Genomic DNA, 60,948 nt, shown 5'->3' on the forward strand with positions numbered 1-60,948 from the left:
CAGCGCTACATAGACTCTAAACTACAAGCAATAGCAAATAGACTGACTTCTATTAGCAAAGGCGTATTGACAATAACTGACATTATCAGCCATGTAGGCGAGAGTTGGGGAACAAATACATTGTGATAATGGATTCTCATAACTGGAAATGCAGTAATGACTTGTGTAAAGAGACATTATGACTTTGACACTCGCAGACTAGGATTGTGCAATTGATTTTTCTTCCCATCTTTTCTAGTTACTCTGTTTAGACAATAGTTTCCAATATAGACATAAGGAAGGACACTGGCGATGAAGAGTCAGTCAGAGTCTCCAAAGCCTTAAGCTTTGTGCAGGAGAGTAAATGGTTTTTTCGCATGGAAATCTCTCCCTCTCCCCTGAGAATGAAAAGTGCATCATCTAGCCCCAAACAATTCTTTCAATAAATTCTCATGAATAGCTGTTTTCAAGCAGCACTGTTTGAAGGTCAGATGCTCCACAGATCATTTCTATACAAATATAAATCTAAAGAGTTGTTCAACTATTTTATTAATTTAGATTATATCAATAAACTATTTGTTGTGTGTAGTAAGAACTTGAATGCTTTAATAAAAACAACAAAAGGTTTGAGTGTTGTTATTTCTTTCGATAATGTACAACCATTTGGACGTGAGTTTGCTTTTGCATCAGTATTATTTATTTCATTTATTTGCACCCTGGCTGCATTTGCCTACATTTGGTGCACAGCTGATTCTTATCGATCTGCTCAAGGGCATATTCCAAAGGGATGTGATCCAGTCTAAGGCAGTGACATAAGAACTCAGGTTGCTTTGAGTGAGTTTTGTGTAGCTCTTCCTGAGGAGGGAGAAAGTAAGCAGTGATATGGGACAGTGGATGTTCTGGAGCTGGCTGCCAAGCAAAGAAAAACATTGTTCGGCTGCTTCATAACAAAGACAGAAGCTGTCTGAACCCAACAGAGTCCATGAGGAACAAGGATCTCCTAAGAATGTGGTTGGACCTGATTTTCTCATCTGCACATGTGTCATTCCTGAACCTAATACAACAGATCTGCAACCACCCAGGATTCACCATGTTTAGAGAGAATGAAACTCCATCCCTTCCTGCAAGACCATAGTCTCTTGACATAAACGTAAATCTCTTTTAACTGTAGCAGTATTAAGGCTTATGACAAACACTTGAGCAGGTCTGACATTCCATTTAGTAGAAAGTAGTTGCGAAAATTCACACTAGGCAATACTAGAGTGTAACTAAGTGAGTCCAATGCTCTCAGCGCATGGTGCATCTGCCTGTCTGATGGTTTTCAGCAGAGCTATTACCATTCATCACATGCTGTTACTGACCCCTACATTTACAGTTTTACAATTTATATTATCTTCTTTGATATAGCCACTGGTGTTGAGGGGCAGTAAGGCAGCAGATCGCCCTGTAGCCACAGAACTGGGGACCCAAGAATAAGGAGCATAATGAGGACATGGAAGAAGGGAGACAGTGTGTCCAGAGAATGCTACTGTGGTCCAAATATTCTCAGTTAATGCATTAGCCTGGGGGCCATAAACAGCTGATATACTTTAAGCAGCCCTAACACTGCTTTACACTATGCTCAGGGCATGGCAGGCATAGAACCAGCCTCCGGAACAGGGAGCCACAGCTGTGACCTCCTCACACCCTCAGCAGCACCTAGCAAATACCGAGCAAAGCTGAGAATCTAGGCCTTAGTATTCTTCTCCTTGAGTCCACACATCCTACTGACACTGCTTCTTAATACATTGGGGAGTGCTTGGCACTGCCTATGGTCAGCATCTCTACCACAAACAGTGAGATGATCATCTTCTACTAGTCCACGGCAAGATAAATGTAAGGATGCTAGCTACAAACGATAAGGCTGTCCCCTGCTGTATTCGCCGATCAGTGACCTATAGCAAAGAAGATACATAGGAAAGAGCATCTTCTGCGTGATAGTACAGAGCAGTAAGCACTAGGCATTTTGGACCTTTGGTGTGTCAGACTCACCTGCTGGCTGAAGGACCCCTGACTGGTTGTCATGTGTTTTCATTAGGCTGTAGATTGCTGCTGCTTAAGAATCTTGGTTGACAGTTATGACTACATTAGCAGAAACAGGTAACAAAGTTAGATTCATTTTAACAGAAGTAAGCACTGTGTTTTTGGCTCCCCTGTATTGCTACAAAAGAGGTATTGAACTGGATTCAGATCTCATTTAGGATGATGTAAATCCAGGATGAATAATTCCACTGAAGTTCATGGTGTTACATCAGTATAAAACCAGTGTGGTGAAAGCAGCATCAAGATAATTATCTCCAAAGAAGTGAAAGCTCTGATAATTATTTCCTACTCATTTAATGGTGTATAATTTGTGAGTTTGACTCATACATTGGACATCCTTTAAAAAGGATTAATTTCAGAGATCCTATCTCATATAGATGTTCATCTGAAATACTAGTATAAATAATTTTATTACTAGCTAGATTGATATTGAATAGATTGATGTTGAATAATGATTTCCATAGGCCATAGAAATAATGTGGTTTTAGTGTTTACAATAGGGTCTGGTAGTCAGAAGATCTGTATTCTGTTTCCACCTCTGAGAGTGATTTCGTGTATGACTTTTGGCAAGTCACTTAAATATTCTGCAGAATATTTACATCATCCTAAACTTCCCATCTGTAAAACAGGGATAATAACACTTACTGACTTTTGTAAAGTTTCTTGTTTACAGGGGAAAGATTTTTCAGTATAACCTAAAATATGAATTTATTTAGATCTAGTTATACTAATGTAGCACAACTCTTCCTCCCTACCCACCTCTGTGGACATTTATTCTCATATAAGATCAGTTTTTTGGTTTAGTTTGTCACCTGGGAAAGGGTTTAAGCTAAACTGTAAAAAGACTCTCTTAAACCAGAATAAGGGGCTTATAGTGGTATAACTGCATGTGTATAACCATACCAATATAACTGGTAAAACTTTCCCATGTCTATATGTCCTTACATACCCTGGAGCAGGGAGTATGCATGAGTTGGGGGAGAGAAGGCGTGAGAGGAAAGGAGGTAATTGAAAAGCAACTGTAATATGTAAGATAATGCATGTTCCACCCCACCTGACCCTGCAAGAAACCTTATTGTACACATTCCTTCCAGTTGCTTTTTGCTGCTAAACTCCCCATTTCTTACCCCTCTGTGTGTAGATTACACTCATTTTGCTCACCCAATGTATGCCAAATTGATGCAAGTTACCCTTCACAATTTATACCAGTTTTTTGACTCACCCAAACTGTAACTTACACCATCCTGAAGTCATTAGTGAATTTGATTCCCTAGATCCTTGTGAAAAAGGCAGTAGATGTCCTACTCCTTTAATAGAAAGGACAAATACAGTGAGGGGGTTAACCTGAGAAGCATCTCACACACATCCCTTTCACAAATATATTCCTTAAAACAGGGCATGTCTCCAGCAATTACGGGAAAATAAAATGTTCCATCACCAACAACAAAAATGAAAACAAGTGATTTCAAAGTAGTAGAAGGGAATGCATAATAATATGGACATTACTTCATCAGCTGATGTTCAAATGCATTGTCCTTTAGATGTGTTTAATATCAGCATCATTGAACATTTTCTTTCATTGTCCAATTATTCAATGTCATGGTAGGAAGATGAGAGTAGTGCCAGCAATATCACTTTTTAATTTTGTGCCCTTGAATAAAAGCAATAAGAGCCCAGCATAATAGAGTTTTCAGTGGAGAGAGTAATTGGGAAGCAGTTGCTAATGCAATATCTTTCATGAGTACAGGGTACTGCAGCTGTCTCTCCCACCTCTTTTCTCAAGGTAATACCGTGCTTCCGATTGTCATTATATTCAAGAAACAAATTATTTGAATTCTGGACACATCAGCACAAAACTGAAGGCTCCCTCATTTCATAGCCTGCTTGGAAAAGAGCATTGCAGTCTATCACTCATTTATACAACTGCCAGTCTGATGCTGTAAATTCAGAAAAGAAGACAGTCTGAAGTGCTGCATTTTAACATGTCTTTCTGCTCCCGGAACACCCTCTCACCATCCCCAACAGATATAAGGTAACATTTCACCTCTGAGAGCCAACGCTTTTAAACATCTGCCAGGATGCACATAGATTGTGCATGGCCCGTATTTTAATTGAAAATGAAAATATGACTCCTATTAATCTGTTCCAGTCTAATGAGAAGGTATCTCTGTGAAAGGTACCTAATAAACCAGAAAAGCTCTGTGAGTGTCAGTTAATAAAAGTACATTGCATGTCTGTGACACTGTCCATCCAAGGACCTCCAAACATTTTTAATGGAGGCTTTTAGCAAATTAAATATAAAAATTATTAATAATACATGTTCAGATACCAGCATGACAGGCACTTGATAAAAAACATTGACTTCAGTGGAATTAATAGTATGTAAAGTTAAGCACATGCATAAGTGTTAGCAGACTTAGAGCCTAAATCGCTGGCTAGGTCTATACTACCCGCCTGAATCGGCGGGTAGAAATCGACCTCTCGGGGATCGATTTATCGCATCCCGTTGGGACACGACAATTGATCCCCGAATCGGCGCTCTTACTCCACCAGCGGAGGTGGTAGTCAGCGCCGCCGACAGAAAGCCGCAGAAGTCGATTTTGCCGCCGTCCTCACAACGGGGTAAGTCGGCTGCGATACGTCGAATTCAGCTACGCTATTCACGTAGCTGAATTTGCGTATCTTAAATCGACTCCCCCCTGTAGTGTAGATGTACCCTCTGTGAGAATATATGGACTGCTCAGGATATCACTTCTTGTATAAGACAGTTTGTTGCCTTTAAAGTGGTATGGATGAGAGAACTGCTGAAGTTTAAGGGTTCTGGCACCCATACCATCAACTAGAGAACCTCCTTCTGCTAGAATAAACAGACCTGATTAAATGTACTACTTGATTCCTCTCCCCCCCCCCAACTGTAGTCACGGATTTATTGTTTGTTGTAATGCTTACAAACCCTTAATCTATGTTCCTAGCCAGGAGTGTGTAGCAGCAATGTCTATTTCAGCTGTTTAAGACTCCATCTCAGACTTTACTCAGTAGGAGAGCTGGACAAACATTTTCTATCTAAACTATTTTTCAATGGAAAATTGGGTTTTTGACTAAACAAACTTTTCTGCTGAAAGCACTTTACATTAAAAAAATTAAACCCAAATTTTTGGTTTTCAGCCAAAATGTTTTTGGTTTTTCAAAAAACCAACCAAACAAAAAAACAGTCATTTTTTTCTGTGAAAAAAAAACCAAAACAGTCTCTGACCATCTCTACCTGATTCCCAATGTACCCTGAGACTTTGCTATACTGGTCAGATTTATTCTTGGTGTAGCTCACTTGAAGTTAACAATGAGGGATGAATTTAGCCCTAGGGATTTTAGCCACATGTAGGTGCCAAGCCAGGGGGATGTTGTAAGATAGCTACTAGAATCAGTGGATAGGGACCTTTGTTCTACCACATTCAGTCCTCCTTGTTTTGTGGGGTTAGTTTGTGAGTGAAAAAGGTGAATGTAGTATGAAAGACAGGCCAGGCTTTTGTTTTCTTTTTTTTAATCCTCCAGCTTTCTGTCTAAAAGATAAAATAGCAAAAACATTACTCCTGTGTAAAAGCTACTGTAGATGGCTGCCAGGCTACTAATGTCTGGATGGGCCAGATTAGCCAAGCCCTGGTGGAAGCACAAGTGCAGCAGGTTAACAAATGGGAAGCTAAAGCACAAGAAACAGGATTTTTTAAAAAAAAGCAACTGCAGAAGAAGTAGCCTAGTTCAGGAAGTGTTAGTGATCATCACTTTATAGTAGGAGAAGATCCTTATGGTATAAATTATAGTTAGCACCTGTATTTTTTATAAAGACAACCCAGACAGTTAGTCTCTATGCCATATGGTGTCAGTAGTGAGAAGAACTTTTTTCCCTGCTTAATATTAGCAGTCTAGGCTCTGCTCTGTATCTGTTGGAGCAGGTAGTTCCTTTAGTATAATCCTTCCAGCAGTTTTAGCTAACCTCTCTTCCAGCATCTTAGCTGAGCAGGTACTTTTCCCCTGGCTGGCAAGAAGCCATACAAAAGTCCTTCTGCTGCAGAGTTTAGTTCTCAATTGTAATCCCTAATGTTTTGATTTATAGTCCCCTGACTTTAGTATGGGGTCCATTTGTTCCCATTTAGTGTTACGTTCTGTCCTTCACACCATATATCATTACCAATGTATTTCAACAAAGCTGTTAACTATTTCTAACCTCCCAGTACTTTGAGATTCAGTTACTTTATTTACCTTTTTTAAAAAAAAGAATGATTATCCTAATTAAAATGGAACATTCCAAAATGGAAGTCAGACAACTAGCCTCCAGCCAGTCGGGATCCCTCAGCAAGAGAGGGCTGCATGTAGTGGTGCTTAGACACCACTAAGGTGATAGCTCCATAAAATGTCTAAGATAGATAGCAAGGTTCATCAAAACAAGGACACATCAGATCAATGGGGAATTCTATTGCCTATGTCTACACGACAGCCCCACAATATAGACTAAAGGGGTGTGAATTGCAGTGTGCACTTGCGTGCTGCATTGTAACTCCCACATGTGGACATAGACTAAGGGTATGTCTACACTACGAAATTAGGTCGAATTTATAGAAGCCGGTTTTAGAGATATCGGTTTTATACAGTCGGTTGTGTGTGTTCCCACATAAAATGCTCTAAGTGCATGAAGTCGGCGGACCGCGTCCATAGTACCGAGGCTAGCGTCGACTTCCGGAGCATTGCACTGTGGGTAGCTATCCCACAGTTCTCACAGTCTCCGCCGCCCATTGGAATTCTGGGTTGAGATCCCAGTGCCTGATGATGCAAAACAGTGTCGCGGGGGGTTCTGGGTACATGTCGTCAGGCCCCTCCCCCTCCGTCAGAGCAACAGCAGACAAGCGATTCGTGCCTTTTTACCTGGGTTACCTGTGCAGACAACATACCACAGCAAGCACGGAGCCCGCTCAGCTCAGCTCAGCTCACCATCACCATATGTCATCTGGGTGCCGGCAGACGTGGTACTGCATTGCTACACAGCAGCAGCTAATTGCCTTTTGGCAGTAGACAGTGCAGTATGACTGGTAGCCTTCATCAGTTATCTGGGTGCTGGCAGACGTGGGGCTGCATTGCTACACAGCAGCAGCCCCTTGCCTTTTGGCAGTAGATGGTGTATTACGATTGATATCCGTCATCATCGTATTCCAGTTCAATCAGAGGCACCTGGGCAGACATGCTTTGTCTCCTGGAGACTCAGTCCTGCCGGCAGTCCTATTGAACCATCTTGACGATGATGGCTAGCAGTTGTAGTACAGTATCTTCTGCCAAGCACCCAGAAGATGCTGAGGGCTATCAGTCATGCTGCACCGTCTGCTGCCAGCTTAAGAGGTAAAAAATAGATGTATTCATTTGCTTCCCCCTCCCTCCGTGAAATCAACGGCCTGCTAAACCCAGGGTTTTGAGTTCAATCTTTGGGGAGGCCATTCTGTGTGACAGTTGTTTGTGTTTCTCCCTGATGCACAGCCACCTTTGTTGATTTTAATTCCCTGTACCTGTACACCATGTCGTCAGTCGCCCCTCCTTCCCTCCGTCAGTTTCGCGCCTTTTTTCAGACCAGACGCCATAGCACTGGGATCATGGAGCCCGCTCAGATCACTGCGGCAATTATGAGCACTATGAACACCACGCGCATTGTCCTGGGGTATATGCAGAGCCAGGACATGCCAAAGCAAAACCAGGACCAGCCGAGGAGGCGATTGCAGTGCGGCGACGAGAGTGATGAGGAAATTGACATGTACATAGACCTCTCTCAAAGTACGGGCCCCAGCAATGTGCAAATCCTGGTGTTACTGGGGCAGGTTCATGCTGTGGAACGCCAGTTCTGGGCCCGTGAAACAAGCACAGACTGGTGGGACCGCATCGTGTTGCAGGTGTGGGACGATTCCCAGTGACTGCGAAACTTTTGCATGTGTAAGGGCACTTTCATGGAACTTTGTGACTTGCTTTCCCCTGCCCTGAAGCGCCAGAATACCAGGATGAGAGCAGCCCTCACAGTTGAGAAGCAAGTGGTGATAGCCCTGCGGAAGCTTGCAACGCCAGACAGCTACCGGTCAGTCGGGAATCAATTTGGAGTGGGCAAATCTACTGTGGGGCTGCTGTGATCCAAGTTGCCAGGGCAATCAAAGACCTGGTGATATCAAGGGTAGTGACTCTGGGAAGTGCAGGTCATAGTGGATAGCTTTGCTGCAATGGGATTACCAAACTGTGGTGGGGCGATAGACGGAACCCATATCCCTATCTTGGCATTGGAGCACCAACCCACCGAGTACATAAACCGCAAGGGGTACTTTTCAATGCTGCTGCAAGCCCTGGTGGATCACAAGGGACGTTTCACCAACATCAACGTGGGATGGCCGGGAAAGGTACATGATGCTTGCGTCTTCAGGCACTCTGGTCTGTTTCAAAAGCTGGAGGAAGGGACTTTCTTCCCGGACCAGAAAATAACCATTGGGGATGTTGAAATGCCTATCGTTATCCTTGGGGACCCAACCTACCCCTTAATGCCATGGCTCATGAAGCCGTACACAGGCAGCCTGGACAATAGTCAGGACCTGTTCAACTATAGGCTGAGGAATGTGCATTTGGACGTTTAAAAGCGTGCTGGCGCAGCTTACTGACTCGGATAGACCCCAGCGAAACCAATATCTCCGTTGTTATTGCTGCTTTCTGTGCGCTCCACAATATCTGTGAGAGTAAGGGGGAGAGATTTATGGCGGGGTGGGAGGTTGATTACGCGCAGCCAGACACCAGGGCAGTTAGAAGAGTACAGCAGGGCGCGGTGCGCATCAGAGAAGCTTTGAAAACCAATTTTGTTACTGGCCTAGCTACAGTGTGAAACTTCTGTTTGTTTCTCGTTGATGAACCCTCCGCCCCCGCCCCCCGGTTCACTCTACTTCCCTGTAAACCAACCACCCCACCCTCCCCTCTCCTCTTCGAGCACCGCTTGCAGAGGCAATAAAGTCATTGTTACTTCTCATTCATGCATTCTTTATTAATTCATCACACAACTAGGGGGATAATTGCCAAGTTAGCCCGAGATGGGTGGGGGAGGAGGGAAGGAAAAGGACACACGCAATTTAAAACTTTAAAACTTTAACACTTATTGAAGGCCAGCCTTCCGATGCTCGGGCAATCATCTGGGGTGGAGTGACTGGGTGGTCGGAGGCCCCCCCACCGTGTTCTTGGGCATCTGGGTGAGGAGGCAATGGAACTTGGGGGGGAGGGCTGTTGGTTACACAGGGGCTGTAGTGGCGGTCTCTGCTCCTGCTGCCTTTCCTGCAGCTCAACCATATGCTGGAGCATATCAGTTTGATGCTCCAGCAGCCAGAGCATCAACTCTTGCCTTCTGTCTGCAAGCTGACGCCACCTATCATCTTCAGCCCGCCACTTGCTCTGTTCAGCCCGTGATTCATCCCACCATCTCCCCTCTCGTTCAAATTGTGCTTTTTTGCACTCTGACATTGACTGCCTCCACGCAGTCTGCTGTGCTCTTTCAGCATGGGAGGACATCTGGAGCTCCATGAACATATCATCCCGAGTCCTCTGTTTTCTCCTTCTAATCTTTGCTAGTCTCTGCGAAGGAGAAACATTTGCAGCTGGTGGAGGAGAAGGGAGAGATGGTTAAAAAAGACACATTTTAGAGAACAATGGGTACACTCTTTCACATTAAATTTTGCTGTTCACATTATACAGCATATGTGCTTTCGTTACAAGGTCGCATTTTTCCTCTTACATTGAGGGCCAGCCGGTTTGGTGTACACTCACGCAGTGCCAGGCAACAGAATTCGGCTTGCAGGCAGCCATGGTAAGCCACAGTCTTTTGGCTTTTTTTAACCTTCATAACATGTGGGAATAGTTTCAAACAGCAGCGCCCTCATTTCCCATACCAAGGACCCATTGGGTTGGCCATTTAAAATGGGTTTGCAATGTAAAAGGAGGGGCTGGGGTTTCCAGGTTAACATGCAGCACAAACCCAACTACCCCCCCACACACACCCCCAATTCTCTGGGATGATCACTTCACCCCTCCCCCCCACCGCGTGGCTAACAGCGGGGAACATTTCTGTTCAGCCGAGCAGGAACGGGCACCTCTGAATGTCCCCTTAATAAAATCACCCCATTTCAACCAGGTGACCGTGAATGATATCACTCTCCTGAGGATAACAAAGAGAGATAAGGAATGGATGTTGTCTGCATGCCAGCAAACACCGGGACCATATGCTGCCATGCTTTGTTATGCAATGATTCCAGACTACGTGCTACTGGCCTGGCATGGTAAAGTGTCCTACCAAGGTGGACGGGATAAGGCAGCCCTCCCCAGAAACCTTTTGCAAAGGCTTTGGGAGTACATGAAGGAGAGCTTTCTGGAGATGTCCCTGGAGGATTTCCGCTCCATCCCCATACATGTTAACAGACTTTTCCAGTGTGGAAGCAGAGAAAGAACTGACAGGAAGAGGATTGCAATGCATGACAGTTTGTTAGCAAGAGTCAGGCTAACTGTAACCCTAATAACGCAAGATTTGTAGAAGCGAGGAATGTGTGAGGCGAGTGGGAAAGAACTGTGTGAGAAGTTGTTGCGACCTTGTGTAGATAATGTGTAGATAATATGGACTAAGAGTCTACATTAGTGAGCAAAACAAGATATCAGAATGACCTATGTATAAACAAAATGCAGCTGTTGCTCATTATTGTCTGTAACAAAAGGTATAAATGCTTGCTGTAACTGTTTACCTGTTGAGAGACCTGTTTAGCTCTCTCCCTCTATGCAATTGATAGAGAGAAAATAAAGTATCTGACTTGCTGTACCCAAACAAAAAGTGAGAACTCTGTTATTCTCCGACACCAGTAGCTGTACTGGCCGCAATTGCCAGGGCAAATTAATCATTAATCATTAAACACGCTTGCTTTTAAACCATGTGTAATATTTACAAAGGTACACTCACCAGAGGTCCCTTGTGTGCCCTCAGGGTCTGGGAGCACGCCTTGGGTGAATTCGGGGGTTACTGGTTCCAGGTCCAGGGTGATAAACATATCCTGGCTGTTGGGGAAACCGGTTTCTCCGCTTCCTTGCTGTGAGCTATCTTCATTGTCTTCATCATCATCATCTTCCACGTACCCCGAACCCGCTTCCCTGTTGCGTGTTTCTCCATTGACGGAGTCAAAGCACACGGTTGGGGTAGTGGTGGCTGCACCCCCTAGAATGGCATGCAGCTCCGCGTAGAAGCAGCATGTTTGCGGCTCTGCCCCAGACCTTCTGTTTGCCTCTCTGGCTTTGTGGTAGGCTTGCCTTAATTTTCACGCGGCACTGCTATGCGTCCCTGTTATGGCCTCTGTCCTTCATGGCCTTTGAGACCTTTTCTAATATTTTGCCATTTTGTTTACTGCTACGGAGTTCAGCTAGCACTGATTCGTCTCCCCATACGGCAAGCAGATCCCGTACCTCCCATTCTGTCCATGCTGGAGCTCTTTTGCGATCCTGGGACTCCATCATGGTTACCTGTGCTGATGAGCTCTGCGTGGTCACCTGTGCTCTCCACGCTGGGCAAACAGGAAATAAAATTCAAAAGTCTGCGGGGCTTTTCCTGTCTACCTGGTCAGTGCATCTGAGTTGAGAGTGCTGTCCAGAGCGGTCACAATGAAGCACTGTGGGATAGCTCCCGGAGGCCAATAACGTCGAATTCCATCCACACTACCCCAAATCCGACCTGCAAAGGCCGATTTTAGCACTAATCCCCTCGTCGGAGGTGGAGTAAAGAAACCGGTTTAAAGGGCCCTTTAAGTCGAAAGAAAGGGCTTCGTCGTGTGGACGTGTCCAGGCTTAATTCGATTTAACGCTGCTAAAGTCGACCTAAACTCGTAGTGTAGACCAGGCCTAAAAGTCACGTAGTCCTGTTTAAAGAGGACTATGTTAATGTAAACTAGCTACCTTTTAGTTTGCACCTAAATTACAGCACATTAATGTGTGCTGCTTTTCACACCCTTGTAGTCTGAACTGCAGGGCCCCATGGACATATGGTTTACAATACCGTTGTTACATTATATGTGTGCTCAGGAGGTGAGTGAGCAAATGAGCCCAGGGATATCTTCCCTGAAATCCTTGGAGTTAGATGACGGGTAAATTTGACCCAATATGTGTATGAGGAGCATGCTGTTCAGTTGATAAGGGAACTGAGAATGAGCATCAGCATGCACAGTTTGTTTACAGCATAATAACTGTTTTGAGTACTACTAGGAAAAGTGGCAGGGTCTGTGTTAGACAGATAAGAGTTTTTACGAATTTAAACAGAAGTCATGTGAGTGCCCCTGGGAACTTCAAAAGAGGAGCCCTTAGTGGGAATGGATGACTTAGGGGATTGTTAATGGGATCTGGAGACTTTTAGCTCTGTCACCTTTTCAAATCCAGCCCAAGTTGTTAGTAACCTGAAGTTTTCACTGTCTGATGACTGTTAGGTGGGCTCAGACTTGTTCACACTGGACAAGTGTGTCTGTCTGAAGATCCAAACAATACCATCCCATTTGGGACTAATTGGCACCCTTGTTGAAAACTGCAGCAAAGAATAAGTGTACCTGAAAAGTAAATTGCAAGCTTGCTCAAACAATTGGTCCTCTTGAGTCAGAGAGGAAGTACAATAATGAGCCAGTGCAGGAAAACCTGCACTGTCACTGCACCTGTTCCCTGGATAAAAAAGGACCGTCATTCTCCAGGACTTTCAATCCAGTACTAAATTCATGCATAAGTCTAGCTCGAGCACGCTCCAAGAGATCAAGAAAATGACACTGCTTTAAGCCTTGCTTTTAATGGGGGCCTTTTACCGTTGACAGATGCTTTGGACCATATCATCCTATTAGCACCATAAATCACCCAAAGTGACAAATGCTGTAACTAAAATTAAATTATAAATATTCCTGAGGCTTCATTATTGTTTCCTTGACCCAACTGAGTGTGCAAATAACTTTCTTGTGCAGAATGTCACTTGAAATGTCTTTCACGAATCTTGTCAACGTTAGTCCAATGAAGACAAATATGCATGTTAAAAAAAAAAAAAGATATGGGCATTGCTCTCAGATGAGGCTACTTACTGATTAACCAGTGCATTGTGTTTTTGTTCAGCATTATTTGACTAATTAATATGTAAGCTCCTGAATGCAAGGACCCCGTTTTTCTCTATGTTTTGTACAGTACCTAGTACACTACACATGCTCCATAAAAAATAAGTAAACCCTGACTGAGTTACTGGGTTGTTTTGGGTTTTGCATTTAATAATGTTAATATTTACAGTTGTAACAATCTCTTAAATTTTGATTTACATTAAACCTAAGGAAAACCAGCTTAAAACTGAACATCCATTAAAACAGTGGTTCTCAAACTTTTGTACTGGTGACCCCTTTCACATAGCAAGCCTCTGAGTATGACCCCCCTTAAAAATTAAAAACACTTTTTATATATTTAACACCATTATAAGTGCTGGATGCAAAGCGGGGTTTGGGGTGGAGGCTGACAGCTCGCGACCCCCCCCCCCATGTAATAACCTTGTGACCCCCTGACGGGTCCCAACCCCCAGTTTGAGAACCCCTGCATTAAAACATGGTTGTGATAATAATTTGTGCTCATGTGGAGCCCAGCGTACTATAAAACTAGTTAGGACTCACAACACCATCAAACATACATAAGTGTTCTTAGACCCATTTTGAAGATGATAATCTAAGGTTTGGTAAGGTTAAATGACTTGCCAGAGGTCTCACAGCAGCCTTAAATCTGAGCTGCACAGCTCAGGACAGAGAAGGGGCAAATTTGGGGCTTGTGCAGAAGCTGACTTGGCCCTCAGTGTAAGCAGAGCAGTCCCATTAAGTCATTTGGCAGTTCAAAATGGTCTAAAGACTAATTAATATGTAAGCTGCTCTGGCCACAAACCCTCCAGTTCCTAGCACACCTCTATGCCAGGGCAGGAGATGGGGTAGTGGTGTAAGGCCATTAGGCTGGCCCCAAATCATCAGGGAATCGCTCTGCACTATGGAATCTGCCTGGGTTCCAGCCCCTTTATCATATCACCTGGATGGCTCAAAATCAGGCTTGTTAGAAAGCTGGGACTAGAACCTAGCGTGATTACTTCCAGTGCTGTATCTAACCACTACATCACAGCGGTACTGTAAGGTTGCCCTTTGAGGACCCTTCCTCTGACAAGTACAGTGCAAACAACCCAAAGGGTGGGCCCAGTTCTGCTCTTATGCTGTTATTCTTGCACATGTTTGTGTCACTTTTCATTACATTATATTAACAATGAGGTTTTTAAAAATCATTTTTCATTCCATCGGAGGACAATCTGAACCTCAATGAAAGCCCTGTGTGAATGGACTAAATATTATACATTACTAAAACATCTGGCCAGATCATGTTCACATGACTAAACAGTCATTGCATGATCAAATGACTGTACCTATTCTTTTTTCTTACCTCATCTTCTCCATACTGTTTTCTACTTTCATTTGTTGCATCCTGGCTAATTTTAAATTGTGAGCTTTTTAAGCAAGGGACCATGACTTTCTGTTTGTTTCGGTGAAGCCCTGACCACGACTTCGGGCACTGTAATCTCTCTCCCGCCCCCCCCAAATAATAATCAATGTCTCTAAAGTTTTTATCCTCAGTGGAATGGAAGTTCCTTTGTATGGTTTTTTTCATGGTTTTTATCCTCAGTGGAATGTAAGTTCCTTTGTATGTTGTTTCAGGCAGTACAGTAAGTGAAGCTAGCTTGAGTGTCCAAATGGTAAAGAATTTGCCATTTTTAAGCTTAGTTGTATAGCCCATGTTTTGGAGGCTCCAGAGTGCTGCATCAAATCATAAGTACAGTGCAGGCTGTGTGACATGTTAACGGTATTTAGCCCATTTCCATTCCTGGGTCTCTTACCATCCACTGGCACCTGCCTTCAGTTTGATACAGAGATACGGAGCAGTTTGGTCAACGTCTTCTGACCCAAGCCTATGTCTACAAAGAGCACATTACAATAAATATTTAATACTAATTGATAGTTCAATAATTATTTTATTTAAACCTTTAGTGGTTGTGAGGTTCTTGGTTAATAATGGAGGTCCTTTGTTCACCCACACAACTGGAATGGCATGGGCAGCAACAGTGCAAGTTTCTAAAACCTAGCCCTTTGCTAGCATGCCTTTACTCTGTTCTGGACAAATCACCTTTCGGGGTAAAATAGTGGTTCAGTTTTCATTGTCCAGTCAATCTTTGGCTTCTCTCCTGAGCCTGCTAACTAGTGCCCATTGTTGTGGTGGTTTTTGTGATGTTGATACCTATCCAATAGGAACTGGATAGAGACCCATCAAACTCATTTCAGAAAGCCACTAAACTGCTCTTGCTTCAAACTGGCAACCTTGTAAAGGCTCTATATTCTGTCCTATTACCAATCTCAGCCATCAAGTCCCCCAAAGCAATCATTCTGTCCATTTGTTATCATTTAGGGGAATAAAGATCTGATTGTGAAATGAAGAATGCCTGATGAAATGATTCTTAGGAAGTCTAAAGACGCATTCAGCACCTTGTAAAAATGGGCCCTAATTTGCCATTTTATGAGATTTCCACTAAGTATAAGGAAACATTGTATATTAAAATCTTTATCAGTTTGCCAAGATTAAACATGAGATACATGAAGTGATCTGACTACCTTCAGTCTGAGAAATAGCTCAGACAATGTATTTAGTCTATTTAGGCTCTATATAAGATCAGCAGTAATGAAAGGAAAACTGTGATGAATTATTAAATTACTCAAGGAAGATGAACCCTCTTTGTCTTTTAGTGGCAGTCTGTCTCAGCAGAGAAGGCAAGAATTGGAAACAGTACTTCCCTTATACACATAGGCCTTCTCTCTATTGGTTGCAGCAATGGTGAGAGCTCTATATAGATCAGCCTCTGGTGCCTGCTGGAATTTTTAGCACTGTGTTGTCTAGACATTCTCTGAGTTTTTCTTAGATGATATATTGTGTGTTCACACAAAAGTGCTTCCATTAGTTCACAAGTGTTCATACAATTGTGATTGCATTTGCTCTGGACAAGATTAAAGCGCATGTCATCCTTCACTGTGTTTTGCTCTGAATCACTGCAGAAAAAGAGCATACAGCAAGCATTGGTGTAATAGCTGCAATCTTGCAGTTAGTCTTCCCAGTGAAATCCCACAATCCTCCAGCTCACCCATCAGTGACAGCTTTTATACTTTATATGGCTTTTGCCAGTATAGCTTACTTTGTTAGGGGAACTGGTACAACCTATACCAGAAAAATAATTATTTTGCTGGTATAAAATGCACCTTCACTAGGAGGGCTTGCCAGTACAGGTCTATTGGCTAATCCTTTCTAGTGCAGATAAGACCTTGGTGTTGCCATCTCTCACAAATTGACAGAGTAAGGCGATTTTGGTCTCTACTGCAGACCAAAACCCAACTGAGGCCAAACTACACAACCATATATGAAGTACTGCCTCACAGTTTGAAACTCCCAGCTTCTCCCCAAAATGCTAAATAATTAATTCTGTGCCCCTCCCCCAGCCCCATCTCTGTCCACCCCTAGACTCACACCAATTCTGTGTCCCCTCATTCCCATATTGTTTAATGTTGTGCTCCCAGTCTTGACAACTGCTCTAACCTCCCACCCCATCATTAATTCAGCCCTCACAGATTCACATTTGTGCCTTTGTCCCGCAGCACACCTCTGCTCCTAGAGCTCCAGGGGCTCCTTATCCTCCATCTACCTCCCGGGGCAGGAGGGAGAAGACAGCTCCAGCCGCAGTCCTCTATGTCCACCTCCCAAGCCTGTAGAGATAAAGAAGGGGGGCAGGGGAGGAGCTAGGGTCACCAGAAAAATCGGGACAGAGGTGGGGGGTGATAGGAGCCTATTTAAGAAAAAGACCCAAAAATTGGGACTGTCCCTATAAAATTGGGACATCTGGTCACCCTAGGAGGAGCAGACCTATTTTTCATAAGAGGGCAGGGGGAAATGGGAGCTGCTGCTGGGCTTTTTCTGCTCTCCCTTCCCTCATCTCTTGTGAAAATGGCAACCCTGCTCTCTCTCTCCTTCTCCCACCAAAACCTTCTGTCAGTTTAAGAGAGGAGGGATAGAGAGCTCAGCCTGCGTCCTGCAGCAGCTCTGATTAGTCACTCTTCCTCAGGAAATGGTGAGGGCAGCTAGTCAAAGGGGTTTTCCCCCTAGACCGGTCTCGAAATCCCATGAAATCTCTTGTCATAATGAGCCTGTTTACAACAGGGGCCAAAATCATGTTACTGATGTAAGGGGACTGTTGCCCCCTTACTAACATTCAGTGGAGGTGTTTTGGTTGGCTAGCTCCCAGCACTAAAAGGAGAAGGGTCGATGGCAAATCAGGAGCCTGAGACTGACAGTCCCCAGGAACAATGGCAAGAGGCCAATGCTCCAGGTCAGCCTGATTGACAGGGCGGGCAGGCTAATCAGCATGACAGGAGGCCAGGGGGTCCCGTCCCCCAGGTGAGCTGGAATTGCCTGGGTCAGACAGAGTGGGGCCGAGCTAAGGAGAGAGCAGGGGCCTGAGCTGAGCTGGGGAGCAGAGCTGCAGCCCCAAAGCCAGAGCACAGCCCAGAGAGAGCAGACCTGCCCTGGGAGCAGAGCTGCAGCAACCAGAGCCAGAGGGGCCAGACAAGCAGCCAGGAAGCAGGTCAGAGCTGGGAGCAGAGTCACAGAAGCAGCCCACAGAGCAGACCTGTCCTGGGGCAGAGCTGCAGCAACCAGAGCCAGAGGGGCCAGAGAAGCAGCCCAGGGAGCTGAAGGCAGAGCAGCAGCAGCAGCTGTGCTGAGGCAGAGTGGAGCCGGAGCTGGAGCTGGGGCTGGAGCAGTCCGGAGCTGGGGGCGGTGCGCAGCTGGGAAGAGTGAGGGGGACCCTGGGCAGTGGGCCCAGCACAGGGAGACGCCTCAGCCAAGAGGCTCTGCAGGCCAGACTTGGGGGGGATCGTAACCCTGACAGGGTGGGGGCAACACTGGGAAGAAGGGTCCTGCCACCTAGAGCCTGAGAGCGTGTGGCCACCGCCAGAGCAAGGGTCCAACCCGCAGCGTCTCTGCAGCACAGCCAGGGCCTGAGAAGGAGCCTGGGACCTACAAGGAACAGACTGTGAACTGCCCTGACGTTCCAGAGACACTGGTTGTGATGTTCCCTGCCACAGAGCGGGGTGATGTGTTTTCCTTTAACTTTTCCCATTTTTCCTTATTCTTTTTTAAAATTAATTGTTAATTAAACAACTTGAATTTGCTTTAAATTGCATGAAATGATCAGTGGGTCAGGGAGGTGCCCAGTGCAAAGAGAGTACCCCGGAGTGGGGACACCCTAGCCCCTGTCCTGGGTGACCACAACAGGGTTGGGGGTCGAGCCCCCCAGGAATCCTGGGCCCAGCCTTGTCGGGGTTTACGAGGACTCTGCCAGACAGGAGAGTGGAAGGGGAGTCCTCAAGGGCAGGGAGGCTTCTGGGTAAAGGAAGTGGGAGCTAGGACTCGGATCCTTTCGCCAGCCCACTTCACCGGGGTAGTGCAGAAGCCAGGAAAGTTCCCCACAATAGCGGGACCATTCCCCCGCTTACACTGGCAATAACATTACAGGAGCTGGCAACAGGGGCTTTGGCCCTGTCCACCCAGCCTTTGGCAGAAGTCTGAGAGCAGGGGAGGCATTACCTGGCTCTGCCTGGTTCCTCCTGGAGGCCTCTCACACAAACCCACAAACCCCAGAACAGCGAAGGCCAGACAAATCAAACTTCAGTAATATTTTTAGTACACTTAAACTTTCTTTCTTCTTTTCTTCTTCCCTATCCCCTGCCCTCTGCCTCATGGGGACTCACTTGCAAAACACGTAAGGGACAAAAATCAAAGATTAGTTAGCAGAAATGCAGACCAGGGCCAGCTCTGGCTTTTTTGCTGCCTCAGGCAAAAAAGCCTCCTGCCGCCCCCCACCCCCGCCGGTGGGGAGCGCGGCAGGGGAGGGTGCTGAACCCGGCCGCGGCCCCGCTCTCCCCGGACAACTGGAGAGCCGCAGGGAGTGCGGCGAGCCCAGCCAGGGCCAAGCTCTCCCCAGCTGGCCGGGGAGGGTGGCCCCACTCTTCCCAGCCGGCCGGAGCGGCGCGGGGAGGGCGGCGAGCCCAGCCGGGCCCCACTCTCCCTGACCAGCTGGAGCGCCGGGAGGAGGGCGGAGAGCCCGGCTGGGGCCCCGCTCTCCCCGACCGGCCGGAGCGCCAGGAGGAGGGCGGAGAGCCCAGCTGCAGCCCAGCTCTCCCGGCTGGCCGGGGAGGTGGCCCCGCTCTCCCCAACCGGCCAGAGCACCGGGGGGAGGGCGGCGAGCCCGGCTGCGGCCCCGCTCTCCCCGGGTGAGCGCCGCCCCCCTCCAGGTGCCACCCCAAGCACATGCTTGGAGGGCTGGTGCCTGGAGCCAGCCCTGATGCAGACACACTAATACAGGCCTCTCCCTCACAAGTCTTTACTGGTGTTGCCATAGCAGTCCATGCAGTGGCGGATTAATAATTTGCCGCCCCGACTCCGCCCTTTTCCTGCCCCCATTCCAACCCCCTCCCCAAAGTCCCCGCCCCAACTCCGCCTCCTCCCTTCCCCTATTGGATCCCTTCCCCAAATCCCTGCCCCTTCCCCCAGTGCGTGGCGTTCCCCCTCCTCCCCCTTCCCCGCGAAACAGCGGTGCAAGCGCTGGGAGGGGAGAGAAACGGGATGCCGCAGCGCGCTTGCAGAGGAGGCGGAGGTGAGCTGGAGCAGGGGGCGGGGCGTGGAGGGGAGCTTCCGCCCCTGAAAATTTGTCGGCCTAGGCAATAATACGGCGCTGAGTCCATTGGCTGCCTCAGCACCACACTACTGCAATCTGAAAAAGAAAAAAAGAAAAGAGTTATTAACTGAAGGATACGCTGCATGACTACTCTATCAGCTTGTAAATCCACTTACCCAAATGCTCTAACAGCCAATCATCATCTCCTTGTATCTCCTATGACAGAATACATCCTCTGTGGTCTCAACTGCTTTATATGAGGGACGGGGATGGGGGAACTTGCTGGGCTGCAGGGAGGGAACTGGAGGGTTGGTTGTCCTCACTGAGACATCACCTGAAATTCCTGCCTCTGGTTCCTAGAGGGAAACACAACAGAGAAGAAAACTATTAGTTCAGCTACAAAACAAGTAAATTGTTACACGATCTCAGGTAACAGGGCCAGGTTCTTTGACTGGCAATACCAGTATCTAATCACCCGGGGAGAAAGTTAACTAAAATCTTCCCACCGCCCACCAGGTAAAACAGATTAAAACCATAAAACAGCTATGTGGTTACCCAAAGATGGGCCTAAGCCCAGTCCCCAATACAACCCTTGGCAATTTTCACTTCTATCAAAACAAACTAAACCAAGGTACCCCAGAACTGTACTGTATCTCGAAGGATGGATCTCAAGTGGGATCAGCTGCGGGTGTTAAGTGACAGTCTCTCCGTTGCTTGGATTCGTAGGGACCTGGACTGTAACTGTGCACCCAGTGGTTACCGGGGACAGGAGGAGCTCAGGACCTTCACTGCATTGGAACCAGGAACCAAGAGACTGCTGGTGTTGGCAGTCACTGGAACCAGGAAAAAGGTAAATGGATTCAGGTAGAAGATACCCGGATCAGTGGGATAGATCAGGTAAGATGGTGAAGGAAGTCCTCAATGCCCACACAAACGTGGCTGCCAAGTTCTAGTCCAGACTGGTTTGATCCAGTCTCCTCAGAGGCAGTTTCTGTGGCAAACTCTGTTTCCCGCCAAACAAAAAGGTGTGAGAGTCAGTTGTAAACAACCAAAACTGGACTCCATTTTAAAAGATGGATTCCATTGTCCAAAATGCCTTATAACTAATTATTTTAATACAAATACAATAAATTCAAATGTGAACAGTGAAACATGCATAAGTAAGCATGAATAAATATATATAGGGAACTCCGCCCTACAAAATGAACAACAAAAAAGAAAATAGATAGAATAGCAAGGAAATTAAATTGATAAAATTACTGAATGCATGCATGGACAGGACATCAAGCTTCTTATCTCCTTGAGCTCTTCATAATAATTTGGATTTCCAGGCCCAAAGTTGAGGGCTTCAAAGGGAGGTTGGTGACTCTCTGCCATGGCATCTATATTGGGCTTATTTCTTGTTCTTTTGGGTGCGTGTGTGGATCCTTGTGCTGGACAGAATCATCCATTGGAAGGAACCAAAAATGTGAGAACTGCAAATAATATAGACCACAGATATTATGTCCCGACTCTTGGAAGCTTTTTGTAGTGGGGATGCTGAGAGCCACTGAACCAAACTGTAAACTCTATATATAATGGAAATCACTTCAAGTCATAAGAACATAAGAATGGCGCTACTGGGTCAGACCAAGGGTCCATCTAGCCCAGTATCCTGTCTTCTGACAGTGGCCAGTGCCATATACCCCAGAGGGAATGAACAGAACAGGTAATCATCAAGTAATCCATCCCCTGTCGCTCATTCCCAGCTTCTGGCAAACAGAGGCTAGGGATACCATTCCTGACCATCCTGGCTAATAGCCATTGATGGACCTATCCTCCATGAATTTATCTAGTTCTTTTTTGAACCCTGTTATGATATTGGCCTTTACAACTTCCTCTGGCAAGGAGTTCCACAGGTTGACTGTGTGTTGTATAAAGAAATACCTCATTTTATTTGTTTTAAACCTGCTGCCTATTAATTTCATTTGGTGACTCCTGGTTCTTGTGTTATGAGAAGTAGTAAACAACACTTCCTTATCTACTTTCTCTACACCAGTCATGATTTAATAGACCTCAATCATATCTCCCCTTAGCTGTCTCTTTTCCAAGCTGAAAAGTCCAAGTCTTATTAATCTCTCCTCATACGGAAGCCGTTCCATACCTCTAATCATTTTTGTTGCTCTTTTCTGAACCTTTTCCAATTCCAATATATCTTTTTTGAGATGGGGCAATCACATCTGCACACAGTATTCAAGATATGGGTGTATGTAACAGGGGCTGGCCAGGAGACCTGTGCCAGGCCCCTGTTAGCCCAGCTCCAAGTACGGAGTATTAATTGGAGCTGGCTGGGTGTGGCTTGCCTAAGGGGTTAAGGAGAAACATCTGCTGGCCTAATCAGCCAGGAGACTATATAAAGCTGGCAGGAAGGACGCAGGGGAGGGGGAGAACTGGAAAGGGAGGAGCCTGTGGCTGGAGTTCCCTGCTAGCTGAAGAGCCTAGCAGTCCCACAGGGAGCTGGCTGTATTGACTGAACTGTATATACATGGTGGTGGGAACAAACACTTCAAATAAAAGGGCACTGGTGTTTGCACAGAAAAGGTCTCCGGCTGATTTTTGAGAGTGAAGCGCACCGTTACAGTGTACCATGGATTTATACATAGGCAACATGATATTTTCTGTCCTATTATCTATCCCTATCGTAATTATTCCCAGCATTCTGTTCAGTTTTTTGACTGCCGCTGCACATTGAGTGGATGTTTTCAGAGAACTATCCACAATGACTCCAAGATCGTTCATGAGAGGTAACAGCTAATTTAGACCCCATCATTTTTTATGTATAGTTGGGATTATGCTGTCCAGTGTGCATTACTTTGCATTTATCAACATTAAACTTCATCTGCCATTTTGTTGCCCAGTCACCCAGTTTTGAGAGATCTTTTTGTAAAAATGAGTACTTGTGGCACCTTATAGACTAACAAATTTATTTGGGCATAAGGTTTCATGGGCTAAAACCCACTTCATCAGATGAAGTTTATGTCCAAATAAATTTGTTAGTCTATAAGGTGCCACAAGTACTCCTCGTTGTTTTTGCTAATATAGGCTAATACAGCTACCACTTAGCAATTTTGTATCATCTGCAAATTTTGCCACCTCACTGTTTACTCCTTTTTCCAGATCATTTATGAACATGTTGAATAAGACTGGTCCCAGAACAGACCCCTGGGGGAGACCACTATTTACCTCTCTCCATTCTGAAAACTGACCCTTTATACCTACCCTTTGTTTCCTATCTTTCAACCAGATAACAATCCATGAGAGCACCTTCCCTCTTATCCCATGACAGCTTACTTTGTGTAAGAGCCTTTGGTGAGGGACCTTGTCAAAGGCTTTCTGAAAATCTAAGTACACTATATCCACTGGATCCCCTTGGTCCTCAGGCTTGTTGACCCCCTCAAAGAATTCTAGTAGATTGGTGAGGCATGATTTCCCTTTACTAAAACCATGTTGACTCTTCCTCAACAAATTATGTTCCTCTATATGTCTGACAATATTGTTCTCTATCATAGTTTCAACCAGTTTGCCCGGTACTGAAGTCAGGCTTACAGGCCTGTAATTGCCAGGATCACCTATGGAGCCCTTCTTAAAAATTGGCATCACATTAGCTATCCTCCAGTCATCTGGTACAGAAGCTGATTCAAATGATAGGTTACAGACTACAGTTAGTAGTTCTGCAATTTCACATTTTAGTTCCTTCACAACTCTTGGGTGAATACTATCTGGTCCTGGTGATTTATTGCTGTTTAATTTATCAATTTGTTCCAAAACCTCCTCTAATGATACCTCAATCTGGGACAGTTCCTCAGATCTGTCACCTAAAAAAATGGCTCAGGTTTGGGAATCTCCCTTGCATCCTCAGCCATGAAGACCGATGCAAAGAATTCATTTAGTTTCTCCACAATGGCCTTATCGTCCTTGAGTGCTCCTTTAGCACCTCGATCGTCCAGTGGCCCCACTGGCTGTTTAGTAGGCTTCTTGCTTCTGATGTACTTAAAAAAAAAAAAAAAATTGCTGTTTCTTTTTGAGTTTTTGGCTAACTGTTCCTCAAATTCTTTTTTGGCCTTCCTAATTGTATTTTTACACTTTATTTGCCAGTGTTTATGCTCCTTCCTATTTTCCTCACTAGGATTTAATTTCCACTTTTTAAAGGATGCCTTTTTGCATCTCACTGCTTCTTTTACTTTGTTGTTTAGCCACGGTGGCTCTTTTTTGGTTCTCTTACTATGTTTTTTAATTTGGGGTATACATTTAAGTTGAGCCTCTGTTATGGTGTCTTTAAAAAGTTTCCACGCAGCTTCCAGAGATTTCACTTTTGGCACTGTACCCATTAATTTCTGTCTAACCTTCTCATTTTTGTGTAGTTCCCCTTTCTGAAATTAAATGCTACAGTGTTGGGCCACTGTGGTGTTTATCCTGCCACAGAGATATTAAATTTAATTATATTATGGTCACTATTACCAAGCGGTCCAGCTATATTCACCTCTTGGACCAGATCCTATGCTCCACTTAAGACTAAATCAAGAATTGCCTCTCCTCTGGTGGGTTTCAGACCAGCTGCTCCAAGAAACAGTCATTTAAGTTGCAGCTCTCTCCTCCCCCGCCCCCCCCTTAGTTCCAGCATCTATGTAGGTTAGGTTCAACAATTCACACCCCCTGTGACACTTTCAGAGAATGCTGTGGATTATGATGCACTGGGTGTACTGCAAACAGTGTGGCTAGTGTGGATGCTCACTGTGTTATAGTTTTCTCAAATTCAGTCACACTAGTCCTCTTTTCCCCTTCTGCAAAACTGGCGTAATTATATTTATCTACCTCACAGGATAGTTATGAGACTTCATTCGCTGTTTGTAAATGTATTGACCCTTGGTTGCATGGGACTATGGAATTATAAATTTATTATGGTTATTATGACTACAATATCTAACAGCCACAATGTTTTTAAAACTTTGAGAAGGAAATTTGGTTCTTATATAATGTGGAAGATATACTTATTTAAAAAATTCTAAAATGTGTTATTTGTATTTGTTTTCAATCTTACACAATTTCATCACTTTAATTTAATTTATTTAATTCATGGATTTGTTTCAATTTGGAAGTGTACTATCAATTGCTCTTATTATCATTTCAATCCCAGTGGGTTCTAATCATGGATAACTGCCCAATGCGACCTACAGATCAAATAGTAGATCTAAAAAAAGTTGAAAAATATTAATGTAGAGATCTGTCTTGCCTGGGATCCGCTTTAGTACATTTCTAAAGGTAACTCTTGTGGGTGTGCTAAATATAGGAATAATGCTATGAAGTAATGTCAGTGGTTTGGTGCTCTTATTTGGAGCCTGTTCTTGGAGGTGGTGAGCACTACACTGGGTCTGATCCTACCAATATTTATGATTACGCATGCTCACTGGCTGGGGTAGTCCGATAGAGATCCATTTATTATACATTTTAATTTTTTGGAGGGATGGGAGGCTTAATTATCCTGTCCCTTAAAAGCAAAACACAATTTAATGTGGAGGAGTAATAATCTGAACACCAGTTATCTGTAACTCCTGGTTATCCGAAATTCTGATGTATTATCCTGAGTACAAAAGTGACTTGATTCTCTTCTCGCGCGCACCAGTATAAATAGGAGTTATCTCTGTTGAAGTAAATCAGAGAAGCGTAGGACCAGTAGCAGCGAAAACAGGGATTTCTGGATATTTGCAGAACTTTCTTCAGTTTTAACTGGATTTCTTTGCTCCAACTCTCCCCACCCCTCACAGTCTCTTCCACCTCAGTGTCACTCCACATCTGCCACTGTTCCCTCTTCTCACCTGCCCTATTCCCATCACCCCCTTCCCTTCCCTTCCCTTGTGTGTGCCTCGCCCCGACTGGCAGGAACCATTAGCGACCTCAGAGTTAGTGGGGTACCAACTGGATGGGACTGAGATGCAATGAGGGGGGCACATCTTGGCTGGGAGGCTCTGCCAGGCAGAGATGCCAAGGGTTGGCTGTCCTTAAGAGTGAAATTTACATCCCTAAAGAGTGAGATTCAAGGCCAAAGTGTGACATTTTCCAGGAAGCGTGTTAGGTCATTGGTTAAGACAGGGACTCTCATCTTTGGTCTTTGATGATATCCAATTGCCCAATTTTTTAATCCAACCAGCTCTTAATAGTTTTTAAATGTACACTGCTTAATATTGCATAAATGTCCTAATTCATACTAAAGTCTAGGGCATGTGAGAATTCTATAAGCAAATCAGTAGATTTTAATTAGGGCTGTCAATTAATTGCAGTTAACTCACATGATTAACTAAAAAATTAATTGTGATTAATCGCACTGTTAAACACTAGAATACCAATTGAAATATATTAAATAATTTTGCATGTTTTTCTACATTTTCAAATATATTTATTTGTGTTACAACACAGAATACAAAGTGTATATTGCTCACTTTATATTATTTTTATTACAAATATTTGCACTGTAAAGTCATAAAAAGATAGTATTTTTCAATTCACCTCATACAAGTACTGTAGTGCAATCTCTTGATCATGAAAGTGTAACTTACAAATGTAGAATTTTTTCTGTTACATAACCGTATTCAAAAACAAAACAATGTAAAACTTTAGATCCTACAAGTCCACTCAGTCCTACTTCTTGTTCTTGTTTTATATTGTTTTATTTTTGAATGCAAGTTTTTGTACATAATTCTACATTTGTAAGTTCAACTTTCATGTTCAAGCGATTGCATTACAGTACTTGTATTAGGTGAATTGACAAATATTATTTCTTGTTTTTACAGTGCAAATATTTGTAATAAAAATATAAAGTGAGCACTGTACACTTTGTATTCTGTGTTGTAACTGAAATCAATATATTTGAAAATGTAGAAAATATTTAAATAAATGGAATTTTCTTATTGTTTAACAGCGCGATTAATCATAATTAATTTTTTTTATTGCTTGACAGCCCTAATTTTAATAAAAACTACTATTTACTGGTTGGAAAAAAAACCCGAGGCCCAGAATTAATAACCCCTAGTTTAGGCACACAGTGGACAGGACACGAGAAATATTCAAAAATAAACTTATTTTTATATAAACCTAACTAAAAAGAATATGGTTTTATCAACACAGAAATGTTTATTTTGCATATCACCTTGTCCTTGTGATCACCCACTTGAAAAACACTTTACAGTACACATCTTATTTGGTTTGTATATTATTGCTCATATTTATAAAAAAAAAAAAAAAGTCTTGCCTCTCATGGTGTTGGGGTTACTAGGCCTGCCTGAGCCAAAGTTCTTCCATGTTTAAACTCTGTCCTTCCATGTTTAACTCTAATCAACCTCAAAAGCCCAGGACAGGAATTGGAATGTGGAAACAGCCAGTTAGCAATTATGACCTTGTTCATGCCAGGTACCAAACAATAATGGTTTGCATGATTCTAGCTGCGGAAGGGGTAATAAACTAAGGGTAAACAGAACCAAATAACTGTTTAGGGAGAAGTTACTAATAAGCTAGATTTATAGCCCTAGAATGATTTAATTGCTGAAATGTATAAAATGCCTTCGGTAGAGAGGGGAGGGGGAGTAGAGGGGGGTGGTAGGGAGGAGGGACTTAGTTGTAAAATGTATAAAGAAGAGAGAAACTGTTTTTGCTGGTGTGCTTGATGTGAGACTTGCCTGTCTCCTTGCACCACTTTGAGATCTCAAATAAACTTTGATTGTTTCTCAACCTGGGTATGTTTATTGACGCGAAGCACTCCGGGCAATGAACCCCCACTGTTGCTGTCCTCGGGCCCCTGTGCCGGCAACAATAGGACAATGAAAGACAATGAATTTGTCCAGTGTGATTTAAATTTTGAACTGTATTTTGCAGAACCTGCAAACTTTCAATCAAGTCCTGCTCATTTTTAGGGCAAATTCATATTTTTTTTTGGACCGTCAAATATTCACAGACAAGCCGCCCGTCTCACAGAGCCCCCTCTCTCTCCTCTCACACACTCTTGTATAAAATGCGATCCTGTAGTTTCTATGCTTACCATAGTACCATTACCGAGTTTGGAAAGCCTCATGCCCCCGTCTCCAGAAGCATTGTTGTCTCTTTCAGCCCCTGAGTAAAAACACTTTAAATCTTTATCTAGTTACTCAAAATGAGTGAGCTAAGCTTAGGCATGTGTCTTGTGAGAGTGAGATTGCATGCTAACCAGTGACTCTCACACTCATGCTCAATGAGTGAGACTTGACATATCTGGCAGGGCACCCCACAGGCAAGGGCCCACCCTTGTGAGTGCAGCTCCATAGAAGGGCCAACCTCTGGGGCAAGCCAGGTGCTGGAACTAGGAGTACTGGGGAGGGGGGTGTGCTGCAGCACCCCCTGGCTTGAAGTGGTTTCCAGCATATAGGGGGTTTACAGTTTGGTTCAATGGTTTTCAGCACCCCCCACCATAACCATTGTTCTAGCTAGTGTGGCCAGATAGCAAGTGTGAAAAATTGGGCTAGGGGATAATAGGCCTCTATCTAAGAAAAAGCTCCAAATATCGGGATTGTCCCTATTAAAGTGGAATATCTGGTCACCCTAGTTCCAGTAGCATTTAAGACTGAGCCTAGGCCCTTGGGCCACGTGGGGGCAGGACCCCTCCCCCTTTGGAGTCTCTGCCGAGCTTGCAGTTCCCGCGTTGCCCTGCAGGGCGCTCTGCGCGCCCGGGTTAGGCGCGGGCCCTTTAAGAGCTTCCTCCTTCCAGCCCGCCCCTCCCCGGCGTTTGATAACAAACCGGCGTGAGGGGCGGGGCTCCCCGAGCAGCAGCAGGCCCAGCCCGGCCCGGCGTTTTTCAAGATGGCGGCGGCCGTAGAGCCGGAGCCGCAGCCCCTGAGCCTGGAGCTGCTGCCCACCGACCCGCTGCTGCTCATCCTGAGCTTCCTGGACTACAGGGACCTCCTGAGGTAGGGCGGGACCCCGGGGCTGGGCGCGTCTGCGCTGCGGGCCGCTCCCTGGGGGTCAGACGCTCCTTCGCCGCTACCCGCCCTCCGCTGCGGGACTGGGGCGGCGCCCCTGGCGCGGCGTGTCCCAGGCGCTGATGCGCCCTGGCCGGCGGTAGCGGCCCCGGGGGGCGTGGGCGGCTCCCGGGGGAGCGGGGTGCTCTCTCGGAGCCTGTGCGGCACATCCCCGGGCAGGAGGACGGGCCCCCGGTAGCGGGGAGGGACGCAGGGTAGCGCAGCAAGTGGATTTCGCGATCCCCTTTAATGAGGCGTCAACAGGTGTGTTCTCCGTAAGTGCCCCAGCGTGTGTGCGCGGCGCCCCCCAGTCCCGTCCTGTGCTGCTGCGGGGCGACCCGCACCGTGCCAGGGGCGTCCCCTGGCTGCAGCACAGCCGCGCGGGGTTGCTGTCCAGCCCTCTGAGCTCCGGTGCTCACACATGGCTCTCCCAACTCCAGCGGCCCGGGCGCTGCAGGGAAACATTTCGTGTAAATTCAGGCTGGGCAGTGCTGTGAACACACTGAATTGGTGTGGCAAACAGTGTAAGAGAAGACGTTTCGAGGTTGGGTACCACGCAAGAAAACTTGGAAATTCTCATGAGAGGAAACTTGACCTATGTGACATTACTGAAACCTGTACACAGTGTTGTAGCTCGGTTAGTCCCAGGCTGTTAGAGAGACAAGGTGGTTAAGGTAATGTATTTTTATTGGACCCATTTCACCCATCTTGTATCTCTAATTACTCAAACCTGGTGGGATAACCACAGTATTTGGTTGTTAAAATTGCTGATTATAACCTGTTTTCAGAAGGCTAGAGTGGATAACAGATGGTGGGATGGCACTATACTTTAAAGATCCCATTACAATAACTCCTCGCTTAACGTCCTCCCTCTTAACGTTGTTTCGAAGTTACGTCGTTGCTCCCTTAGGAAACGTACTTGTTTAAAGTTGTGCAATGCTCCCTTATAATGTCATTTGGCTGACTTTACAAGGGAGAATTACACGAGTTCCTCTTCTCCGCCTCCTCTCCCTCCCTACCAGTGCTTCCCAGGACTTTCTGGGAGGGAGGAAGGGAGCGGGGAAGCAGCCGCCCCCCCACCCCCTGGCAGGCGGGGCCACCTGGAACTTAGGGGCTGCAGGGCCCTGAGCTAACGGGCCCCAGGGTCCTGGCCTGCAGCTCGTAAGTCCCTTTTGGAATGCGGCCCTGCGAGCACGGGCAGGAGGAGCAGGGGCAGCCGCGCAGCCAGCGGCCAGAGAGAAGCATCGCTTTCCCCTTCAAAGCTGGCCAGAGAGAAGCGGAGAGCCACCTACGAACCCCCTGCATGAAACAGGAGCTGCCCCAGGTAAATGCTCTGCACCTCCTGCCTGCCCCGGCCCTGAGCCTCCTCCTGCACCCCCACCCTGAGCGCCCTCCTGCACCCTAACTCCCTCCCAGACCCCCAGAGCTAAGCCAGGGGCACCTCCCCACCACAGTACTGTACAGTATATGATGTCTTTTGTCTGCCCCCCAAAAAATGCATGTACATTAAATCTACATTCCCATTAAATCTTATGGGAAAATTGGATTAGTTTAACATTGTTTCACTTAAAGTTGCATTTTTCAGGAACATAACTACAATGTTAAGTGAGGAGTTACTGTACCTGTTTTAGCATTATTTAATTAACTTTCACTTAGGATCTTGAATGCATATGGATCAATGGAAGGAGTACTGGCTAGGGGTGTTACAAATCACTGAGAAAACAGCATGATTAACTTCTTACACACATGTCTATAATGTATGGGAAAGAAAATTGTGGGAGTATTGGAAACTTCAATTTGGGAGATGTATAAGACCGCTAGCACACTGCCAGTAGTAAAACATCATTAGTTTCTAAAAAGTATAGATAACTTTTGAGGTATTTTGTGGTAACTTTATTTTGGATATCATTGTGGTGGATAAAGATGAATCCATCGCTTGACTGGAAGTTGATATTTGTCTAGGAACTAGTGATCATGACCTGATTCAATATGGGTAAACCGAGGATAGAGCTATCCAGTAATAGGTATAGCTGGTGCTTCAAAAGGGCTAATTTCCCAAAGCTGAGGAAACTTCATAACAAAGTAAAATTGGGGGAAAAAAATGACTTAGTGCAAACAGCTCTCTCAAATATTCACACTGTGCTGTTCTTATTTCATGCTGATAGTTACATTATTTCCTGTACTTGAAATGAATATATTTTTCATATTTTTAAATAGGTAGTAATCAACTGACAGTCAGGTAGTTAAAAGGTTTCTTCCGTCACTACTATCACTGATGGAGCTCCATCTGTAGTGGCAACAATGAAAGCACTAGTGTAGGCTGACTGCCTAGTAGATAAAACTGATTAAAACTATCAACAGCTAGCCCAGGGGTAGACAACCTATGGCACGCATGCCAAAGGCGGCACGCAAGCTGATTTTCAGTGGCACTCACACTGCCTGGGTCCTGGCCACCGGTCAGGCTCTGCATTTTAATTTAATTTTAAATAAAGCTTCTTAAACATTTTAAAAACCTTATTTACTTTACATACAACAATAGTTTAGTGTTATATTATAGACTTATAGAAAGAGACCTTCTAAAAATGTTAAAATGTATTACTGGCATGTGAAGCCTTAAATTAGAGTGACTAAATGAAGACTCGGTACACCACTTCTGAAAGGTTGCCGACCCCTGAGCTAGCCTATGCTAGCACTGCTACCACTAATGGAATGTCACAATGGAAAATTTCTAGTAAAATTCTTCTGTGAAATAGACCTATGTCTTTGCCTATTCTACAAAAATATTTAATTGCCAAGAAAGTTCCCTAATAATCATTCTCTAGGGCTGTGCCTACACTATCAGATTGTCACTGTAATTCACTGGCTTTGCAGCTATAGTGAAGACAGTCCTCAGACATATTTGTCATCATGTAGCGACTCTGGTGGTGTATTATGGTGACTGCCAATGTAGATGAGACACAATACTATTTTGTGGCTGGAGGGAGTGCAGGGGTAACCCCACCCCCACCCCAAATGTCATAAACCATTTTAGAAAACCCTGTTTTTGCTTGGGTATCTAACAGGATTAAAAATGTGGTTCTGTAACATGGTTTATAACATTTATTTTCTTCTCTTTGCTTATGTGGACAGGAAAGCCTTGTTGCAACATGTTTTAATGACAGTTGTATTGCATTTAAAACTGTTTGTATTCCCTAAAAATAAAGTTAAAACTTGTTAAAATTTTATAGCTCTAATGGTCATTTTGACACATAATCTTAAATATGTTAATACCTTGACTTGCATTTGTCCTTCATTATTTTACTACTTTTTGCAATCAGACTTAACACTGACTTTTATTTATAGCTGCTGCTATGTAAGTCGAAGATTTAACCAGCTATCAAGTCATGATCCATTGTGGAAAAGACACTGCAAGAAATACTGGCTTTTATCTGAGTAAGTAAGGGTACTCTTATCTTACGGAAAAAAAAATTAGTTTGCAGCAGTTTTTTAACCAGCTCATTTGGTTAACAGCACTATTTTTGCATAGGATCTTTCAGAATAACATTGCAAAATGCTTCATAGCCTCTCGTGGTCTTTAAGTAATGCTTTGTAGAGCCAATATTAACAAAAGTTGTGAGATCAGCTGTACTCTGATATCAACTGAACAAAGTTAATGTTAGCTCTCGAAGATACTCATAGAGATTTGTTTAATATTGTTACTTCTATGATACCTGGTGGATTTGGCCTCCTCTTTAGGAATGGAGATGGATTCAGGGAGCAATTCAGGTAATTTTTACACAGTGCCACAATTTTGTGTGGTGCTTTTCAGACAGATGATGATGATGAAGGCAATGTTTTAGTCATAGGGGGTGGGGGAGGAGAGGTGGTTCAGGGGTGCTGGGGGCGATGACCTGGGAGCCCTGCTGATGCTGGGGGCAGGGCTTCCTACCAGCTCCATCCCTGCAGCTCCTAGGTAGCGGAGGCAGGGGCCAGGGCAGGGCAGCTCCCAATGGGAGCTATGGGGGGACACCTGCAGGCGTGGGCAGTGTGGAGACCCCTCCACCACCTAGGAGCTTCAGGGGTGCCCCCCACCCCAGGTAAGCATACCCCCACACCTCACAAACCCCTACCTCCAGCCCTGAGCCTCCTCCCACACACCCAAACTGCTGCTGCTGGCCCAGGGGCTGCCCGGCTCGAGTAGCCCCTGTGCCAGCACCAGCCACAGACTTGCCGCCTTAATGATGTCCCTGTTCCAAAGAACTTACCAGCTAAGACCATGATCCTGCAAATGCTTTGCATGGATGATATTCCATTGACTTAATTGAAGTGCTGCACAGATGCAGAGGTCAGACTCTAATGAGATTGGGACTTAAATTTAGGCAAAACTCAACAAATGATGACACATGGGGAATGGAGGGCACACATCATAAAATTACAGTCACTGTCACTTTACTTGCAATCTCTGAAAATAAAATGACTGAATATTTCCATTTTGCAAATGGATATTGTATTCTATTTACATGTTCTCATTCAAACTAAGAATCGGTAAACACAAAAGCATTTCCTAACTTTTAACATGCTTTGTAGTATTTGGAAATGGCCTTCTCTCTAAAATATAACTAACCTGTTAGTTCCACATCTGAAAGCTGCATGAGAGACAAGAAACTACCCATTTTGAATAGAACAGCCTAAAAACAACTTAGTGGAAATATACAAAATGGAGAATTCTGTTTCCCTTCATACATACCCAGTATTGCCAGTCCTCCCCCTCAGCTTCTACCAAGATGTTATGGGGCAGGGATGGCTCAGTGGTTTTAGCATTGGCCTGCTAAACCCAGGGCTGTGAGTTCAGTCCTTGAGGTGGCCACTTAGGGATCTGGCCTTGGTCCTGCTAGTGAAGGCAGAGGGCTGGACTCAACCTTTCAATGTCCCTTCCAGTTCTAGGAGATGGGATATCTCCATTAATTTATTTAAGAAAGCTAACTAGTTTTGCGCCTCAGTTGGTCAGTCAACAGTTCCAATCAGAGGCGGATTAAGATCTTTGTGCCCACTGCTCCACTAGAACATTTGGGCCCCCAACACCCTGGGGGGCTAATGGGGCTGGAACCAGAGAGGACCAGCATGGCCATGGCCCTGCCCCCTTTTAAAAGTGTTAGGGCCATGCCTGCCCACTTTTTAACATGGGTGTAGTAGCCTCGGGCAGGCCTGGCAGGGGCTGCACTTCACCGCAAGGAAGCTGATAAGGTGATAAATAATTTCCCCAACTATAAAGCACAGTCCCTGCTAGTAGTGCCAACCTCTTCCCGATGCGGGGCTGAGATTGGCCTTAGCTCCCACTCACCATGGGGCCCTGCTCCTCCTCTTCCCCCCCCCCCCCGAGGCCCTGCCCCTTGGCCAGGCCTGAAGCCAGAGCCACCTAGGGAGCCCGGGCCACTGTGGGGAGCCCTGGACCCTCCACCTGCCCTGGGTGGTGCACCCTGGGATGCGGGTACATGGGCCAGGGGCTGCTCTTACCACCCAGCCCTCCACTCAGGGCAGGTGGAGGGTTTGAGGCTCCCCATAGCAGCTCAGGCTTCCTGGACAGTTCTTACCACAGCCCAGCTCCCGCATCTAGCCTGAGCAGGAGACAAGGCCACAATTCCAGCACCTGTTATGTGACACCCCCCCCCATGCTTTTACACAGGTTCCAGTGCTCCTATGGGGCCCCCAAATTGGCCGGGGCCCCTGGGCATGGGTGCCTGGGACTGTGTGTTAATCTGCTACTGGTTCAGCCCTCTAGCAGCTCAGGAACACTCAGTCCTGGTAAAACTTTCAACAATCCGCCTTGGTGGATGGGCCATATCATTGTATCTGAGCCTCCTAAAAAGCAGTGCCTGGCATGCTAGTCTGATCTGAAACTTTTGTCCTTGTATAAAAAGGCCTAAGGAGATAATTATTTTGGGAGTTCATTTTAAGTGTTACTTACTTTGATGAATGGTGGTTCTTTAAGTCTGATTTTTATGGGAACTATTTTTAAAACTTAAATAAGGCCACGTGCTTTCCCTAACCAGGCTCCCACCACCTTTTCCTCACTCAGCTCTTTCAAAGACTTCTTTTATGATGTATACAAGAATGAATTGATAACAATTAATAAACCTTCCAAGTTATTACCTTCTCTGTTTGTCTTAATGTGTTATGTCTTTTCTGTATCTGTTTTTTACATTGTGAACTCTCTGAAGACTGCATTTATTTGTGACTTAAATGCTGAAATGTTCATTGCTGTTCTACAAATGAATAAAAGCTGAATTCCCTGCTATTTGTCTCAATTTATAATGGGCGTTTGTTTGTTTCTTTTTATTGCAGGAGGTGCTCTTTGGAAAATAAAATCTCATCTACATATGAAATCTTTATTTTAATTGTCACCTCTATTTTCGTGACCTGGTTTCTGGTCCCGTAGTCCTTATTTAGGCAAAATTGAGAAAGGACAGCAGGGTTGAACTTTTTTTTTTTAACTTAAATGCCTTCTGCACATGCAAGTTAAATTGATCTGATTTAGTTTTTCTACAAGTTCCTGAGTTTAATAATGGCCCACAGTCCTCTAAAGAAAAGATGACTGGCTGAAATATAGTTACTTGCAAAGGAAATTAAAAATTTGAATAGTTCCATGAATTAGTTGAACATCTGTACCTTCACAGGACTGAAGTGTATCGATGTTTACACTGTTATAACATAATGTTATCATTTTACTTAGCAAAACCCTAACTGCCTAAGCAATAACTTATTGTTTTTAAAGTGAATTTGTTAGACTAGAAATTTATCATATTTTTATTCTTGTCTATTCAGGACAGAGAAGACTCGGAGAAAGCAGAGCTGGAAGGCTATCTTTATAAGTATTTACTCTGATTTAGGAAGGTATATTCAATATTATGCTACACTTAAAAAAGCATGGGATGATATAGAGAGATACTTGGGACAGCGGTGTCCCCGGATGATTGGTTCTTTGAAAGGTATTGTATAAACATTATTTTTGTTTTTAAAGCCAAGATATATTTGTATCGTTCTAAAGTTTTACACTCACTGCATAATGTAGGTGCCCTACATAAGCAAAAGCACCAACTTTTATCAAACTGAACTCCAAAAAAGATTATCCCGAATCTTAGACATGGTCCCATCCTTCCCTCTGTTTCTCACTGATTTCCCAAACTTCTTGGACAAGTCTGAGAGAACATGTGGGCCCATTTCTTGTCCTGAAGGCCTTCAAATCCAGGGTCAAGTGAACCAAGACATGAAGCGAGGTCCAAAGTTGAGCCACTCCACAACAGTGACCTGCTGCTAGCTCCTTCTCTATTAGATCGGCATAAGTGTTTTAAGAATTATCACCGGGAGGGGGAGAGTAAGGGTGATGATTTTTCAAGTAGTCCGGCCCAGTAAGTGTCATTGGTAAAACAAACATCGTAAATTCAGCTAGGAAACTGTTGGTAGGCAGCACAGATTCCAGAGCAGTGACAAAACCTGGGTACTTCCTCTGTGCCTTTCTCAACACCCAATTGGCACTTCTGTTCATACACTCCTCTCACTGTGCTCTCTGCAGCACCATTAACTTGGGTAGGACTTGTACCCGGGTAGCCGAGATCAGGTTTTAAAAAGGCTGAGATGGGGTGAGGTATTATAATTTCCCTGAGTGAATCCTTAGGGTAGGAATTGAAAGGGCCTAAGTTAAGGTTGCCTGGCTACTGTGTGGAAAGTGTTACTCTGCATTTCCTGGTTTTCTAATATTTGTATCTTGATTTTTCTATGTAAATATTCTTAACTCTACATGTCTGTTTTGGAATGTTTTTAAATTTTAGGAATCTAGGCTGAGATCCTCAAAGGCGCCTAAGGGAACTTGGCTGCCTAACTCTCTTAGGCTCTTTTGACAATCGCAACCAAACTCCTCTTCTAGAAGGACATGAAGAGCTCAGAGTAGTGTAGAGGAAAGGATGGTCAGATGGCTAGGCTGCTAGTCTGAGACTCAGGAGACAACCTTGGCTCAATTCCCTACTATGCCACACGCTCCCTCTGTGACAAGTCACTTAATGTCTCTGTGTGACATTTCCCCATCTGTAAAATGCGAATAATAGCACTTCCTACCTCAGAGGTGTTGAGTATAAGTACATTAAAGATCAAGGAACTTGCATACTGCAGTAATAGGGGCCACATTAGCACCTAAAATAGGGTTGAGGTCCTGCAGCCTTAACTCCATGTTAACTACTTTTTGTTGTTTGTGGATTTTCTTGTATCTGGCTAGTCTTTCACAACTAGGTGTCTGGTTCAAATCCCTTCCTGGTCGCTACATTCACCAGTAGTAAATACTGTCTTGTGGCTGTTGGCCTATGTTAAACGTGGTGTGTGTTTGTCCAAGCCCAATTTCCAGAGGATGAATGTCCAGGTTGCACAAAGCACTATAATCACTGGCAGCCTCAGCAAAGAGTCCAAAGATTGAATTATTGTGAAAATTTAACTGCCTTCTTATTGAATAAGAGATGCCATACAGTGAGGAAACCTACATTGCTTTTGCCTGTACTGCACCTATCCTGTAATTAAATAGGGATATTGTTTTGATGGCTATCAGGGTGTCATAATAATGTGATGGTAGTATTTAATAATTTCATTTCAAGACTTGGATAATAGAGTCGAGAGTTCACTTATAAAACTTATGCATGACACCAAGTTATGTGGGGTTGCAAGTGCTTTGGAGAGCAGGATTAGATTCAAAACAACCTTGACAAATTAAAGAATTGGTCTGAAATCAACAAGATGAAATTCTGTAACTACAAGTGAAAAGTAGTACATTTTAAGAAGGAAAATACAAATGCACAATTACAAAATTGGAAGTAAATGGTTGGGTGATAGTACTGCTGAAAAGGATCTGGGGTAGGGTGACCACATCACCCAAGTCAAATATCGGGACGCGGGGGGAGGGTAACGCGGGGGGTGGGAGGAGAGGGGCCTGGGCGGGGGGGGGGGGGGCAAAAACAAAAAACAAAAAAAAACAAAACACCCTTCCTCAACAAGCGCTGGAGGGAGGCCCGGGAGACACAGGGGAAGCGCGGGGCTGGGGTGAGTAAGAGTCCGGCCTGGCCCCGAGCAGGCAGGACTCAGTTGAGTGGTAGGGAGAGGAGTGGGGCGGCCTGCGGGGCCAGGCAGCGGCTGTTCTCCACCCCAGGCAGCGGGACTCGGCAGCAGCCGCGGGGGGAGGAAGCGGCCGATGGCCAATCTTGGCGGCTGCGGCTCTGGCGCCCGGGCCCAAACCCCCTGGGCCTGCTGCGGGAACCCAGCAGCGCGCACGCTGCGCGCGCCCAGCCCCTGACCAGTCATGTCTGGGCTGCTGCCCAGCTGGTGCTATCCCATGGCGGCCCCGGAGTGGGGGCAGCAGGCCCCAGCCCCCCCCCCGTTCCGCTCGGGTCCCGCAGGGGAACGAACGGGGCTGGGCTGCCGATGCCGCCGCCACGGGATTTCACCACCTGGGCAGCAGCCCAGACGCGACTGGCCAGGGGCTGGGCCCAGCGTGCGCGCTGCTGGGTCCCCGCAACAGGCCCGGGACTCGGGGGGTTTGGACGCCAGAGCCGCAGCCGCCAAGCGCCATGGCCGCTTCCTCCCCCCGTGGCAGTGGGCGCTGCAGCAGTGGCTGCTCCCGAGCCCCGCTGCCTGGGGGGGAGAACAGCTGCCGCCTGGCCCCGCGGACCGCCCCACTCCTCTCCTTACCCCCCAACTGAGTTCTGCCTGCTCGGGGCCAGGCCGGACTCTTACTCACCCTGGCCCCGCGCTTCCCCTGCATCTCCGGGCCTCCCTCCAGCGCTTGCGGAGGGAGGAGGAATGGTGGGCCTGGGGAAGAGGCGGGGATTCGAGGAGGGAGCCAGCCAATCGGGGGAGGAGGGGGTGGAGGCTGGGGGGGGTGGGGGGATGCGAGCACTTCCGGGCTCCAGGCTCCAGCGCATTTCCTTGTTTGTCCAGTGTCCCGACCGACGTGCGGTCAGGATGCGGGACAAACAAGGAAATATCGGGACAGTCCTGATAAAATCGGGACGTCTGGTCACCCTAATCTGGGGGTCCTAATGGGTCACAAATTGAATGAGTCAACAATGTGATGCAGTTGTGAAAAAGGCAAATATTCTGGGCTGTGATGTGTCATATGTAAGGCACAGGAGGTAATTTTCTTGTTCTACTCAGCACTGGTGAGTCCCCAGCTAGAGTACTGTGTCCACTTCTGGGTGCTACACTTTAGGAGAGATGTGGACATGTTGGAGAGAATCCAGAGGAGAGCAATAAAACTGATAAAAGGTTTAGAAAACCTGATCTTTAAGGAAAGGTTAAAAACTGGGCATGGTTAGTCTAAGAAAAGAAGACTGAGGGAGGACCTGATAACAGTCTTCAAATATATTAAGGACTGTTATCAAGAGGATCATGATCATTTGTTCCCTTGTCCACTGAAGATAGAAGTAGTAGTAATGGGCTCAATCTGCAGTGAGAGAAATTTAGGTTAGATATTAGGAAAAACTTTCTAATTGAAGGGCTAGTTAAACTCTGGAATAGACTTCCATGGGAGGTTGTGGAATCCCCATCATCAGAGATTTTTAAGAACAGGTGGACAGACACCTGTCATGGGTGGGCAAACTTTTTGGCCCGAGGGCCACATCTGGGTATAGAAATTGTATGGTGAGCCATGAATGCTCATGAAATTGGGGATTGGGGTGGGGGAGGGGGTGCGGGCTCCGGGGTAGGGCCAAAAATGAGGTGTTAAGGGTGCGGGAGGGGGCTCCAGGCTGGGACGGGGGGTTGGGATGTGGGGGGAGTTAGGGCTCCGGCTGGGGTGCGGGCTCTGGGGTGGGGCTGGGAATGACGGGCTGGGAGTGCAGGAGGGTGTTCTGGGCTGCAACCGAGGGGTTTGGAGGGTGGGAGGGGGATCAGGGCAGGGGCACAGGAGTGCAGACTTTGGGTGGCGCTTACCTCAAGCAGTTCCCGGAAGAAGTCCCCCTTCTGGCTTCTACACTGAGGGGCAGCCAGGCAGCTCTGTGCGCTGCCCCGTCCGTGGGCACCACCCCTGCAGCTCCCATTTGACGCGATTCCAGGCCAACTGCGGGGTTGGCGCTTGGCACGGGGGCAGCGTGCGGAGCTCCCTGGTTGCCCCTATGCGTGGGAGCCAGAGGGGGGACATGCTGCTGCTTCTAGGAGCCGTACAGCGCCATGGAATGCGCCGAGCGGGGCAAGCCCCAGACCCTGCTCCCCAGCAGGAGTTCAAGGGCTGGATTAAAACATCTGAAGGGCAGGATGTGGCTCCCAGGTCATAGTTTGCCCACCCCTGGTCTAGGTATATTTGGTCCTGCCTCTGTGTGGGAGGCTGGACTTCATAACTTCTCAGTGTCCCTGTTTGCCCTACATTTCTCTTATTCTGTATTAATTCATAAGTTTGTTTTGAAGACCCAATTTAAAACATCTCTGCATAAAAAAGATATTTAGTCAAGTGGCTTTGAGCTAAAATACTTTAAAAAAAAAAAAAAAGTCTGTAGCCTCATATTAACTTTGTCTTATGAATGTTTGCTTGTAACATCAGAATCTATAAAGCAAATTGAATGGATTTAATATATTTTAAGGGCTTCTAATTTTTAGTGCTTTATAACATAAAATGTACTCAGGCAGGTTTATAGGTATCTATTTGGTCCTATTCCATATAAAGCCAAAAGAACTCAGACCTTGTTAAGCTTGTTTCAGTCTTCTGTGTGAAACTGACCAGAAGCTGTGCTGAGCTGTTGGCTCAAGTTGGAGTGTGGAATAGCAAAGCTCAGAAGCAGAGAAGAAATTTCCCCTCCTACAGAGAGAAATTTCCTCTCCTGGGGTTTACTCTTGGTGATTACTAGGTTGTGATTTTTTTTTATTAGAAATATTTGGAAAACAGGTTTGTAACTGTTTACAATGACTATTAAATGTTGCTTTTTTTGGTACTTTATTTTTAAATATGTTTTAATTCAGTAATAGATTTTTAAAATAAGAAGGGACAATTAGATCATCTAGTCTGACCTCTTGTATAACAGTGGCCATAGAATTTCATCCTGTTGTCCCTGGATTGAGCCCAATGTTACTGATATAAACATACAGCCAAATTCAGGAGCAACTCTACTTAAATTAAATGGAATAGCTCCATTGAGAGAGTAGTTGGCTAGCCCTAGGAAATCATAACATGGGAAATGTTCACTATGTGCAGTTTTATATAGTGGGAAGAGCAAATCTCTTTCAGGATCTCAAAAGAGACACCATATGAGAAACTTAGAGTAACTGAAGCTTCTCCAAGATTGGCTTTTTTATTGTCTTTTTGCTGGAAATTTAAAGTGGCCATCTCTGCCTTTAGTGAAACATTCTAAATTATATGGTAATGATCAAAAAAGAAAATCGGCACAACCTTTTTTTTTATGGTAGCAACTAGGAGCTACAACTTGGTTGGCTGAGAGTGGCTGAGTCAGGACTCAGTCAACTAACTTCCAGTGGTCAGGGCAATGTTTCTTTTCTTTTAGGGAAGGTTCTAAGAGTGAGTCACTTTGTTTCTCCAGCCCGTGCTGTTGAAGAAACACCTACTTCTAATGGATTAGTATTGTTGAGATCTCTTAGGAGGCAAAAACAGACTACTGTTATATGAGTAACCCTTGTTCTGAAATTTGTGATACTCTGGTATTTTATGTTACCTAACACACTAGCGTACTATTGGAGTTAGTACCATGTAATGAACTCCCAGTTTGCTTGAAGAAGGAGATGGTAGTACAAATAATAATCTGAATTTTGAATCTTCTTAGATGTATTAGTTAAGATAATGCTGTCCATAATTATTCTTGCTATTGTGCCCAATGGTAAGCACCAATATCAAGGGTCATTGGTCAAAAATCCTACTTTTGAATTTAGAGAGTCACAGTGGGATGAATAAGGAGAGTGATAACCTTAATTCTGAATTTCTGGACTTTTGGATGATTCAGTCAGATCATTTCTATTTTTGTTTTCCTTTGCACTAAATGTAGAATAAGACTGCTCCTAAAACAAAACAAAACTGTTTTTTAATTCACTGCACTTTTGTAATGTCAAATGCAGTTGAAACTTGGGTCCTTGTGGTGGCTGGAGGGGGCTTTAAAATGAGGTTTTTTTTAAATTCATTGTGCATTTGCTGATGCCACTATAGCATAGCTGAAAAACTTAAAAACATTTAGTTAGGCCAAATTCTGCTCTGACATACAGCAATGCAGCTCCAGTGAAATGATGTAGGTTGCATTGAAACCAAAGGGGTTGCAACTGTGTAAATGAAAGTAACATTTGTCTCTAGTTGTCTTAAGAGCGCCAATTTTTGTCAGGCATTATCCAATTGAATTTTAAGAGGGGTTTACACAAAGCAAAGTACTTCAAGCAGGATCCAATTTATTGAGATAATCTCTGAAGCAACAGTTCTTGTTTCTCTTGTCTGAAGCTACCACCTAAAAAAAACCCTGTTTTTAATGTGTTTGCAGATAGTGTGCAGGAGGAAGACCTAGATGCTGTGGAAGCACAAATAGGTTGCAAACTCCCTGATGATTATCGGTGTTCATTTCGTATTCATAATGGACAGAAACTAGTTGTTCCTGGGTAAGGAGTTAAACCTACTATCAGTTCCATTATTTAATTATTTCTTTTTCTTCATGGTGGCCAGTTCAATTAAACTGAGACATGGAGTGAGGATTGCAATGCCTGCTGAGCAGGCTATGCAAAATATTATATACAGTATAGAAGTTAGCTATTGTGTTCTCTGGGTGAAATCTTCACAAGAATCTATGTCCCACTGTCAGCAGTGCCTTAGCAGTGGGACCTAGGCATCTAAGTTCCTTTGCAATGGAGCTAGGATCCTAAATGCCCAAGTCACTTTTGAAAATGGGACTTTAATGCTTTTGGAAAGTTTTACCCTTCATAAATTAACAAAATTTTAGCCCTGGATATTTATGGCCCTCAATTACACCAATATTTACAGAGTTACTCTGGATTCTCTGTGTTGTAATTGAGAGCGGAATTAGCCTATTTTGTACCAGAATTTGCAGAATAAATGGTGTGATAAAATGGTCAGGGAACTAATTTCCAGACCTGGCAATACAAGAATAGTCTTAAGTGTGGAGGTGGAGCCACCGGAAAAACAGAAGAATAGAATAAAAATTTTGAACCTTACAAAATATAATTTTTTAATTTTTTTTCCATATTACTGAAAAGATGAAGTCTCCCTGAAATGTAAAACTGACAATTCTTGGTATCTTAAACAAGTGACTAAACATGGTTGCATATTGTGCACCTTCAAGCCTCTCCTGTTTAGCACACTGGGCTGTATTTGAGGGAAAGTGACATGAGTGGTAGAAATACTTCCAAGAATGGTATGTTGATGGAAAAGGATGGGGATCTGAGGTGTGTGTTTGAGTTGGCTTTTGCATGTTTGTGGCACCTCTAACTTCTCACTGGGCGGCAGCTTGAGCCTTTTTGGGTATCTTTTTTTCCCCCAACCCTAGAATCAGGTGTGTAAGAAGTAACCAGTTCTGCATATTCATGAGGATGACTTGAACCGTTTACAAGTAGGTATTCTAGAAGAGATTTTCAAAAGGGAATTAGGCAATGGGAGTGACATGCCTTGTTCCCCTTTGAAAATCTCCCCTCTGTGGACAAGTCAGTGATTTAACAAAAGCCAAGTGATGTAATGGAACTGGTCAGGAAATGGTAAAAACTTCTGGAAATGCTATCCTAGTATGACTCTCGAGCTATTAAATCCTGGCTTAATATTACTAATGTATCCAAACTGCACATTTTAAGAGAAAATAGTGAAAGACCTAAAACAGCTTCTTGAAGGATCTGATCAGTGTTACTCTTGACACTTCAGAAATTTCCAAAGCTGTTTACCTGCCACATAAGAGTGTTGTCATGCTTAAGCAATGCTTTGGAGTAACTAGGCCTGCATGCTGAGACAGTTTACGTTTTTATCCTATTAACTCTTCCCCACTTCTTTTTTTTTTTTTTTAAAGCAAGCTAAAAGTGTGAAAGCTCCCTTGACTTTTGTTTTGTTCTTAGCTCGAATACAGATACCTTGAACTACGCACTGTGTGATTCTCTCTCCTTTCCCCCCACCAGCTGCCAGTTATGTTGCATTAGAATTAAAGCTCTTTCCAATGTCTTCCAACAAACACATCTCTCACCAGCCCATCTGTATTGGAAATATTTGTACGTATAGAGAGCTACTGGAGAATGTCCATCAAATTGTGCCAGAAAATGAGAATGCTGTAATCTGCAAAATTTTGTGGTGTTTAACACTACATGTCAAAGTTTTCATGATTATTTTAGGTGTCTGCTTTTTTTGATTTAGTGTACGTTTATAACCTATGGCAGATTGGCCAGCTAAATGTGAACTACACCTCTACCCCAATATAACATGAATTCGGATCTAACGCAGTAAAGCAGCGCTCCAGGGGAGCGGGGCTGCGCACTCCGGCGGATCAAAGCAAGTTCGATATAACGCGGTTTCACCTATAACGCGGTAAGATTTTTTTGGCTCCCGAGGACAGCGTTATATCGGGGTAGAGGTGTATTTTTCAGATTCTACTGATGAAAAAGAGAAGCATGCTTCATGGGGGTTTTCTTTTCCTTCCAAATGTAACTGAATAATTTTCAAGTCTATGTAAATCCTAAGTGCAGATCCATAAATATGTATCTGTTAAAATAATTGCTGACTTGTTTCTTAACTATTCTTAAGGGATGAGCAGAGTTGTTGAATTTTATTAACTTCTTACATCTGGCTTCAGTCTCAACTCATTTTGTGAATGAATCTAGGTAACAATTATAGAGTAGCAGTTGTGTTAGTCTGTATCCGCAAAAAGAACAGGAGTACTTGTGGCACCTTAGTTAGTCTCTAAGGTGCCACAAGTACTGTTCGTTTTTTTTTTTCTAGGTAACAATATGTCTTGTCAAATATTGGTTACTAAAGTTGACAATTTCTTGGCCTATAGAAACTAAGTATTCATGAATATTCCTTTTAGTCCTGAAAAGAGTTGATGCAAAACTTGAAGTGCAGAAATATAGTCCCAGTATCTGCCTGTGAAACTGCCCTATTATGCTATTTCAATGGTGAACAGATGTCCTAAGCTGCTTTAACTTGTGAGACAATTGACAGTCACCAGAATGTCCCAGAACTCCCTTTCTTCCTGTGCTAAGCATGGAAAATGAGCATGACCATATTTGTTAAAACCGCTAAGTTTTTTCTTACCCTCAAAAAACAAAAAAGAAATCTGTAAGGCTGGTGTTATGAATTGAGGACCTGATTCTGTAGAAAATATTACAATGCACACTTCTCTGGGTATTAGTATTATGCCTAGATGGCAGAATTAGACCTTTGAATGAGTTGTTATTCATTGAGTAAAAGGTAAAAGCTATCTTTGTATTGTTAATCAAGTATTCATTGTTTCTATTTTTGTTGTTGTTCCTTCTAAGGTTGATGGGAAGTATGGCACTATCCAATCACTATCGTTCAGAAGATTTATTGGATATTGACACAGCAGCTGGGGGATTTCAACAGCGTCTTGGTTTGAAACAATGTCTTCCTTTAACCTTTTGCATTCACACTGGCCTGAGTCAATACATGGCACTGGAAAGTGTGGAGGGTCGTAATAAATATGAGATCTTCTACCAATGTCCAGTAAGGAAGAAATGTTTGTTTATAAATTTATCTTTTTTGATAAAACTGGCATTTGTCCTTTGCATGTTATAAAACATGTGAAATATACAGTATGCACAGTTTAATGAGTGGATGCTCTGTATACTATGACTGAGAGCATTTAACTGGTAAATAAAAATATCTTTGAGTTACCCTCAGGTGTACACCAAAATTACACAAGAAGACTATTTAACACAACAGTGATGTGACCGTAGTGTGTAATGCAGTTACTCCTGGGGGAATTCTGTGCCACTGCGCAATGCAGAATTTTGCAGAAATTAACATTGTGCGTGCAGAATTTTCTTTCCCCCAAAGAAATGGGCTGCAGTGCTGCTAGCTGCTATTAGGGGCCACTGGACTCAGCAGAGCCCAGCTTGCACATAGAAGACAGTGCTGGGGGGAGAGCTAGAGGATTCCTGCCAGCTGCAGTTCCCAGCATGCCCTGAGGAAAGTAGAGGGCAGTGCGCAGGAAACTCTGTGCAAGCCTGGGACAGAGCATCAGGCTGTTTCTCCTTCTGGATCTCTTGCCTCTGGGGTGGAGGGGGACCCTGCAGCTGGGGATGGGGTGTGGGTATCTGGGCTGGGGGAGGGCCCCATGGTTGGGCTCTGAGGAGGAGGAGGATGTATGGGTGTATTGGTTGGGGGGGCCTGCAGGTTGTTTTGTGGGCAAGGGGTTATGAGTGTCTGCCCCCCTGACTGGGCTCTGGGGAGGGGAAGGGGGCAGAGAAACAGGAACTGGGTTGTCATAGGGGTTTCTTTAACTCTCTACTCCTGGGTGAATTTTTGTGTGTCTGTATTATAGATATACTTGCTGACAGGTATTTTGAAATAAATTACCAAAATAATTGAAACTGGCATGATTATGTAGTGTTATTTTGACAAATAAAATTTATGGATTTTTCCAGAATTTTAAAATATTGTGCGCAGCTTTTTAATTTTTTTGGTGCAGAACGCCCCCAGTAGTAATGATTGTAGCCAACTTCTTTGCAGATTTTAAGACCTCATCGGACAAACTCATCCCTGCTCTAATCTATTTAATTTGGTAGAATTATGCCAGGCATGAATTTTTCCCAGTCTATTTTAGCAAGTCTCACTTTTTCATTGTTAAACTTTGTTTTGCACAGTGGGGGATTTTGGATTTAGCAGTGAGTTATAGACTTGTTTTCTAGAAACAGCAAGAGAGAAAAAAATTGAGTATGATCTTTTTGAGAAATATACGCTGCTTACTCTACAGTGAAAGAACAGAAGATCAGTTTGTCTTTTTAAAAAAAGACAAACAATTTAATCTTATTGAAAGCTGTATAAAATTGCTTCTGATACTACAATGATGGCAATACCCTAATATCGGAGTCTGGTTGTTCTCGCTTGCACTGGTATAATTCCATTGATTTCAGTGGCGTTTACTCCTAAGTCTCATTAGTGTGTGTGGAGAGAATCACACCCTCAGTTCCTGAACAGCTTTGTCTCTTTCACGGATTAAAGTGCGAGTATAGTCAGAAAAGGGATTGTCAAGATATTCTCTCTTTAAGTATCAGAGGGGTAGCTGTGTTAGTCTGGATCTGTAAAAAGCGACAGAGTCCTGTGGGACCTTATAGACTAACACTTATTGGAGCATAAGCTTTCGTGGGTGAATACCCACTTTGTCAGATGGATCCTCCACACACTATTCATCTGACAAAGTGGGTATTCACCCACGAAAGCTTATGCTCCAATATGTCTGTTAGTCTATAAAGTGACACAGGACTCTGTCCCTCTTTAATAAGTGGGTCTGCTATCTGTGTTCTATTTTATTGATAGGAAAAAAAAAATTCCTGCTCTGGTTAACATTGCTGAACCAATGCAGCTTGTCCACTGTCAACAACAAAATTATTTACTAAAGTCCAGTAGTAGATTTTGTACTACCTGTGGAAAATGCACAGAGTGAACTCTGCTTGATTTCCCTATTCCAGGTTGAGTTTACAGCATTAGCAATTATAAGCTAACTTTTAAAATATTTGTTAAAACTTCCTAACTGGTCAGGTTGTACGTTACATACTAAACTGTGCATTTTAAAAACATACACCAAGGTTAAGTCTGAAACCCTCAAAAGCAAGGTCACTCGCATTCAAAAATAAACTATTCTTAATTATTCTCACTGTACTAAAATTATTGCAGTACATATTACTTGGCATCACAGTAGAACTGCAATGACAAGCAACAACAGAAGATACCTTGGCTACAGTCTTAGTCTTAATTTTGAATTGGAATTAAGCTAAAACCCCTTGAAAAGCAGTTGATTAAACTGTTGAATTAATTCTAGCTGTCCGTGGGATTCAGCGCAAATTTGTAAAGAAAGATGCCGGGAGCTTGGAACTCTCAAGTAACAGACTTTATTAGAGAACCTTAACCTGTTAGGATTTCCTAGTTATTTCCTCATGTGTAGCAGTGGGAGTTCTAGTCACCTAACATTGATGGGGACATTGAAAAAAATCTTGTACACCTTTTTTATGTTATGCTAAATGTCTATTTTGCCTGGACTATATTATGAGAAATTGAAGGCATTTAAATGTTAATATTTGTGTTCCTCTGGAGACAATACAGACCCTTTGGCAGGAAGGAATATAAAGATAGGAGCTCTAAAAATGAGGTGGAATTAGTTTTCAGATTATTCTAAGGCTGATTTATTTATTTATTTATTTATTTTTAAATGATGCAGGAAGCCTGATTTTTCAAATGCGATCTCCTTAGTGGAATGTCCCAATTGTGTTTGAATGCTCATCTTGGCACTTAGACACATGGGACAGACATTTGTGTCTTAAATACTGATTTGAACATCTGATTGTGGGATTTGGATGCTCTATTGAAGAAGCTAGGTTTGGGCCTAGATAATACTAGGAAAATAGTCAGGTATTTAGGATGTCAAGAAAAAACATCAGTCTGCTTTTCAATATACACACTTAATTTTTGTTCCTTTTCTAGGATCAGATGGCCCGTAATCCATCTGCTATTGATATGTTCATTACAGGTAAGAGCATGTTGAAGTGGAAGGGAGGGGAGAGGAAACATTCATGCAAAAAATACCTTGTTTAGAGATGCCAGCGTATCTAAGCACTTCATTCTGTCTTAAGTTGCATATGTTAATAAAAAATATACCTATGCTGAGAGCTGTTTAGTACATTTGCACAACATTTTGACCTGCACAAAGTAAGCACTAAACTTGTACATGTATTCTTACTGCTGAGAAACTTATAACCGGTATTGGAACTTGAACAATTAATTGAAATCAGTTATAAAACCTTTTTATTTCCCTACTAATGCTTGTTACTTCACACCTCTGTTTTTGAGTTACTCAATACACTGGTCAGTCTGACAAAACATGTAGCAACTTTAGGGTAACCATCAGAGGAGCTGTCGGAGATTGGTGGCTCAAAAACACCGTGAAGTGTAGCCTGGGAGAAGGAATTTTTAGTAGCCTTTGCAACCATGTCACAGATTCAATATATATTGTGCCTCTCAATTAAAATTTCTTCTAAATGTAACTATACCTGAAAAGGAAAATGTTCCTGGATTTTTCAGGTTCTCTTTAACTGCATTGTTCAAAGCATAAGGAGGGGAGAGAGATTTTGGAGTCATTACTTGATGACTATAGAATTCTTATGATGTTCTGTTGACATGGGCTGGGACTGTAGTAGAAAGTTTCTCAAATCTTTTTTTTCCTTTTCTACTGAAGGCTATTGGTAGGGCCCTATCAAATTCATGGCCATGAAAAACATTTAACGGACCGTGAAATCTGGACTCCCCTGTGAAATCTGCTCTTTTGCGTACTTTTACCCTATACTGTACAGATTTCACAGTGGAGACCAGTGTTTCTCAAACTGGGGGTTCTGACCCAAAAGAAGGTTGGGGTGGGTCACAAGGTTATTATAGGGGGGTTGTGGTATTGCCACCCTTACTTCTGCACTGCTGCTGGAGGCAGCGCTGCCTTCACAGCTGGGCTCACATGAATCATGAAATTTACTATTTAAAAAAAAAAATCCTATGATTATGAAATTGATCAAAATGGACCATGAATTTGGTAGGGCCCTAGCTATTGGCTATGGAAGCCTTCAACTAACTGAACTGCTTTCCTGTCGAGTGAAAACAGAACCTTAGTTTAGACTCCCATTAATATGCATAATCTATACTAACCTGCATCACAGGTTGTTTCTAATGCAACACCAATGATGAGTAATAGCCCCACTGGGCCATGCCATAATATTTTCATTTATGGGTAAAAGAAAAGGCAAGAGAAACTCTTACTAAGACTTCCTAGTCTTCTAGTCCTGCAATTTTGGACTTGCAGTGGCTGTGTATTGGAAAACATGTCACTTATTCCGCCCCAGAGGTAGCTGTATTGCAGTTCTGGGTGAGGAAATCACTGTCGTCTTCCTCACAAGAGTGTTGAGGTTTACTGTCTCGTTCTTTGAAATCTTCAGATGAAAGGTGTTGTAGAAGTTCAAAGTACTATTCTAATTATTTGCAATTTGTGAGGAAAATGAACTGTTTTAGAGATAGTGACTGCAGTGATCTAGTGTTAATTATCACTTTGGGTTGGCCTTGTCCTTATGGAAACAATGACTTCCAGTTGTTATGGACCAGTATCCTGGCACAGCACATTCCATGTAGATGAGAAGATTAATCTGCTAAGTATTTCCTACTTCCATATAAAAACCAAGTGTTCAAACTGCAGAGTGAATCATACAGCTAGTGTGCACCCCAAACTCTAGCATTTCAAGGCCAAGACAAAATGTTGAAGATGATTGGGTGGGGTGATGGAAGAAGGAAAATGGAGAAGATAAATTATTGGAGACTTCTAAGCAACAGAGGAGCCCCAAAGATGGCAGGACACTACAAATACCTAAATGTTTTTTTAGGGCAAAATTAGGAACAAGTGAGTAAATTGTGTTAATTATTGCTTTGTGCCATAGCAACCCTGTGTAGCTTGTGAGAAATAGAATATTATGAAATCATTAACTTAAAAACAAACATATTTCACATCAATAATATAAACCAAAATTTAAAGAACTATTTATTGATCTTCCACTACTAAAACCCATAATACGTTGCCTGAATTAATTGAATTGCCTATAGCTTATTTCACTTATAGAGGATAATGTCTTGTCTTTGAGGACTTCGTTCATTAAAGGGACTCTGTCAAGGTTGAATCTGCCCAATTATTGAATTTTTATGATCCTGATAAATCCAGCTGTTCTCAAAATGATGACTGCAGGTTTTTGGAAAGCTGTTTCTATATTGGGTGACCTATAAACTCAGAGCTCTGAGCTTGTGGTGGTAACAGGTGTGCATGTTGCACATTCTTCCACCCTAGGTCTTGTGAGTACAGAAACTTACAAAATTTGCTAGATTTCTTAAACTTTAATACCTTACCTGTTTATATATGCAGATCCCTACAAACCAAAACCAAGTTTGTACGTCCAGTAATAGACCTACCAGCTTTAGCAAATAGAATATTGGATTAACTGTGGAGTACAGTGCCTAGGAAATAGGTATAGTAATTACATTACTTGTAAAGCCACCATCTCCTTAAATCATGCAGTACCAGCAAAGGTCTAAAAGGCAGTTGTTAAAGTATAAAAGCATCCAGAATTGTGCGAGGTACTTCACAATATAAATAGAAAGCCATGGTTCCTGGCCTGAAGAGTATACAGTCTCATTTTAGATGTGACACAGTGAGTGGAGGATAACAAGCAAACCATTTAAGCCATAATTTAGTTCCCAGCAAAAGCAGAGTTCAATTTTTTGAATAGAGCAGGATGAGGAATGTGTTACTCCACTACAGAGGTCTGGGAATTGTTTATATTAAAGCCAACTAGCTTTTATATTGCCTATGTTTTTTAAAAAAAAAAAGTGAATATTGTAACTGGCTTAATTATAAGAGTACCTGCTCTTGTAAAACTTTCCCTCTTTGGCGTCTAGGTACTTCTTATTTGGAGTGGTTCACATCTTATGTAAACAATGTCGTAACAGGCGGCTATCCCATCATCAGGGACCAGATTTTCAGGTATTGTGACTTTTGATCTGTAATGCAGCATAATTATAAGGAAGAGAAAATCAATCTATTTTAAATGCTGATTTTTTTTTCCAAATAGCTGGGTGCAGATGTGTATGACATGAGGGTAAATGGATGGGGAGAAGAGATATGTAATATATACAACAGATATAGCTGCAGAAATCTAAAGGCTTAAACTAATCCTGTTTTGTTACCAGGAATATTAGAACTAGTAGCATCACACTGAAGGGATTGTAATTAATACCAGCTCTAACTCATCTGACTGCCAAGAACTTGAGGTGCAAAATAAGTGGGCTAGTGAGCAAGATGCAGCCGCAGATCGTGTAGGAATTTATTGAAGAGCAGTTCTGCATAGCTCAAAAGCTTGTCTCTCACCAACAGAAGTTGGTACAATAAGATATTACCTCACCCACCTTATCTCTCTAATATCCTGAGGCCAAAACAGCTACAACAAAACTGGTAAACAAATGACATTTGCTATTTTAAATAAGGGATTCTTTCAGTTTTATATGGTCTATCTACTATTAATTTGAATGTTGTATTGAATACATGTATTATAATACTCTAAACAAACAAGATTTGGAGATGGATTTACCTTGAAGCTCCAAGTGCACTTCTCTAGATGTTTTTGTTTTTATCCTGGTTGTGTATAACAGTAATTCTCAACCAGGGGTATGCATAAGGGAGTACATCAACTCATATAGATATTTGCCTAGTTTTACAACAGGCTACATAAAAAACACTAGCAGTCAGTACAAACTAAAATTTCATACAGATAATGACTTGTTTATACTGCTCTATATCAGAGGTCCCTGAAGTGTGGGGCATGCCCCCCCTAGGGGGATGTGGAGAAAGGTCTGGGGGTCAAGGGTGCATGGTGGGACCCAGGCCAGCTCCCACAAGGGTGGGGAGGGAGTGCCACTCAGCTCCTCCCCACCCCCCGCTGTTCTCCAGTCCTGCCCTCAGCAGTCTCCGGCTCCTGGCACCAGCCCCAGCCTCGGTGCGACTCCGCTCCAGGCCCCGTGCCAGCCCCGTTCCTGGTTTGGAACAGAGACTGGGGGCAAGGCCAGGAGCGGAACTGCATCTGGTTGCAGGCCCGGCTGTCTGACCCACTGCAGCCCAGCTGCGGCTCTGCTCCTGCCCCTGCCTTGCCCCCTGACCACAGCCCCACTCCTGGCCACAGCCCCACCCCCAGCTGTGTCCCCAGCCTTGGCCCCCTTACCTTTGTCCGCGGGCCCCCTCTCCACGGAGTCACAGTCTGGCTGGGGGGTGGAGGGGGGAAGCAGGGGTAAAGGGGGGAAAGACTCCCAAAAGTTTGGGGACTGCTCCTCTATATTATATACTATACACTGAAATGTAAGTACAATATTCATATTCTAATTGATTTATTGTATTTGTAATTTTTACCATATAATTATACATTTTTTTGAATAATAGTGGGCTGTGATGCTCTCTTGTATTTCTAAGTGAGGTGAAACTTGGGGGTATGTAAGACAAATCAGACTCCTGAAAGGGGTAAAGTAGTCTGGAACAGCTGAGAGCCACTGATGTATAATCGCCCCTTTTAAGATTAATGGGAGGCTGTAAGATGTTGCATCTCCAAAATAGATTTGTACCCAACCTAATGTGAAGAATTGCATGAAGACATTTCTAAAGTCTGCTCCTGTAGTTTAAGGCAAGTATTGCACTGTTGTACTAGTGCATTCACAAAGACTAAAGAATGACTAGTTTAATTAATATTTTTTTAATTTTGGGTTTAATAATCCAAAATACTACTAGTGTAGCATGTGGAAACGTATTCATCAAAAATATCCTTTTAGCATCTGTATTGAACCCGTTGAATTGGGTTACACGATACAAAAGAAATTTCCAACTCTTTATTATGTTTCTGTTGCACAGGTATGTTCATGATAAGGAGTGTGTGGCCACAACAGGAGATATTACTGTTTCAGTCTCCACATCTTTTCTACCTGAACTCAGTTCTGTACATCCACCACATTACTTCTTCACTTACAGAATCAGGTGAGAATAGCAAATGGGCTATCTTCCTGGTAACAGGAGAGAGTCCTGTCTGGAGTTCAAGCCTCATGACTGTTGCATGCGTACGCATAGTACTCAGAAGTATGGAGAAATTTAGATACCATATACATATGGGGCTTGGTGTACAGCATGCAATATATTTATTTTAATAGAGTTTAAATAAAAAAGCTATTTGACTATTTTAAAACTTGGAAAGGGTCTTATCGTTGTACTTTTGTTGGGGGGTTTCTTTTCACTAACAATATATAGCACATATCACTTTGCAAACATGAAACATTTGTCACAATATTTGTCATGAGTTAGAGAGGTAGGTAAGAGGAATAATAAAGCTGGGATTAGTGCTCTGGTGTTCCTACTTTGGTCTCTACGCAGGTCACTAGAACATACCACTTTCTCTAAGCAGTAGGGAGTATAGGATAGTATTTTAAACATTTTATGGTTGTTTTTAGACATGTCAGTAAGGCGTTTCTAAGCAAAAACTATATTTGATTTGGGTCATAGAATTGAGATGTCCAAAGATGCTCTTCCTGAAAAGGCTTGTCAGTTGGACAGTCGGTACTGGAGAATAACCAATGCCAAAGGTGATGTAGAAGAAGTTCAGGGTCCTGGAGTCGTTGGTATGTAAACTGAGAGTTTGAGTTTTATTTTAGCATTTCGAGCATTCCAGTGATTAATGTGAAAATTCTGTAACTTCTGGTGGAGCCATTCTCAGAAATGATGCAAGATGGTGGCTATTCTCTTCTCCTAGCAAACATGCATTCTGTTCTACTTTCTCATATTGCATTGTGTGTAAGTGAAAGTGTTAAACATTAACTTCAATTTTAAAGGATTTTAAGGAATATAATTTTTGGGCATATATATTGTTGGGCAAATCTGTATATTAATATACAGTAGTTAATATTAGTATAAGTAGTCAAACCATTTAAAGATTCTTGAATTACTTAGATTGTAAGCTCTTTGGGACAGGAATTGTCTTTTTGTACAGCACTTAGCACATTGGGGTCCTGGTCCCTGAGTGGGGCTCCTAAGCATTTTGAGAATACAAATTAATATTAATAATCCTGAAGTCTCCAATGCCATCTGTTTTTATCTATGTATCAGGGTTAACCGCATAGACTTAAGTATTTTTTTTGTTTGTTTTTTAGAAATGATTTGTAGCAATAGTTCTGATTTTAAAAAACAAACCAAAAAAAACCTCTTCTTCCTGCGCCACCCTTCCTCTCTTCCGCTCCCCCTCCCCACCCGGCCCCCCGGATATTGTTTGGGCGTTCTTGTCCTTTGAGCTTGTTATAGTGACTCCTGTTCAGCAAGTTAGGCACTTCTGATTTAGTGAACAACGTTGTCTAAAAAACTGCTATTCACTTGTGACTGAAAGTGATGCAAAGATAACTAGTCACTAGAATGTTCATTTAAAACAGGATTTGTTACAACAAGCTTACCTCTTGTTATTTGTATAGTACAGTTACAGAAACACAAACTTTTGTTACTAGCTGTGTACTGCAGCAGAACTCTAACTGAACTTAATGGCTATAGAAATTAACTATATTGCAAGGGAAAGTAAACGCTATTTATACCTATTTTAATTCAAAACTCCCAATGGCTGTTTGTTGTTTTTTGTATCTGCAGGAGAATTTCCAATAATCAGCCCAGGTAGAGTTTATGAATATACCAGCTGTACTACCTTCTCCACTACTTCAGGATACATGGAAGGATACTATACCTTCCATTGTCTCTACTATAAGGACAAGTTCTTTAACGTCATAATTCCCAGATTTCATATGGTGTGCCCAACATTCAAGGTGTCTACAGCACGCATGGTAAGCTGAGAGACATTTGGTATTGTCATTTGTGCTAGGCTTTTATCCCTAACGCTTTTGCAGAAAACATGAATGAAATTAGCTCTAATAGAACAGTATAATATACATTCTCTAGATAAAGGGCTTACCAGACTCCATAATCATGACACCTTTTTCCAGTTTTATAATTTTATTTCATTTCTTAGTATTATAATGTAGATAATTCCCTACAAGGGTGAAGGAAAAGACATACACACCCATATTTTGTAAGTGTGTGTGTGTGTGTGTGTATGAGTGAGAGACCCCCCCCCCCCCCCCCCCCAAATTTCCTGTCCCCTAATTTGAATTCCTCTGAGTTCTTTGGGGTGATCATATAGCCAAGAGAATATAACACAATAGATTAATTGAATCTAACAATTATCACTTATGATTAAATGTTAATGTCACCTCATGCTTGGATTACTGTGTACACTTCATGTGCGGCTTCCCTTAGTTAATCCAAAAATTTGAGTGGAGTAATGGTCTGTCTGTCAAGCAGCACATGCTTGTTAGGTGCAGCATATGTCACTGGAGTTATAATTTGCATTTTGAATCAAAGATGGCTTGAAGATAAGATGTTTAATTTTTATCCATGAATCCCTAAGGGCAGGTCTTCACTACAGGGGGGGGTCGATTTAAGATACGCTAATTCAGCTACGCGAATAGCGTAGCTGAATTCGACCTATCGGAACCGACTTACCCTGCTGTGAGGACGGTAGCAAAATCGACCTCCGCGGCTCCCGTCAACGGCGCTTACTCCCACCTCCACTGGTGGAGTAAGAGCGTCGATTCGGGGATCGATTGGCGTGTCCCGATGGGACGCGATAGTTCGATCCCTGAGAGATCGATTTCTACCTGCCGATTCAGGCGGGTAGTGTAGACCTAGCCTTAGTGGGTTGGGACCAACCTGCTTGATGGGCCACCATTTTCCCCTCCCAGTGGATGGAGACACTGAACTTCAGTCATCTTGACAATGAGAGTAGACTAGTAATTCCTCCATGAGGGGTCTGCTATTCTGAAATGGCTTCTACCTGCGCATTCTAGCCCAGATGCTAGCTCATGTCTGTGGACTTTTGGGGCATGCTTCCAGGCACATCTATTTATGCAGGCTATTGCAATGTTGGGCTTTGAGGGAGAACAGAGTTTGATGTTCTGCAGGTGACTTAGTTTTATTTTTTTGTAACTTGTGACATTGGCATCTTTGTAACTGTGAAATTGGATGGATACACCCTTATTTATAAATCTAAATTGTTACCTATTTGAGCTCTTTCTGTCTTGGTGTGACCTGATTGTGGTTTGCTTCCTTCTACATCAGAAGAATGTCTCTGCTTTTCTTGATAGAAGAGAGGTTTCCATACATGTGCTAACCAGGCCTTTTAAGCTGTTTTGATTTTAAGATCAAAACAGACCTTAATGTTCATCTAGTCTACCCTGCACAACATAGGCCATGGAATTACACCCAGTAACTCCTGCATCAACTCCAAAAATTTACTGAATTGCTGTTCTGTTGAATGATTATCTAGTTTTAAGGTTTGGAAGCAGCTGGTGAATCTGGGCAGCTTTGTTAGCTTGTTTTGACGTAAATATAAATTGATTTGATAAAATCTGTAAACTGTCCCATGTCTAGGTAGTTCAATGGAATGTAGGGTGTTTAATGGTTTTCAGGCCCTGTAGTTAAACACTCGAAGCAGAAGGCCTTGCAAAATCCAGAGCAGCAAAACAAAACTGAGTTGACAAGCAAAAAGAGCCCAGAGTCAACCGATTCCATAAGAGGGAAATGAAGCTGCTAATTACACTGGCATCCATGTGCAGGGCAATGCTAAAGAGGAATATGGGCAATCAAGTGATGCGATTAGGAGAAGATTACTTTTTAAAAAAGCTATTTTGGGAAACTAGCACTGGTTTAGGCTGGTAACAGTGAATACAAAGTGCCAACCGAGGTCACACTTGTAACAGCTAAATTGCTTTTTTTTTTTTTTCTTTCCTTTGGTTACCTTTATTTAAACCAGGACCTCTTTTCTGTTCCACAAGTTGCAGAAATCACTTGCATTTGATTTGATAATTTCTCTGCCTCTTATACAGATGCTTAGCAGAGGATTATTGTATATTAAAGTTGAGTAGTACACTGATATTTTAGAGTATTCACTCAAATTCATACCTAGTGGCTTAAATTCTGCTCTGTTACATACTTGTAAAACAGAAAGAAAGAACTAATTGAATTCAATTGTTAGTGAAGAGCTGGGATTTTTCTTGGCCCACAGCTGGGAAGAATTTGCAGTATTAGTGCCAGTAAAACCCAGATTTAGTTTTTTGTTCTTGTTTTTTAATGCAAAGCTATTTATTTAAAAGAATTTCACACAGGCAGCAGAAAGGTTATACCATGCTTTTTTTAAATAAGCCTTAATTTTTCAAGCATAAACCCTTAGTAACTATGTTGGCCCTACACAGTATCCTGGGGCATGTCTACACTACAGCCAGGATTGATGCTCTTAGATTGATCCACTGGCGTCAATTTAGCGGGTCTAGTAAAGACCCGCCAAATCGACTGCAAATCGCTCTCTAGTCGACCCTTGTTCTCTACCCCAACAAGAGAATAAGGTAAGTCGACGGGAGATTTTTTTCCCATCGACACCCCCCCCCCCACACACACACACACGCAGTGTAGACCCCGCGGTAACTCAACCTCAGGTACGTCGACTCCAGTTACGTTATTCACGTAGCTGGAATTACATAGCGTAGGTCAGCTTACCTCGGTAGTAGACATAGCCCTGATTTAACAAACAAAGCAGGTATAGCTACCAGTTCTAGATGAAAGCCTTTATTTTGGGAGGGTGGGGGTGTGGGGGGGGGGTTGTTGGGTTTTTTTAAGCACTTGGTCTGTTACAAGCCTTTTCAGATGTTAATCGGGGTGAAGGAAGGAGCATGTAATATTTTCCAATACTTATACCCCTTTTTTAATCAAGTTATATGTTCTGAAATATGCCCTTTTAATGTTTTGTAACTTGTTTTTCTATAACATGAACAGACTAAAGGCTGGCTGAAATTTACTTTATTATTAACTTTTTGAGTTAGCTCTTGGTTGTGCTACAGGATTAGTTAACCCAGTTCAGTTAGTTAGTTCTATGTTCACTATTTTCATGTTTTTTGTGTGATTTGTTTGGTAAACATGACTAACCATGACCCTAGTGGTTTTTGTTTTTTGTTTTTTTACATCAGCACAAACACACAGAGCCTGGATAAACATCTAAAGTACATAATTGTGTCAGTGTCCAAGTGTAATGTCATCACTTTCAGTAAACTTTCATACAGCTTGTCTGGTGCCAAAAAAAAAAAAAAACCTGCTCCCAGAATTCTTCAGCAAATTCAGTCATACCAACCTTTACCAAACTCATGTCAGCCACAATAATTTATAATAATTCAACACCATTCCAACAGTTAGTGAGTCAGATTCTGATTTTATGAATAAAAGTTTAAACAGATTAGAAATATAATTGCCATGTAGATTAAATTTTATAAAATTGATACATGAAAACAAATCTGATTTAGCAGTATTTTCATATTTACAGTAACTAGTCTTTATCGGAGACTGACTTTAAATGTGATATAAATGACATCTTGATTTTAATTTTTTTGTTACATTGTTAGCACTTGATCAAAGTGAGATTTAGGAGGCAATTATTAAGTACTTAGTTAAAAATGGGGGTGCCTTGTTTATAGGAAACTAATCATAATGAATATGCTATGGATGAAGATGAAGACTCAACAGACACTGATGAATATGAAGACAGACGTAGAGTCTTGGATATTCCTGCCCCTTCTGGACGCTGTCCACGTCATACCTGATCGAACTTCTTTAAAAAAAAAAATAAATAAATAAATAAAAAACTGTTGGTCAGAGAAGAAGTTTAACTTCCTGAGGCTACTACGTAAGACAGCTTCTGAATATTGTAAATGAATTGTTTCTTTTCCACAGCAGGACAACTAGCATGAATACTGGTGCCAGTTCTAACTTTCATCTGATTGGATTATAGGGATTTTTTTTGAAGGGTAGGGGGAGGATTTTGTGTGCACTTTTTTTCCAAAGTGCAAAACCGCTTGACAGTCTGAGGTAATCATATCTTACATTTTTAAACTATTTCCTATTTATGATCATATTACAGACATGGTATGGGGATTTGTTTTTATACAAGCATTTAAAACTTAGCAACAGACAGAGAAGTTTGCAAAAAGGTATATAATGGCCTTTCACACTGACTTCCAATTGTTAATTTCTGCTATGAATGAATGAAATTTGCAGTTAGGCCTATGTAACCCCATTGGGTTGGATCAGGTGCTCATGTACATTTTATATTAATATACAGATAGCATAAAATTCTGGTGACTGAGTGCGTAAGTTTGAAATGAAACAAACTTTATTTTTCCAGACAATCTGTCTTTCAACTTACTTTATAATAAATATCTGATGATGATCACAGATACATGCCTTTTGGGATGTAGTATAATTCATAATCTGTTTACTAACAAGCAATTTCTGACTTATTACATAGTATAAATTTGTAAATACTGTTTCTGAGTTTTTCCTTTATATGCTGTTTGCTATCTGACTTTGTGGTAAGTGACACAAATTTTATGTGTAAGACTAAGTATTATCATATGTTTTCCTGAATCCTATATGGATTTTTGTAATTATGCTTGATTCACAATTGGGGCTTAGCAGTACACAGATGTCTAAAAGCCTTATATTTAAAGAAACATTTGTTTGTTCTATCATTTTATTTTGTTTCCACTGCTATTAAAATAAATATATTGCCTCCATTGTTCTAAATGTTACTTGGAACTATTCCTCTTGCTAAGAGTAGAGCAAGGAATTAAAAGTTGCAACTGATGTCACATTGTAGTTGGTTGCCCTTCTTCACACTTACCACAGCAAATTCCCTCCAGCTTGGAGAGAAACCAATATCTGGCACTGATGGACCCAACTGAAACCTCATTTGCTGGATATCTCCTTGAGTAATGGTTGGCTGCAGCTATTCTAGATTGTGGCCACTATTTCCTTTACATGATTTTAGTCCCATTAGATTCACTTTTAAGTTATAGTCTTCATGTCAGGGAGGTTTTCCCAAGGCAGAATTAAGTAGAACCAGGAAATGTTACTGGATTGAATCCTGTTTTACTCAGGAAAAAAGTCTATGGAAGTAGGTGAGAGATGTAACTACCTCGGTCTGCAGAACTCTGCCTGTAATTGATAATGAACTGTACTAACAATTGGAATACTTGAAACTGCTCACTTGTTTTTACTAGACCGTCTTAAATATTGAGTGAAAGGAAAATACTATGTAATGTGAGAGAGCCTTGATTCCTATTTCAACTAAATACAAAAGGTTTTTTTTAAGAATTAGTTAACAAAAGATTAGACTTTAACTTTCAGC

The 60,948-nt window shown here is 43.1% G+C and overlaps 2 protein-coding genes across 2 annotated transcripts in view; both read left to right on the forward strand.

Moving 5' to 3' along the window:
* The window catches only part of LMO2 (LIM domain only 2), an 8,838-nt gene extending 8,232 nt beyond the window's left edge, over window positions 1-606 (forward strand). Inside the window, exon 4 of the mRNA XM_034769706.1 lies at window positions 1-606. This exon is cut by the window's left edge and continues 357 nt beyond it. The gene's annotated coding sequence lies outside the window, so the exon portion shown is untranslated.
* A 28,095-nt stretch (window positions 607-28,701) lies between these two features.
* Window positions 28,702-60,409, forward strand: FBXO3 (F-box protein 3). The gene is made up of 11 exons (XM_034769711.1): window positions 28,702-28,860; window positions 32,254-32,343; window positions 35,713-35,876; window positions 42,390-42,504; window positions 45,373-45,577; window positions 48,554-48,599; window positions 51,551-51,635; window positions 53,544-53,666; window positions 54,186-54,301; window positions 55,311-55,501; window positions 59,237-60,409. Exons 1-11 carry the CDS (start codon window positions 28,754-28,756, stop codon window positions 59,360-59,362), a joined length of 1,368 nt encoding a protein of 455 aa, XP_034625602.1. The 5' UTR covers window positions 28,702-28,753; the 3' UTR covers window positions 59,363-60,409.
* Window positions 60,410-60,948: the final 539 nt, after the last annotated feature.

This window comes from Trachemys scripta, chromosome 4 (assembly GCF_013100865.1).
Source record: "Trachemys scripta elegans isolate TJP31775 chromosome 4, CAS_Tse_1.0, whole genome shotgun sequence".
In the NCBI taxonomy this organism is placed as follows: Eukaryota; Metazoa; Chordata; order Testudines; family Emydidae; genus Trachemys; species Trachemys scripta.

Coding starts and splice junctions, on each gene's coding strand:
- FBXO3 (XM_034769711.1), top strand. CDS start 28,754: ATGGCGGCGGCCGTAGAGCCGGAGCCGCAGCCCCTGAGCCTGGAGCTG. Junction 48,600..51,550: donor TATTGATATGTTCATTACAG/GTAAGAGCATGT, acceptor TTTGGCGTCTAG/GTACTTCTTATTTGGAGTGG. Junction 55,502..59,236: donor AGGTGTCTACAGCACGCATG/GTAAGCTGAGAG, acceptor CCTTGTTTATAG/GAAACTAATCATAATGAATA.